General features: G+C 39.2%; 2 protein-coding genes and 1 long non-coding RNA gene across 7 annotated transcripts; all 3 read left to right on the top strand.

Moving 5' to 3' along the window:
* Positions 1-7,271: 7,271 nt before the first annotated feature.
* Positions 7,272-43,586, top strand: LOC108678441. Of its 5 annotated transcripts, none has more exons than XM_047883902.1 (18): positions 7,272-7,449; positions 9,451-9,800; positions 26,259-26,512; positions 28,105-28,146; positions 28,733-28,831; positions 29,081-29,218; positions 30,200-30,312; positions 30,635-30,701; positions 30,976-31,043; positions 31,278-31,986; positions 32,161-32,294; positions 32,617-32,664; positions 33,002-33,358; positions 39,270-39,482; positions 40,068-40,713; positions 42,299-42,562; positions 42,803-43,066; positions 43,409-43,586. In XM_047883902.1, exons 1-18 carry the CDS (start codon positions 7,427-7,429, stop codon positions 43,580-43,582), a joined length of 3,963 nt encoding a protein of 1,320 aa, XP_047739858.1. In that variant the 5' UTR covers positions 7,272-7,426; the 3' UTR covers positions 43,583-43,586. The 5 variants fall into 5 exon arrangements, with proteins under 5 accessions (XP_047739858.1, XP_047739859.1, XP_047739861.1 ...); XM_047883903.1 differs by having other exon boundaries at positions 30,638-30,701; XM_047883905.1 differs by lacking the exon at positions 32,617-32,664.
* Positions 41,238-42,204, top strand: LOC125178953. Its single transcript, XR_007157093.1, has 2 exons — positions 41,238-41,273; positions 41,988-42,204. It is a non-coding gene; the product is annotated as an uncharacterized LOC125178953 (long non-coding RNA).
* Positions 43,587-55,699: 12,113 nt separating the features above from the next.
* On the top strand, positions 55,700-58,148 carry LOC108678408. Its single transcript, XM_018166826.2, has 5 exons — positions 55,700-55,818; positions 56,249-56,367; positions 57,008-57,111; positions 57,588-57,716; positions 57,955-58,148. The coding sequence occupies exons 1-5, from the start codon at positions 55,766-55,768 to the stop codon at positions 57,994-57,996; spliced, it is 447 nt and encodes a 148-aa protein (XP_018022315.1). The 5' UTR covers positions 55,700-55,765; the 3' UTR covers positions 57,997-58,148.
* The last annotated feature ends 13,941 nt before the right edge of the window (positions 58,149-72,089 follow it).

Raw genomic sequence — 72,089 nt, forward strand, 5'->3', positions numbered from 1 at the left:
ATGGCTTTGATAAATCGCACTTCAATGATTTAAACGTGTTTCACTGGATTAGGTATTTTGTACATCTCGCGTGCATTAGAGGGCACACACGGCCGAGTACGTAGTCATCATATTTATGTATATTGAGGGAAGTTTGTTGCAATTTTTTATAGAAATTTAAATTAATATTTTTCAAGAAATTTCTACTTGATGTGGTTATTTCGGCATCGTTAATGTGTTTTCATTAATTCTACGAACATTCTAGCACAAAACCCATATTTAACCAACACGCGGTTGTAAAATGTTTCATCTTTAATGTTGAGTTTCACTTTCGCGGAGAATCTTTTGGATGACAAAGAAGATTAATTTTTCGGTGTCTCAAGGGACCCTCACGCGACACGTGACGCGCACAGCCAGAAATAACGCGAGGAGGGAGCTGACCGCAAGCACGTACAACTGTTAAGACGGCGTGCAGACCAGATAAGAGGAGGTAACATGAAGGTGCAGCAAGGTCATGTATCTTGATATAGTTCTTATCAGCGTTGGATCTCTCGCCAATACCGAATTTTCACGTAGAGTGAGCGGCTATGCAGGTGTGCAGTAGCAGTGTAACGACGGCTCTTCATTTGGGAGCCGGAGGAATTTTGTCAGTGCTCAGTTCTTAGGAATTCGGCACAAATGTGATATCTAGACGCTATATATATTTTCGAAAATTAATATACTTGAGTTACTATGTATGTATATTTGTATTTGTGTGCATATGTTAGGAAATTTTATAGCTAATTATATTGTTGCCGGATAAATTCCTACCTGTCTCCACTATATATGTCGCTGCGAACTTCCCTCTGGAAGCACTGAATCGATTACGGTTGTTAAGCGACTGATAAAAGATGCTCGTGAGATGTTTACTCCCAATTAATTGATCACTGAGACTAAAATTAGGAAATATTAGTGAGCGCAAGTATTAAATGAAAGCAGACAGACCTAATAATGTTGATAAATGGCGAGGTCAATTTGATTCAAATTCCTAGAAACCTGAAGCTAAAGACCCATCAATATATTTTTTATTGCAACAATTATTTCAACAGATACTGAAGATCTTCCTAAGCGGCTACCAGTTTTACCAGGAATTTGTTAGTCTCTGTTTTCAGTTTTATAACAAACATAACTGATGTTGAATGAACTTTTTTCGTTAGTTATTGAGGAAACCACAGAACATTAGCTCACCGCTGTACTCAAGTGAGAACCAAACACCCGATGAAAAGATGGACGCGCTCTCATGCTACGGATTTGGCGGCAGGTACGCATGCATAGCTGACACTTTCATATAAGAAACAGGCAGGGTTATGCACCCAGTTGATGAATTTAAGTGATAACTTGCCACTTCCTTTCAGAACACCACCACATCCTTCAATATATTTGTATCGTAAAAACTCGTATTTTATTAGTACGATGTACTCGCATAAAACTAATTTAATATGACGAATTGTACGGTGTTTGCTGCTGTACCTAGAGCAACACTTGCGAAGCGTGATCTTAATTAAGGATGAGATATTGTCGTACTGTATATCGTGGTACTGGATGTTATGGTACTGTATATTGTGGTAATGCATTTCAAACTGCCTAGCGTGCTCTTATGCCATGTTTACCCTATACCAAGAAAAATTTATGCGCCCAGTAGTAATTGGACAGAATTTGATTCGTCAAATTTCGAAGAGAAATTCACGGTGTTTTAAATAGAGCTCGCTGCATCGACGATTGCCTCAAATTATGTGAAATTAAAGATGAAACTAACAGGCAACTTTATTGAAGGGCCAAATTTAGACACCCCATGATAACTGCGATCAGATAATTTACTGAGCGCGGTTATCAGTACATGGTAGATAATACACTGATAGCTAAACCTACTAATGTGAGTGTAGACAAAACTTTGTGGACTCCATTTAAAATCTTCGAATACTTTAGTTAGATGACACCAATTATTGGTGAACCACTTGTTAATTTTCTGAATCGTCTGAAAATGGAAGCAACTTTGAAATATCATTCAATAAATAAATTTGTAAATACTTCTTCGGAACACCTGATTCCCTGAGGGCATCAATATAAGCACGCGTGTTGAGGGTGAGCAATCTTTTAAAATTAAATCTTTTGACACCTGAGCTCTTTGCCAAGCATTCTCCATTCACGAAACCTATAGATATTCTTTCGCTGATCAGCCGCTGTTTGAACTAATCCCTCTCACTACATCGGCTTCAGAAGACTAATTTATGAACAGTCAAAAATTTATGAACATTCAAAGCTAAAGAATATTATTATACAAGCACCTGCCTCATCACGAGTCAACTGAGAAAAAAAAAACAAGCAAGGAGCACAAGCGTTCCCTGTCAGTGTTGAAAGAATAGGCTTTATAAAAACAGAGCTGAGAGCTGAGACCGGCGGTTGCCCACAGTGCCGTGAGGGAGGCAGCTCCAGGGCACATCCCGCACCTGTAGCTCCTACCTTCAACGCAGTGTTTCTGAACCTAATCGAACTACGAATTTTATTATTAGTATAATAAATTTTACCTACAACGTTGTCAGAATGCGGTGAAAATTAACTATGAACAGTGATTGGGTGTTGAACAATTCGACGGATATAACGAAAAGCGTGATTGAACTCGGTTCCAGCCATTTTAGAGTGGCTTTCGATGTACGTTTCTGCGACGGTGCTTGCCCCGAAATGCGACATACGCAAGAAGCTAGTTCAGGAAGACGCATTTCTTCCTAGTAACTTCTACTCGAACCCAACTCTACAACTATGAGCTCCTGCACATTCATTTCGACCTCTCGATACCAAAATAAGCAGTATCCCTGCAGCAGTAACATGTTGTGAACATCAGACAGATCCCATGTGCTTATAGTGTTGACGAGAGTTGAGTTGCTAAAATGTGTCTCGGAGCCCCGACGCCGCAATTGTCGCAAGTGGAGTTCTTGATTCACCTCCTGAACGAAGGACGACTGCAGCAAGGACTGTCGTATTCCGTCTCCACTAGGGACGCGCATCCTACACTTGCAGGTAGGAAGGAGCACGCTAGGTCAATTTGAATGCAGTCGTTTGTGGTAGATCGGCCCAGCCGAAAAACTAAATCACAATGCGCAACTAATGATATAGATATTAGGTCCCATATTGTTCATCAAGGCAAATTATTGTAGTCATAACAGCTGGTTATTATTACAAAAATTATAACTTCACAATGCGATTCGATAAATTTTTATTTATAAACTTACTCTGCTGGCATCTCAAGTGGAACTCAACACATATGTACTTTTTGTAAATATTAAATTTATATATTTTGTAGAATTGAACAGAATGTTTTTCGCCTTTACATACCACATACGTTATTGTAATTTCGAATTAATGTCCAATTACTTGGCGTTCGAATTTTTTCGAAAGTATCATTAAAAAATAAAAAAGTACAAATGTCCATCTTGAAATAATTCGGCGCGGTCAAATCAGAAAACGAGCAAGACCGAGAAAAGTTTGATGGTCCCCTAAAGCATTATTCCACCCCTCAGAATTAGCAGTCTAGGCTTGCTGGCAAGCCTTCTGTTTATTCATGTCACTGTGACGTCACAGTGATCCCTTAGTCTAGTTCTTGTGCGATCCTCATTCTGGTATTGAATCGGGTATTATATTTTGTGCTTAACACCTCATGCCATAGTATTAGGTCACGTCCGGAATTTACTTTGTGTAAAGAAAGTCGATGTTAAGTAGGAAGCATCGATCTGTTCTTAACGTTTTCTTCCAAATATGTAATTGCCATGAACTTTATTTTCACGGTCAAGTGATAAATTTACAGCTCAGTATAAGCTCATGTTCTGAAAATCCGAGCGCATATGTGCTAGTTAAAATAATAATTTTAATTTTATATCATCTTCAAATTTTAGTTCTCAAAATCATCAATCAAATCACAGGAATTTATCATCACCCTCACATAAAATAGTTGAGATATTAAAAAAAATGAAATTTTGCGTATTACAATTACCTTATATGAATCGGAACCGCAGCAATGGGATATAACATTCTTGAAAATGTTTGTGGGTTCGAATCCTGGCGCTGTATCTGAATATTACCTGGACCTGAACTTTTATGCTTAGTTTGAAAATTCTAGGGGAATCCAATATGGGGAGTGGGAGGGAAAGTGATAAAATTGAAATGTAAATTTTGATTGGAAAGAGTGCATTTTTTCAATATTAAAGAGCTGAAGTTTCCAACAAAGTTCAAATTGAGAGTTAAATGGGAGTACCAAATGTCAGTTGCCAAGGGGCGTTGCTAAAATGGATTACGTTAGTTTAGAAATTATTAACTAGATCCGGAATTTTCTGGATAATGTATTATATAGAAGCTACTATAGAAGCAGTCGTGCAAGAGAAGTCAAAATTTTTTATTATATTTTCTGTTAACACTTTCGGCAACCTTACTTCCTTGTCGTATATAAGGAATCAAATCTAAATACGCTGGCTTTGCATGTCTATGTATGTCGTTAAATGCTGTTTGTTTGTTCGTTTGTAAGCAGAGCTCGTGCTTGGCAGCAACACACAAACTACCTCGAGTCACGTGAGATGAACACGGCTCACTCCCACAGCTCAGTCTGATTTTATTTTTGTTAGCTAAAATATTTAGCGAGCTCTCTTCGAGTCATAACTCTAAGCAAGACTGTCAGTTACAATATTTGTGAGAGTTCTCTTATTTTCAGATGAAATAATTGTAGACGTCTTATTGTTAGAGAAAGGAACACATGGTTGTACAATTGTATGCACCATAGTTGAATTCGACACTCATGCAACCCTTTTCTAGAAACCGGTACTGACTCCAATGTTACCCGAAGTCAAATATTTTTTATCTAAGTCAAAGACAAAACTTAGTTTTCCATTTATATTAATTCTTCAAAATCGAAAAAGAAATCAATTCTTCTTTCTGAAGTTTCTGCATCGCAGTGTAAACTCCCCTAAAAGGCTGAGGAGGCCTATGGAGCGGCATCATTTAGGTCAGGGTCCGTAAAGCTGAGATGTGATCCAGCAACGAGGCGCGTACGGTACGGAGTTCACAGGTTCCGTGCTTCTTGCGTAAGTGTTTTACTTGCACCGCAGCTCCGAGTTAAGACTTGACCAAGAACTAGTTACCTAAGAAAAAATTGTATAGATTTTTTTATGAACACTGGCTTCTACGCGGTTATGGTGCCGTGACGTTAGGAAATATTGCTTTTACTTCTAATTTTGTGATAATACTAAGTAATAATACTGTTATTGTATCTGATAATAACATTAATAGTATAATAATGGGTATTATGGATACCCGTTCGAGTAGTCATTGCGGATTGTCAGCATGGTTGAACTAGTATAAGGTTGACCCATGAGAAGCTCATTTTCGCGGATGGTGCTTGTTTTTCGCCTATGACGTCACTGATCTTAATGACGTCACGGGCATTAACCAATCACCGAAATGCGTTCAAACCAGTCAACCAATCCGTCATGGGAATGACGGGTTTGTTTACGTTTCTCGATCTACGTGACGTAACAAGAAAGCTGAACTGAAAAGCGGAACTTCTCGTGGGTCAACCTTATATAGTTCAACCATGGATTGTCAGTGCCTGACCAAGACGGACAAAAAATATAAATACAAAAAAACTTGTTCATAAGTAGCAAAAGAAGAAATGATTTTGAATTTACACTCTATTTAACATAAGAATTTATACATATAGACACTGGATTATTTTTTATTCATGGCTACCTGCATGTAAAGTAATCTACCAAATGTAAAGTAATCCACCTTGGCATGAATAATGAACAGCAAGATTACAGTGTGAGAACTGAGAAGACACGGTTGCAACGACAGAGTGATGATGTCGAAGTCGACAATGGAAAAAGATTTAGGAGTTAATGTCGACAATGAGTTGAAATTTTCTAAGCATATTGAAGGTCAAGTTAATAAAGCCAATAAACGACTTGGACTGATCAGACGCTCTTTCGAGTTCCTAGATGCAGAAGCGATGAAGCAGTTGTTTGTTGCTGTCGTGCGCCCGAACCTAGAGTTTGGAAATGTCGTGTGGTCACCGAAACTTGAAAAGGACAAAAATTTAATAGAGAGTGTTCAAAGACGTGCAATAAGGATAATTCCGGGCTTGAAAGGCAAGTCCTGTGAGGAAGGATTAAAGATTTTGAAGCTTCCAAGCCTCAGTTAACGACGTCTGCGTGGGGACCTCATTGAAGCATACAAGTATACTCATGTCTTATACAAGGTTCCAGAAGGATTACTAGAATTTAAAACAAGAACCAACAGCAGGGGCCACGGCTATAAACTAAAAAAACTGAGTTGTAACACATCCATGCGGCAACATTTCTTCTCGCTTCGAGTCACCGACATGTGGAACAGCCTCCCTGATAGCATTGTTGACGCTCCGAGTATGAACGCCTTCATGAACGACTAGACGAAGCTATGCAGGAGCATATGTTCAGTCTTAAAATGCCTAGCAAATTATGGCCCAGGCAATAAGTCCAGACGAAGCTATGCAGGAGCATATGTTCAGTCTTAAAATGCTTAGCAAATTACGGACCAGGCAATAAGTCTAGCAGCTATCTCAATCAATCGTCAGTTATGGAAAGGTCGGGTTCCAAAGGCCGGATCCCTTGTGAATCAAGTCAAAAAAATTCAAGAATCGGCAACAGGCCATGGGCTTATTTCTTCAGTGCCGACACCTCTATTCTATTCTATTCTACACTCTTGGTGTCCTCAGAGTAGGCAACTTCCCTCGCACGTCTTGAGGCGAGGGCTACAGACAGTTTAGGCTTCCCGCGTTCACGAGTCGCAAATCGCAATCGATCGCTCCTATATTGAGGGGCCGGACTATTAAATATTTACGAGGTTACTTTGTTTATATATATTTTATAATTTCATTCGTGGGTTTGGTAAGTTTAATTTGTAACAGCCTGCAATTTACTTGTAATCGTCCTCCAGCAAAACACGAAATTTTATTATTGTTAACACTGATTTCTTGAAGGTGATCACTTCGTTCTGGTGCTCTTTGTTAATTCTTTACGGGGATGCTGCTTATCCAATTTTGGCTAGATAATATTTAAAATTGATAGTCCATTCCAAAGAGATTATCATCCATTGTTCCTAAACAATTGATTACATGTGCATATCTGATTAATAAAGAGTAGTTGGCAGCGGACGTACATTGCCATTGGTGGTCTCCACTTGCCAGAGAAGAGAGAAGTCAGAGAACTCAACTCATAGTCGTGCGAGCGGCCGGTTGGAGAGGTTGTATGTGACCGTCTGATGCGTTCTCGTGCTTTACTTGATGATTGTTGATGAGAAGTGACCGATTAAGTGGAGATGTTGAAATGACGTGAAGGAATCAATATTATGGGTGTGACTTTCAAGAGGGGACAAGTGCATTGTAACCAACATGGCGGTGCAGTCCGAAGACTCGTGAGTGGTCTCTCTTTATTATTGATCCGTGAAGTTTTGGGTGCTAACTGACTGAGTTATAAGATGATTTTTTCGTGTGTATTCGTAATTTTGGTTGCTTATTTGTTGAAGCTTCCTAGTTTCTTACCCAACGCATAACAGTGTGATATAGTTAGCTATTTAATGTCGCCGTGTCACCTGTCACGGACTGGCAGGCCTTAGTAAGCGCCCTCGATAAACGTACCTATTGCAAATCACACAAATTTTTGTCTATGGTGAACTATGGTGAATAATCATGGGGAGATTTCAGCCGAAAATTTGTTGAAACTGAATCGCTAGCTGACATTATCGATTGATTCGTGTGAAACTGTTATCTTAAGCCTATATAACAGTATTCGGATTGTATAACTAAACTCAGACTCTTGTTTAATCAACGTTAAAAACCTACACCATTTACAAAAATACTGAACTGATTAAAGATGAAACTGCGAATTGCAAATGATGGACCCGGTAGCTTCTATAGGAGATTTGCAGTATCCTTAAAAATTGCATTTAGAATAAAGTTAAATTTATAACGATGACAAATTTTCTTTGACTTGTATTACACCCACGACAGGCATCCAGTCTAGTTAAACAAAACACTATCAGTCACTATCTGACGTTAGGGTTCGAATCAAATGTCATGGATTGACTTTGGGGTTTGTTTACAAAACAACAATTATTGAATGATGATGTTGAATTGAATGTTGTTGAATATTTTTATTGATGAGTGAGTGAGCATTTTAGAGACACACACACACGATCATTAGATACCGAAAACGAACATTCATTGAGTTTTGAGGCGATGAAAATAGAGCATTTATTTACTTTCTTCGCTGTTGGCGTTCCTTAAGTAAAATATATCAAACGATATCAAAAATATCGGGACGCAACATGCTTCGCGAATGATATTTGATATCACATTGTGGCACGGCATCAAAAAATCCAAGGCTGCTACATGCTGCGCGGATTCTTTTATATACTCGTAGCACGTTGTGAGTGTGGAAATGATTATTCAGTAAAATAATAATAAATTATTCTTATATTTGGCAACGGGCGTTCAGTGACATTTGAAGTGGTCTCCAAAATGTATGGATGGCGGCAGACTGGCAGTTCTCATTGTTCGATGGAATAAACCAAATTTCAGCGCGAGTTCACTCATTTTGGATCGTTTTTAATCTCTGGACATTTTGAAATGCTTGTTTTCGTATTACTCACTTCTAGCCCTAATCATTTCCGTCGCTAACTAACGTCATAACTCCAGGGCATTTATTCTCAACGTAAATTATTATTGATATGCTACATTATGCATAAATGTATAACATAGACAATATTACACAAATCGGTCATATATCATAGCCGAGCCACGCAAATGTGCTCTGCAATTGCTTAAGCGGCTACATATACACTAACTATGCGGATGTGCGTCACTTTTTCCCTTCAAGCAATCAATATCTGACTTGTACCTTCTTTTTACTTGTATCTCACAGGAAATTCATAGATAGACACAGCAAATCCCGCAGTCCGTATCACAAAGTGCGTCATTGATCGGCCGCAGCAATGCTGCAAGGTCTATGCCTCTCCGACGCTCGGGCCGATTGGTGCTTCTACCTGGTGCCGCTCGTGGCTTTCTCCTTCTTATTTTAAATGAACAATTCACTCGGGTTTTAGGCTAGCCACGCTTAAAATAATATCAGGCTTGCTAGTTCTTCCTCCTAAAATAATTTGCTGAATGTTTCAACTAACATTTGATTCATGTTAGCGGCAATTGGACTCACGGTGTTAAAAAACTAACCCTTAGAACGTGATTTTCCTTTATCATTATCGAGTGGCAAAACGGTCACATGTGTGGTGCATATCTCCTGATGTCATGTGATGTTTTATGAAAGAGTAATAAATGCTGACAATGACGCAGCAAGGTAGGAAAGTGCGGGCGTTGGTCGTCAGATGGTGACCATCTCTCCATCTGTCCCTAATGCTCAGCGTGGCGTCGTGGCAGTTACCCGGCAGCAGGAAGGCCCACTCGCCGACCATCTACCTCGACTTGGCTAGTTCCGTCATTAGAGGTTCCGTGGACACTCTGCTGAGCTCTTCGGCCCTCAAGCCTCCTGCTCGCGAGACCGCCGCCATGATCTACTACACGCTCGACCCGCAGTTCGGAGCGTTGCTCTTCTCGCTCTACTCGCGCAACGAACGGTGTTCGCTCTTCGTCGACCCCTTCGCTTCGTGCAGCTTCCCTCCCGCGACAGGCACGGACTTGCTGACGCAGGCACAGTCCGCGCTGCTGCAGCTCCTCGAGATCGGCCAGCACTACGCCTGCTTCTTGTCTCAAGGTGAGTTGCCGGCCTTACACTTGTTAATCTTACTAATCTTGGAGGAGTTGTGATGCATGTTATTATCTGCCGCCTCCATATGTACTATGCGATAAATGGTCAAATTACTTTATGTAGCTTGAGTAGACTCCACTGTATATAATGTACGGACGTAAAAAGATGAGTCATAGATGAATGATGAGGCATAGATGAATGATGAGTCATAGATGAATGATGAGTCAAAGATGAATGATGAGTCATAGATGAATGATGAGTCATAGATGTATGAATATGGAAAGTGTTAGGAAAGTGATTGTATGTTGCTTATGGAATACTGCCTTTGAGTTGCCGGTGCAAACTGCTCTCAAACAAAGAACAAGTTAATAGTTTAACTTTGAGTTCGCAAGAAAACATTGCCTGTATGAAGAGGTTTAGATTTATTATTTGCAGAAATGCATACGTATTTATCTATTAATAAATTTGCCAATCACAAAAATATTAAGGTCGCAGCAGGGCTCGGAGTATGTGAATAACTCATTATGACTGCTAGGAGGCTGTTTATTTCTTATTTGATTTCGGACACTGTTCTCCTCAAAGTCCTATTCAATTATGCACTCCGAATTTAAATTCAGCACACACTTTAGGGAAGTGTGTGCTGAAATTAATCTACAAGTCCAAAATATTTAAACCTTGGTACGTATTACGCAACTCGTAGGACTTTTGGAGAAAGCTCTCCCACAGCGTATTTGATTATATCTGCAAATTTGGCTTAGTAAAAATCTATGTAGCAAGTAGATTAGACCAGCAAAAGAAGTCCCAGGTTCCGACAGCGCATCAAAAACGTGACTGATGCCAAGTTTTTGATCCACACAAGAAAGGCCACAAAGAATATTGCAGAACAAGATGCAGATTATTCAAAAATTTCTCTATCGTCGAATTATTAATATTTGGCGAGTTCTTTGAAACGACGCACAGACTGCGAAATTTTCTAGAATAACTTTTCAACTGCCTGTCCGGACGTGAGGCGAGTGGTGAAGAACCAAGTCCTCAGAAACGGACAAAAGAAGAACTTTTCAACTGGATGAATTTTCGCGAGCATATGAGAACTAAAAAATATCCTTCATTTGATAAATATCGTGAGAAGTCAAGTATTCATTCTTAAAACAGGTATGAACTATGAAAGGCTTGGCAAACGCGCAATAATCTCTCTTTAACCTTCTCTTCCTCTGCGTTGCGGAAGCCTCGTCACTGTTTCATGTTCAGTCATGACAACAAACATGCAGATGGCTGTCCACTTCCGTCACCTTGGCTGCTTTTGCGCTTTTAACTTGTCGTTCGTTGCGCTTGGTGCCTCGCTCTCAGGCTTCATTGTTTAGTCAATGTTTTACTTCCGTATTTGGTAACTAATTGATTACGCGCAAGGAAATGAAAGAAACGAGAAATGATTATTGGTGGTTTAAAAATTTTTTCGTGCCTGGGTTGATGGTCCTTAGGGTTATTATTATTTTTTATTCAAGAATAAGTAAAAATTTCCGAATTCTTGCAATGAATTAGTTATGCAAAATTATTAGAACCGATTAAACTTGAAGTTTAACAATAAATCATAATAAATTTATTTTACGGCGTCTCCTATCTTTGCAATCATGTTTTCAGTGTATGAAGCTCATGGATTAATTACTATCTGTAAATTTATGAAAATTTCTCACATTTCGTTATTTTAAAATTCGCGATACTGTGTTTCAATTGCTATGCATTATTTGCACAAAAAAATTGCCAAAAAACATTAGAGTCATGTTATTATTCTTGAACAATATGCTTACGTTTACCAACGAAGACTCAATCCAGGTATTTAAATCTTCTGAGTTGCAGCACGCGGACGTGCAAGCCTCTAAGGCTCTAACCGTGCCGTTTGTACGTTATAGGACAACCCAACGCGTGTGCTGGGCTCCCTTCATGTATTCTTTATTGTTTATTCTTTCACACACACAGAAGCAACACAGCACGACTCAATAGAAAGAAAGAAAAAAACATGCTATCTGGTAATAAAGGCTTCCAGGTGAAAAGCCCATACAAGCTATAAAAAAGCTTCGCAGGCGTAATAGGTGACGAGTATGAACGTAATAGTGGCAACAAGTACAACGAAAATTAATGCAAATATTACATTCTAAAGTAAAGGCAGTACATAAGTAAATTGTCACAAGAAAAAAACTTTATGATAAACAAAATTAAATTAATATTCAGCAAGAATATGATCACGAAATTTTGTCTTTAAAATGGATTTAGAACAGTTAATTCTGAAATCATCAGGCAGTTCATTAAAATGTTTTACACAATTAAAAACAGTACCATTTTTCTCTATTTCTAAACGGACCGGTGGAAGGTTGAGACGAACGCCTCTGGTATCATGGAAATGATACTACCATGCAGAGGCGTTATGGGGTCCATAGGTAATGGTTATGGGGTCCAGAAACGGTGTTCAGGTGGGGGCGCGTGCTAACAACTCATTAACTGCTGTGCCCTCCGGGCTGTGCATTGACTCCTTGCATTGTTTGTCGCATTTCTGTGCGTGCGTCTGGTCAGTGCATCTCATAGGACATTAGGAATCAGCTAATAGAATTAATGACTGTAAGGAGATCATGAAACAGCTAATAGAATAATGAATATAAGGAGATCATGAAGCAGCTAATAGAATTAATGACTGTAAGGAGATCATGAAACAGCTAATAGAATAATGAATATAATCATGAAGCAGCTAATAGAATTAATGACTGTAAGGAGATCATGAAACAGCTAATAGAATAATGAATATAAGGAGATCATGAAGCAGCTAATAGAATTAATGACTGTAAGGAGATCATGAAACAGCTAATAGAATAATGAATATAATTAGATCATGAAACAACTGAGAGAATTCAAACTTCATGAAAAAAGATTGCCCGATTTGTGCCAGCGACCACGTAAATATGTCGGTGACCTCTGTTTTTCATAATATGTGCGCACAGTGAAAACTTTCTGTTAGTTAATCGTGCTCGCAAAATTCAAGCAAATTAAAGAATGACACCGCCGCGCAGCGAAGTAATTATAAAATGCCCCCGAACGTTAAGTTAATTGAATGAACCCAAATGTTCTTCACGTAGCCTGGATACAACGAATGTCCGCTTGTATCCTATACGGTATACCGCCTGCCCTCGCATCCATCGATCCCAAGCCTGCGGTGGCCGGGCGCAGATATTAAGGGGAGCGTCTCCCGAAAAATCGAAAATTTTCACTTTTTTGGTTTTTACACTCATTTTAAAGCTTAGAAAATTACGCTTCTAACGAGACTAAACTTGTCTCTATACGTCGTCTGGTTCTCGTACACCAGCCAACAGAAGCAAGCCGGTACCGCAAGCTCAGTGCATCGACAGCGGTCGTGAGAGAAGTAGTGTGTTTATCAGTGCGCCTCTAAAACCCGACGTCGTGACCGCTATAGCTGCCTGTGACGAAAAAATCACATGAACAAAAATGTCTTAGAATTCTGTTTTACATATGTGTACCAAATTTCAGATTGATCCCTCTGTAAATTACTGAGATAAATTTTTAGGGAGACGCTCCCCTTAAAGGCGCCAGGACATCGCACCCTGGCACCGGAGCCTGCAGATTGTTGCTACATGACATTGAATTCTTGGCTTCAATTAATTGATTAATTGTACTTTTTGATTATCCTTCGACATTTTCTTTGTTTAACTGTTGAATTTTATGCAAATATTTATCTGGCAGTTGAAGTATATGCTTTTTATATTAAGGATGAGCGATAATCCAGGATATTGAGTTATAAAAGAGTTTTTTCTTGTCTTGAGCTCGACATGGACTTGATTTTAAAGACCTAGTGGCTTTGGCGGTTATCGGCCAATACCGTATTGAGGTTCTAAGCCTTAACTTGCTGGTAGTATCTCTGTTACATTACGTTCTTATTGTTTGAAGAAGAAGCTTCTTATATTGGGAATCTTGATAGCTAGATCTACCCATTCTCTATTTTTTCGATGGGAACTCTCTCCCACTACGTTTTTGTTCGTTGAAAAGTCTGGTGAGAACAGTGAACTGTTTTTTTTTTGTCTGAGCAAGTGAGCATAGCTTTGCTGAGTGACGCCTGCTATTTTTGCGCCCGTTTGAAAGCCCAAAACCAACGACGACAGCAGTTCCTAATTTCTCTTAATGTTCTTAACCATGAAAAATTTTAAGCATTGCAAAGACCTTCAGTTGTACAGAATATTCAATCCTAAACTCGTATCGAGTCAGCTGTTTCAGCGATTGATTTTTAATTGTTTGGGTTATCCCGACACGCAGGAGTCGTGTGCCCAGACCAAGTGTCTGCAAGGGACTGCGGTCGATACGAGACCGCCACGTGACCGAAGCGTCGGCTGTCGTCGCCCGACCAAACTGATCCCTTTTCTGGGCACCGGGCCAGCCGCCCCCTTGCCCTAGCCCTGAAGGGGGCGCCACGGCTCCCATAGAACCCGGCAGAATCCATTTGCACTAACATTTAAGTTATGTGTCTCTTCAATTTTGGTTTAATTGATCCTATTTGTTTTAATTTACCTACATTTGGAAAGTTATGGGCATAATTGTATCATTACATGATGCGAAACATTATAATGAGGTTTAATTAAACACTTTGCTTAACGTTACCCGTCAGTTGAAAGGAAATTCATTCAACGTTTTGGAACTAATCGCACATTAAGAGGCTAGCGACAACCTGTTCGCACTGCTCATGGGTCCCATAAATTGTCGGTAAATGTTACCAATTATGGAGCAAAAAGGCCCCAGTGCTCAACGCTCAGTCAAAGCCTACTATAATACGTTTTTTAACCTACTTTTTTTTAACCCAGTTCCGTAAAAGCTCCTAAAAGGCTGTTTTTTTTTTTCATTATTGCTAGGGATTTGTCCACTTGTTTGACTAACGTGTCTTCCAAAGAAATGCGTCAACTAATTCTAACTCTCGAACGAATATTTATTGAATACTCGAATATTCCTAACAACACAAGTTATTTTCATGTTAGGTACCACGGATTCTTATTTCCTATCACTAATTGCTCTTGTGAGTTTGACATTGTTCGTGTTTTGGGATTTTTAGGGCACCAGCACGACGGTGTGACCGGAACCATCGATGGTTGGGCGCCGTGCCAGCCTCGCAAACAGCTCATGTACCCTCAGGGGAAACTGACCAAAACTGACCCTTGTACACTACATTAAAGTCTACTTCGGAGTCCAGGTCTCTGCCGCACTTGCTCTAGAAAATTCATATGATGTAAATTTTTCGGTCGTCTCAATTTAGTGATTCTTTGCGCTCGATCTGAAATTTTCGAGTTGTTGGTAGCACTTTTTATTGTTGCGCATGGAGATGCCAGAAGAAATATTTATAATAAAAGTTCTTCCGCACATGGATCGAATGTTGCTAGAGCTTAAAATTAAAAAGCGCACAAATTGTTTATTTCAGAAAGTTTAAGCACAATAGCAGTTACAATTATGCATAACATATCACGCCAGAACGACGCGGCAGGATTAGGTTAACAATTGCGGATGTGTTTATCAACTCGTCTATCAGTCCAAAATAGAATGTAAACAATTCTCATCGTACAGAATTTGCTTCGAGAGTTCAGAGTTGTCCACTCATGTCACATTTCTGACCTCTTTAATTATTTGCGCAGTGTTCGAAAACTGTGCTGGGCAATTTTTTCGCTCAGGAAGCTTATTTTTATTTTGCGGGTGTGTAAAACGACGACTCATTAACTGTGCGCCACTTTCTCCTCGTGGTTCCTGAAATTTTCATTGGATTTTTCTCTAGAAAGTTTTGTCGCAAGTTGGTCGTTGCGATCAAAGCGCTTCTTCGGCATCAAGGCAACTTCGAAGCTTCACGGCCACGCCCCTTGACGTCGTCAGTCATGCACTTCTTTTTTGGCCAGACTTATTTTACACGATTTTCGCTCTCCGGGAGCTCCAAATATTTAAGGTGTTCTCGGAACGAAATCAATTAAATTCAATGTTGTAGTTAATGCAGGATATTTACTGCAGCGTATAGAGACAAGTTTCTGCATTGCCAAGACAAATTGCTGCAGTGTCAAGGCAATTTACTAAAGTGTGCTCATATACTGCATACTGCGGTCGATGATTTTTATTAGAAATGCTGTGCGAAGTTGGTCCGTTGGTTACTCGTGATAGGGTTCTCGTTCCAGCCTGCATCTCGTTCATGATGTCGAGAGAGTGCGTGCGTACAATGATCTCTTATGTAATCGATTCCCTGTGTATCTGGAATGACCCACTGATAAAAAGTATAACCGTTCTTCTTTGTGACATTGCGTCTCTGAATCAGTTCATCCACCTGCACTCATCTGTACCTGCAACAGCTGCTGACCTAGTGGTCGTCCTACTCTGTTTAGAATGCATCACTCCTGTCTCGAATTATGTCACGTCTCACTGCATCCAAGATTTGACTTGTGCTGACGGCATTACGTGGTACCCATTTTGGATAGGGGAACTCGTAATCAGTGCAATAATTAAGTATCTTAAATAATGTTAAAAATACTCCATCAGCTTAAACGATGATGGAGTATTATTTCTGTGAGATTTTCCATGATGAGCTGTGTGAGGAGAGGGCTGATCGATGCTGGAGAGCTCAGGGGGCCAGACTTTAAAAACTCGCCAAGTGAAGGTAAGTACTTGCGCTCTCTTTTTTAACTATAATTGGTGGATTTTGCTTGAAAGGCCGTCAATGATTGGCTGATGAACTTACGATTTCTTAAATGTTTTTGAAAGTATTTGCCCTGGTTAACAGCGGTGCGGCTTGCGATGCGGACGGTTTACAGCGGTGCAGCCTGCGATGCGGACGGTTTACAGCTGTGCAGCCTGCGATGCGGACGGTTTACAGCGGTGCAGCCTGCGATGCGGACGGTTTACAGCTGTGCAGCCTGCGATGCGGACGGTTTACAGCGGTGCAGCCTGCGATGCGGACGGTTTACAGCTGTGCAGCCTCTGTCTCTTATACACATCTAGATGTGTATAAGAGACAGGTTTACAGCGGTGCGGCTTGTGATGCGGACGGTTTACAGCTGCGCGGCTCGATTCATGCGGTTGTGTTACGCTTTCTGTTGTCTAGAAGTAGAGAGTAAGTCCGGATGATGATTATTGTTTTTTTAGGTTGATTGACTTTTTATGTACCTCTTCTTTATGTGTAGTGTGGCATTTATATCCTACGTGCAGTTTAAAATGACCCAAGCACCAAGTCTGATTCATTGCATTATCTCAGAGCTAGTAGAGACTATATTGTGCTTTTTTGATCAGCATTTTACAAAAATATAGAACATATCATCTTAGGTATAACTGAGTTTCTTACGTTATAATAATAGCCTTATGCCAGTATGCATGATAACTCTAGATAGTATTTACATTCCAATTGATTTTGTCGCGTTTAGTTTTCTATTTTTGTTTGAGGTTAATGGGATAAGGTTAAGTTTATTTATTCGTTGTGTACCAAAATAGGAGAAGTTTAATGCGGCCTTTCGTCTACGCAGTGCTCGCCTTAATTCAGAGGCTGCTTATCAGTTGAGCTGAATATATTTCAAGCATTTCATCCTCACAACCTGAATTCCAAAAACATGTATCATATCTTGCGAAATATTATTGTAATTAATGATTCTAGAAGTTTGTTCTATAAAAATGCTTTGGTTAACTTGTATTTATCACTTGTGGATTCGAGCAACCATCATGCGACCAACAAAAGTTTTAGATCGATCCTAGTGATAACCGTGGAAAATGTCCTGAGAAATCGAAACTGAGCTAATCCCCCTTGCATAACGTCACTTATTAATGCTCAGTCACGCCTGAGACCTAGTGGGTGTTGCAAATGCAAATTATATCAAATTATGGTGCATCTGTGATGTGATTCACGTTTTAATTATACAAATTTAATGCTTTTTGTACTGCATGTCAATTGCAGCGGTAACTATATTCAAATATGTCAATTTCGAGTGATTATTATGTGCAAGAGATTTAGATAATACAGCTATATGTAAGTCAAAGAAAATTTTTTAGCATATATGTGCTTAAACATATATTAAAAAAATTGCGGTGTAGACTGGCAAGCAATATCCATTAAATAACCTGCATTTAACACTTAGAATTAGCTTTTCACGTAACGATGTTTTTCATTACTTTCCTAAATTTCTCCAATAGAACGTTGTTAATTTCCTGAAAAATATTTCACTCCGATTGATTTTGGTATTAGGCATATCGTCTGAGTCAACTTTTGCAAGTTTCTCTAGAAAAACGAACCATGACATTTAGATCTGGAGATCGTGGCTTCCACTCAAACGCCACTACAACATAAAATTTATCCGCGTTTAAAGCTCTGGAGACGCAAGGTGTTATTTTCTTGAATTTGAGCTAAGAGATATTCATGAGTAGCATATGCTCACTGGATCCTCGTAACAAATACCGCGTACAGCTGCCAATAATATGCGATTTTTACATAGTCGTCGAGTTAGGAATAAATTTTGTCCTTTATGATTATAAAATTAAATGAGCCTTCTTTTCTTATAAACTGTTAAAATATAGCGGTGAAGTATAGCCTCAATAAAAAAATGAGGAAGTACCATATGACTACTAGCTACTAGCCACATGATATACATACATATACAGGAATTCTATGTAACTTCTAGCAAATAAAAGTAAAAAACTATCTAACCTATAGATACATGAAAGGAATAACCCTGACCCAGTGGTAGGCAAACTTGATTTAGCCACATTGAAAACTTCATTCCCATTAGAGGGCCATGCATCATTCAATTTTATTGGATTCAATCTCAATTGACAAGGTATGAAAATTGGAATAAAGAGAAGAATTGGAATAAATGAGAAGCATGTTTCAATAATTGTCTTGAGCTGCTAACCCAGATGGGGAGCCAAAACAAACGAAAACTGAAAATTAAAATTTACATATAATTGCAACGTGTTCACTGTTCAAGCACAGGTCCGCATAACAAACTCGCTCGCGGTCCTCGAGCCTAAGATTGCACACCCTAACTTGAACTTATTATCTATCAACTCCAACTTATTAAATCTGGCAAATTACTAGCTAACTCAATGGTATAAAATATCAATCTCCTCTAGCACTCTGAAGTTCCGCAAGTAATTTTTATAATTTCCGGCCTAGAGCCGCCTCTGCTCTAGTTATTTATTGGGCTCCAAAGTTTTTTCAACAGTATTTCTTTCTCAGCAATCGAATAACCCACACAATATCCGGCATATTCAACTCCAACAGCATTTTATTGTCAAGCAATTTATCGTCCTAAAAACAGCAATAAATTTTATTTCTGTTCAATGAGTATTATTCTGATAATTTTTCCTTAACTGTTCATTTAATGCTTACTAGACAAAGTAATGCAGGCAGCTAATGCAAATAATTGAAGTCTCTTCTCGTTGTGTACCGAGCGACCCTAGCGCTGGGCGGCTGACAAGTTTAATAGGTTTTGGTTCTGAGTGACGAAGATCCAACACCGTACTACTGATTATTTATGATCGGAATCACCTGCAAAATAGAAAGCAACTCAATAATTCAGGTCATTAAAATGTAGATGAACATGGTTTAATTTGAATTTGTTCTATGTCAACGATAACGATTTAAATTCATAAAATATTTTAAAGTTAACTGATTTATGTTTGCCGTTGATGTATCGACATGTTCAAATGAAGCAGCATCCCCTGAGCCGCGTTTACCTGTCTGTACGCCTCTAGTTCGCAGCGTCACGGCGCGGTTTGTTCCTGTCGCGCCGCAGGTGGGCGATCACGCTCGGCTCACTCGCGCTGCAGCCGCGCCAGCGATGTCATGTGTTGTGTTGCGCTCTAATGATGTGCTTAATAAGCTTTTATATCTTCGAATTTTTGTCATCAATCGAAACACATACATTATCCGTTAACTAGAACCGTGACTGCGGAACTACGTAGTTTGTGTATTTGTTCGGTGACGGATGTCAGAAGGAGATTGAGATTAATAGCTTCGCTGACGTATCAGTGTTCGTTACAGTAACGCCCCATTTAGCCTGAATTTCGTTATCGTGTTTGTTATGCGCAACTTTTTTCCACTTGTATATCTGATGTGTTATTGATTTTGTTAGTTATTTGTGTTTAATTGTGGCGCCGAGAAGGGTGCACAATTCAATGTAAAGGAAACTTTAATGCTCTATGCAAGTTTTATGTGATTGTTCTTTAGTGAGGATGTTTGGGTTTGATGCTTCCGGCATAATTATCTTTGAAAAGTTTTTCATGTTTTTTCATTATATTATCATTTTCTTTAATTGTTTTAGTTTTCAAGTTTTTTTTAGATTAAAAACAAATGAAAAACAATAACAATAAATTTTTTAGACAAAAAATTTTCAGCGAAGTTTCTGTGATGACGTTGTTTGCTGGTCGCTCTATTTGATCACATATCGTAAAAGTCTTTCGGCCGTACTTGATTTTTAAGTGCAAACAAATATTGCTTGTACGCTATATTTGACTAATCGTATGTGAAGCTGAATTACCGGCGCATTTAAATGTTAAAATCATCATTCTCAAATTTACTTTTTGGGAAGCAATCCAGATTGAACTGTGCCTATGTAACATTTCGTGACATTTACATGGAAAATGGTTTCAATACGATGTAAGGTAGCATGCAAAATATACATTTTATCCATAATAGCGTGCGAGAAATTCCAGTCGTATAGGATATGCGTATACTCACTCAACACACGTTCACAGAAAAGGGTTGATATGTAAACAAACAATTGTTGTTTTGATGGCTCTTAGGAGATGCATTGAGCTAGTGGCTTCAGTCTCGTTCAGTTCAAACTCAAAGACACAGTAAAAATTTAAATTGTTTATCAAAATATGATGTTTTGCAGCCAATCTACGCTAATTATTGAGAACAAGTTCAGTCAATATTATTTATTTGTACCAGAGTTTTCATGATTATTTTTCGCTCCTGTGAACAGAGAAGATCTTTATTGACTTACCTCGCGTATGTATTCTAGATAGGTGGAACCTGTTTCAACATATAAACTGATGAAACGCCCATAAGTAAACAAATTTACTCCGCTAACTTGAAACTGTTCTGATTTATCTCTCAATGACGTCCGATTGAATGACTGATAAGATACCATTTGCATGAATTTTCATGCTGCCCATCTAGATGACCGCCTCGGTGCACGATGGTGTTGCGATGAATGACAGCGACGAGGATACAATAGTGTGCACAACAGCTTACGTTAATACCTCAGTTCCCTTGCTACCAAATATAGGCGGTGTAGCGAGCAAGGCTATCGTCCTCGTCATGGCGGTCACCATCCTGCTGCCTTGGCCTGCCACCGCCACATGGAACGCCGAGTTAGAGCTCCAGTGTGAGTTTTATCCATAATTAGGACGGGATTCATTTTGAAATTTTCGTTTTAGTTTGTTTGATATTACTCAGTATGCGAGAAAGAACATTGTGTTGATATGTGAGAAGCAATATAATGTCACACATGATTCAAGCTCATGTTTTATCGATGCTATTCAATTTGCTCATTGCCCTCACTGATGTTTCGTCCTTAATTTTTGTGTCGCGTTGTTTGAAGTATTCAATTTTAATATTCAGTCAGGTACTCAAACTTATTTGTTTTTTATTGGCGAAGACTGATTTATTCGCTACTTTTTAGTAGGTTGTACCTACGTACGCTGTTCTGATCTCTATTTATGTGCATGATCGCCGCCACGCCGCTATTGCGTCATCGCTGCCTTTACTCACCGACCCTGAGGTTTTTAGTTGTCAGTTCAATTCCTAATCTCACTTCTGTCTTTTCATCTAATAGTAATACGAGGTAACTTTGCGGCATTTATGAGTATCATAAGCTCTATACTGCCAATTACCTGTTATCCTTTAAGGATATTCGATGTGTTTTCGTAACGTTGATTGTCCCCTAATATTGTTGTCGTCTCGTTTTAAGCTTACCCAAGTGGTAACATTAAAGCAAATGATGACACACTGAAATAATTTTAGAAGCGTCAAGTAGGTCGATGACTGCAGTAAGCGCCGTCTCTAGCACCTCATTGCATGTTTCCAGCGCATTATGTTCGTAAATATTGATATACAGGTATCTACACAAGAAGTGAGTTTCACCTATTGTACGCTTTCGAACCGACCTGGTCAGGACCTTAAGTATAGTGAGTCACTCGCTTGTATATCGATCGCTTCATCATGCTCACCCTTTATTATCCATATCGATTGCTTCACCGCACTACAGGTCTTCTGCTTCGATATCTACACCGGTATTATTGTAACACCGAGAGTGTTTAAATGTTTCAGGTTACTGCTCTTATTTTATATGGTTTCCTACCTAGCTATGGACATCAAGCCGCGTGTTGATTTGATTTTCAACATTTGAATTCAAAATTTCTTGATTGACTACTCGTATGTTAGTGCTCACGGTTTGATCGGTTTCAATTCCTTTAAAGTCGTAATTATTTTATTGTTACCTGCTGCTACGAGAAATACTCACGTAGAAAATATTTCATTGGTGTTAGAGTGTACAGTAAGAATCTGTGAGAAATAAATAAATGATCAATGATCAGAATTTGTCAGGATTCAGACTAAGTAATTCAGAACCCGAAGGTCTCATCCGCCTTTCCCCGAAATAAAATACGTGCTGTAGTGTATCTTTGAATTAATGTTCGCACTGAAGCATGAAAGAGTTGGCCAGATACGCGCGTACTGCTTGGGTGTGCTGCATGTCGCCAGCTGCTGCTCCAGAACACCTGAGGCTGCATTGCCGGGCTCTTGTAGTGCATGTCCTTCCGCTGCAGCATTTATGCTGCTGCACGCTATGATACTGCTGCTGCTGTACGCTGTGATACTGCTGCACACTGCTTCGTCTCTGTATATGTTGATGATCCACTGCATGTTGTTGCATTGTATGCTAATGTTCTACTGTTTGGTGCTGCTGCATCACTGTATGCTGATGTTCTACTATTTGGTGCTGCTGCATCACTGTATGCTGATGTTCTACTGTTTGGTGCTGCTGCATCACTGTATGCTAATGTTCTACTGTATGGTGCTGCTGCATTGCGTGCTGCTGCTGCATCACTGTATGCTGATGTTCGACTGTATGGTGCTGCTGCTGCATCACTGTATGCTGATGTTCTACTGTTTGGCGCTGCTGCACTGCGTGCTGCTGCTGCATCTCTGTATGCTGATGTTCTACTGTTTGGCGCTGCTGCACTGCGTGCTGCTGCTGCATCTCTGTATGCTGATGTTACACTGTTTGGCGCTGCTGCACTGCGTGCTGCTGCCACTCCAATTAATGCCGCTGCAGTTTTGCTGCTGTTATCGAGTCTGAGAATGAAAAAGACGGTTTCTTACGATACTTGCTGGAATATGTGCTTCATCAGTCGTTAATGAAAACTTGAGTTTAGATTCATTTTTGTATTCCAGCAGAGATTAATGTCATTTCGTTGAAATTATTTGTAAAACGTGCAACAAAATGGAATTTACATGTACCGGTAATTGTGATTCATTTGTTATTATTGTTATTTTTCTTCTAACCGAGTGACTAAGGAAGATTATTTGTCATTATTATCTAAAAGTTACATCGACGCTAGTATTCGAAACTGATATCGATCATGTGACAGGTCTTACTCGTCAAGCGGCGCTCACCAGACCTCACGAATAGCCGCGATCTCGCGCCAGTGTCTCTCGTTGACGGCGATCATTGCACTCGGTGTACGTAACGGCCGCGCTGCATGCGGGTTCTCGGGAGCTGCGAGAGCGACAAACTGCAACCACAAGTCGCCTAGCCCGTGGCCAGCCTAAAAATTCTATAAAAGATCACATTTTTTGGTGGTGGTAATAATGTGGCTCACACATATGCTCTCAAAGTTTAGATAGTTTTTTATGTTACGCAACCGAAAAATGATGTCATGGCATGGAAGTTAAGTTTGATGATCTGTCCACATATTTGCACGTTAGCTGAGTATATGTGTTTCCCCAGGGATTTTTCACAGTCCATAGTCTCGAGTAACCGTGCAATCGCGTGCTAAATACTGTGCTACCATTGAATTGGCGTCACAGATTGCGAAAGGCGCTGTCGCGTCTATTCGCTCCCTCATAAATTTTCCATAGCATAAGTGATGGTTATTTTCAGAGAATACCGGCAAAAAATTAGTGAATTTTCTCGTCATGACACTTGTATCGCTCGGTAGGATGAGTAGCATTGCTTAATCCGATTCCTGGATAAGCATACAATGATGATGAGGTGACTATTGTTAGTCGAACAATGCCATAGAGTTCCTTGCGACATGGCTGGTGCAGTTTTACTGCTTGTGAACTTTCCTCTGTATTGTGAGGCTTGACATGCATCAGAGTAAAATAATGCTTAAGAGTCATGTTAGCTTTGCTTCTAATTATGCATAATGGTGAGAGTGTGGTCTGCGGCTCATCCTGCAGAATGAGTTGACTTCCCGGCATGCAAGGTGTGCTTGCGACGTTCTGCTTCCAACTCTCTGCTTAGACCTCTCATGCTCCGGTCCAGCGCTTGCCTAAATTGTGTGTATAACTTAGTTTATTTGTGCACAGAATAAATAGGACTGGTAACTTGACCAAAGAATCTAGGTTTTAAAAAGATTTATATACATATAATATTATGTTTAATATACACTTTTATTGAAAAAGAGATTCTAAGATCGGCATATTTAGCGCGTTAGGGAAAAGAATGAACAATGTTTGACAGCTCCCTAGCCAATGCGGATGTCAAACAGTAGTTCATGTCTTTGATGAACTCGCGTTCTTCTGTGATTAGCCTCTCATGTTACTCAACTTTTCTCGTGCATCGCCGACCATGAAGGCTTCCTGGCATTGTTGCGCTCCAGTTACAACGTTTCCTAAACTAACAGCTCGAGCTGCCGCTCTCTGTTGTGCTTTCGCTCTCCCTCCTAACGCAATTTCCAGTCTCCTAGAGTTTATGTATCTCTCTGCTATTTTCTTTGTTATTTAATAGAAGTTTTTCTAAATTTAAAAATAAATAAATAATATAAAAAATCAAGTATTACATTGTATTTGGTGCCGTGAAAGGGAGAGCCGGGAAGTCAAGATCAGAAACTCACATATAGAGTTAGTCTAATTTTTTGAGCTTCTAAAGTGAATACTTAATTAAGATTTGAGACTTAGCCAAAACGACGTATTTCACACGACGTGGTCTGATCGGAGCTGAATGAGTTTGTTCAGCGGAAATTCCCTGCCACTAAAAGTTGCTCCTGTGGTCACTTCCTGGAAGTTTGGTCAACCGTCACGGACTCACGGTCGCTCCCTGTATTTCCCATCTGCTCGCTCTGCAAGTGCGACATGTTCATTCTCATCGAGAAATTTTCACAAGCCTAATATTGCAAATAATACGATTAAAATATGAGTGTTGTTTACTAAAAAACTCCATACTATCGTATGGATTTTTTTCCATTTTATGGATTCTTCACATATAACATTGTGAGCTAATTATCTTTGATACGCCTCCGATACTACATCTAGTAGCCGTGTTGCAGTAAATTGTATTGCATTATTCCGAAGCTGAGCTACGGATCACACTTGACTGCATGTAATCAAATTCTGGTCGTCTCGTTATTAAGGACGGAGTCGGGCCCTCATTTTTATTGTTGTTAATTGCCTGGCGTGACTTCCACGGCTCACTGAATGGCTGTCATGTAACGGAGTGGCTCCATTGCCGACGTCCTCGACCAGCTGCTTTAAATTCAAGAGATGCGGATGAAGAATAGATGAAAAATTGATTATAAAAACTACTTTTTACCTTTTAAGGCGAGACTCAAACTGTTTAATTTAATATTTGTAAGAAGCTCAAACTTGATACGTATAGTAGATTTCTTTCAGTCATATTGCATGCTCTAGGTTCCAATTAAATTACAGTCAATGTATTCTAATTAATGAATTAGTATGAGCATATCAGTGTTCGTGCTCCACCTTTACTTAAAATTTAGATAATAATTGAGCTCACATAAGTCCGGCTACTTATGACCCGTTAATTCTGCTGTGATCGAGCCTCGTACAGAGCCGCCTGCTACGTGGAGGGCATTTGTACATCGCAGTAAACGATGTATATTAGTAAACGTTCATCGTAGACTCGAGCGTTTCTAGCTCCACACTCATCGGTCTATATCCTTGTTGTGGAGAGCTTCTTGCAGGGTTACAAGTGTCGGTAGTCGAATATGTTAGCGGCGTGTCGTGCGATTTAGTATGTTGCAAGTATCACAAAGCGGCGACATCTTCGACGGGCTTCGACTACTTGGAGGAGGACGACAAAGACGGAGCATCAGCTTGACCGTGGCCTAACTCATCATAAGATCATATTGTCGCGTGTGTTGCATGTATCGCGAGTAATGATTATTGTTTGTATGTGTGTTTTTTTTTAATTTATTGTTGCCTGTGTGCAGTGCGGGCGGGCAGCGTGGTGCTGCTCGTGGGTGTCGGGTCACTGGTGTGCTGGAGACTCTGGACGCAATGGCGCTACGGCGACGACGAGGCTGACGGCGCTGTGGACTCCCGGGGACCCTCACCGAAGGTGACTCCCAGGAGGAGCGAGGCGGCGTCCTCACGTAGGCTGGGGATCCTGGCTTCGCTCCTGGAGGAGGAGCTCGTCCAAGAGGATGGCGGTGGTGGCGACGACGAAGATCCAGCATTAATCCAAGTGAGTTCACGGAGTCCAAGTCAAGCAACCATTCACAAGAAAAATTCAACGAATAAAATGATTAGCGAACCTGCGTGAACTTTCACTTAAAGCGCCTTTTGCAAATGAATGTAGAAATATTTACGGTTCCATTTAGATTCACCTGTGTAAAAACTGGTTTTCTGAAAATTTGATGTTTAAGTTGAAAACGTATTTCTGCATTTTTGACAACCTGAAATAAAACTTTTAAAGTTGATAATTATATCAATGTTCGAAACCCGTTAAAATTTCGTTTTACGAGTTTACTTCAGAAAAATATTCATATCATTTTCCCAAGGATAATATTTTGTGGCACTTGACTAAACTCCAATGATAGAACAAGAAAGGCAATTAAATTAAATTCAAATGTTTGTGTTTACCTGAAAAAGCACTGGAGTAATTCTTTTGTTGTAATCTTGCCAGACTTACGCGCCTGACATGCAGGCTAAAAAGCATAAACAGTGTGGTGCACATCTATATATAGTAATGAAAGTTAAATTCGACGGTATTCACAGAATGCATAACATATTATTAGAACTAGGAGAAACTTTATTCGAGTCTCTACATGATTTTCTCTTACCGTTTTCTAGTCATAAAACTCAACAATGATATTCTTTATTTTATGGTGTTTTCTCTTCCAAGTTTGTCGTTGTAATTTATTCGTCGTTGATAAACATGTACCTTACGTATTCTGCTTCAGCCAAGCGGGTTCATCGTCACAAATTGTGATAAGTTCGTGGCGTTGCGCAGCCGTTTTCTGCAATACCTTGCAATACTGAGGCTACACGAAATTTGCAATACCACATTAAACGCGATCATCACATTAAACGTGACTATCACATTAAACGTGATCATCACATTAAACGTGATCATCACATAAAACGTGATCATCACATAAAACGTGATCATCACATTAAACGTGACCATCACTTTGAACGTGATCATCATATTAAATGTGATGATCACATTAAACGTGATTATAAAATTAAACGTGACCATCACGTTAAGCGCGATCATCACATTAAACGCGATCATCACATAAAACGTGACTATCACATTAAACGTGATCATCACATTAAACATGAGTATCAGTTTAAACGTGACTATCACATTAAACGTGATCATCACATTAAACGTGATCATCACATTAAACATGACCATCACATTAAACGTGACTATCACATTAAACGTGGTCATCACATTAAACATGACCATCACATTAAACGTGATCATCACATTAAACATGAGTATCACATTAAACGTGACTGTCACATTAAACGTGATCATCACATTAAACGGGATCATCACATTAAACGTGATCATCACATTAAACGTGATCATCACATTAAACGTGATCATCACATTAAACGTGATCATCACATTAAACGTGACTATCACATTGAACGTGACTACCACATTAAACGTGATCATCACATTAAACGTGACTATCACATTAAACAGAAAATAATTCTATAGCAGGAAATTCTTTGTGAACTGAGGGGAAAGTTTGTTTGCTTGTATGAGGATAAGATTTTATTTAGTGCGTACGTTGATGTTGTTGATGTGCACTGCAGTTGCTGTACTTGCTGAAGGAGAACTTCTTCGACATAGCGCCGGTCAGTGGCGTGTTCCGTCAAACTCATACATTATAACAACTAAATTGATTTTAACGAATTAAACAAAACTGGCTTTTCATCCAGAGGCTTATTTTAAAGCGACTAACGACGTACGAGTGTTTCCCGCACCTTGCAATTGGTTTCCCGCGTGGCTTTTTCTAACAAATGAACGTAATTCTTCGCTCATGCTTGCTGAATAAATGTTCATAAAGTATGCATGACAATTCTGAGAAGAGTGACACTTCTCACTGTTCCTGCATGTCCAATGCAGTTGGCTTACCGGTATATCTTTGCAAAAACTGGTTGAATTTGAATTAATATAATGCCGCTTGTTTTGTCTTTGTTAGCGTTTTTTCACAGTTCAAACTAACTTATACAGTTACAGTTAACTAACTTGAAACTAACATAAACAGTTTCAAAAACTAACTTATAATTAGGGAAATGATCGTAATTAAAGACCACGTTGGGAACAGATCCTGTAGTGTCTCTCCCCTCTCGTGCTAATCTAGCGACAACTCTGGTCTGAAGATTGTCAACATAATTCATTCAATATTTTTCTTTAGCTAAAAGATCAAACCATTTCCAGGGCCGCTACTTCGGGCCGGACAGTCCGGGCTACGAGCAGAGCCGGGGTGCGGGCGTTGCCGTGCTGCCAGGTGACCTGCAGTCCCGCTGTGCATCCAAGGTATGGCCAGATAATATCACCTTCAAGACTAATGCTTGTCATTTATAATTAGATATTACATTTTCGTTAACATTTATCCATCTGCTGAGCTATATTTATCTTACATCTTCGTATTATGTTTAAATGAGAGAACATTGACTGTTATTTCAGCGAATGTTTTGTGTTCAGCACTTGTAAAATTAAACAATGTATTCATGATTTAAGGCGCGGAACAGGAAGAATGAATTTCTCACAAGTCCTTCATTCCAGCGGAGAAGTGAGCGTGAGCAGTTGCTAGGGGCGCCGCCCGTCGACGCGAGCACCCCCAGCAGCAGCAGCAGCGCCGCGTCGCCCTCGGAGCAGCGCTACCTTGCCGACCACAGCGCCTCGGCCTCCTCTAGAGACAAGGTCCGGCAGAGCTGACTATTTTAATAAACTTTAAAGAGTTAGTAGCGAAATGCCTTTTGCAGAGACCAGGTCCGCCAGAGCTGACTAGTTAGCTAAACTCAGAAGAGTTAGTAGCGAAATGCCTTATGCAGAGACCAGGTCCGGCAGAGCAGACTAGTTAGCAGTTAGCTGAACTTTGAAGAGTTAGTAGTGAAATGCCTTATGCAGAGACCAGGTGTTCGAAAGTTGTTGAATATTTTACGAAGATTTGAAGAGTGTACAAGTTAGTAGTGCAATGACCTGTGCATAGACAAGGTGTTTGAAAGTTGTTGGATATTTTACGAAGATATGAACAGTGTACAAGATAGTAGGAAAATGCCTCATACAGAAACTAGGAGGGGTAAAATAAATACTCTTGGGGTAAATTTAACAAAATACGAAACCAAGCTATCATTTTCTTGAAATCAGCATGATGTATTTATTACATAAAACAGATTTAGAATTTGCCATGAAAAATAGGGATTTAATCTTACATTTTTCCAAGCAAGAAGTATAAAGATTTAGATGTTGAATGTTGGAACTAAATACGCTGACTGTAACAACACTGAAGCAGACTACGTTGTCGTATGTTCTTCAGAGGCAAGATGCGAGGATCTTGTTAATTAATTTCTATGTAATCTAAAAACCGCACATGGAACAACTTTTTCATACCCACCGATATGTTCAAAATTAAAATTAAAATCTAAACGCATTAGATATCAATCTAAAGATGCTACACTTATAATGCATACACCTATAATGGATTTAAAATAATTACAATTTTTCTCACAAATAACTTTCGAGCATTTCCATGAAATTCATAATCTTTTAGATATATAGATATTTTCGATAACATTCACATTTACCGAGAACAGCTACTATTATTTAATAAGATTACATTCAAAATGAAAGAAAGGGAACGGCTCATAAAAATGACATAAATTTGTTATTTACTGGTGTCAGGAAGAGAGCAGCAGCAGCGGTGGGGAGGAGAGCGTCGCGGAGGCTCGGGCTGCCGCGCGATGTCGCCGGCGACGCAAGAAGATCAGCAGGACGCGCCTCTGCGAGCTCCAGAGGTGCTGCCTTAGGCCTACACTTCCTGCTGGATCCTCGGACCTGATAGATTTAGTTTTAAAATGAACATGTCAATTTACGTTTTAAGTGCTACTCTCATTTTAAACTTTCCTGGTTTCCTTTGTTCTATCTTTCTTGTTTCACTTTTTGCTTTCAGCGATTTTTCTCATATTGTGAACCTTTTGGTTTTTAAATACGAGATGAAAGAACTGACCGAGTGATATATAATCCAAAAGTGTCTCAAATGATCATTTACAGTTGAAATATTTAGTTGAAAGAGGCAAATATTATGATGTATTCGTAAGTTATATTTTTTTTTGACAGCAGAGACAGTGAGTCTTGCACGCCTGAGACGCGTGACGTAAGCCAAGAATCTACAAGAGAGATTGAGGTAAGCCAAGTTTGATGTGAAAGACGGATGTTGTAAAATTAGATATTCTTTGGACGGGGTTTAATTGAGTATTATTGTCGAAACTATTGAGTATTATTGTCGGAATTGATTGTCGAAAATATCATCCTGCTTGTTATAATATTAAATTATTTGATGTCCTCTTTTTCATTATTAACCCAATGTAGATTTTGTTGAATATAAAGGAAAATGCATGATTTCGTTCAGGATTCACTATTGAAATATTTGTGCGCTGTATGGGAGGTTTTTCTTTCAGTTTGCCAAGCGATGTTACTTCGCAAATCCAGGCTCGGATGATGACGGGGGCTCCACTGATGCCATGGGGTACGTATCCTGATAATAGGTTAAAAATTTAAACGTACAGATTTAACTCTATAATAAATTACTGTTTTGTAAGCTTAATAATGACGTTTTTATTAGGAATGGCGGACACTTTCAGCAATCTGAATAATTTGTTCATCAATGAAAGTATATTATGCTAGAGTTGACATACCAGAATCGGTGTTTGATTGTACTTCCGCACACTGCATGTGTTTATTATGGTTTAACTTGCGGCAGAGAACCATGCGAGGATGTGTGGTCAGGAGCGCCGTATTCAGATCTGCTAGAGCGCATGCGATCACGTCAGGTGCGTCGGTCGCTGTCCCGGGACCCTTCTGTCTGTTCCAACATGTCTGATCTTATGTCACCAAACTCATCCCATTTCCGACTGCCCTTCAAACGTGAGGACTCTGTCTGCTCGAACCTCTCTGACTTCACGGTGTCCGAGTGCTCCGAACTTTCAATGGACGTCTCCGTTAAAGAGGAAGTTAACAACACCTTCAGATGCCTGGAGGAAATTGAGCAGGATCTTGATGAGCTGAAAACTTCGGTTTTGCAAATGGACGAGGAAGTTGCATTGTTTGCGACCAAGCCTAACCCGTACTCGCTGAAGATGACTTTCTCGGACTATTCTTTGTCGTCCAAAGAGGATAATGATTCTCTTCCTCACCTTCACGATGAGTCATCTTGTTTGGACGTCCAGCAAGTGGTGCTTGTCGGTGCCGCCTCTGCATCATCCGATGCAAGAGTTCGAGAATTACCTGGGTTGCCAGCACCTGTCAACGATGATAAAGTGCCAGCTGTGTTGACGCTATCGGGTGGCAAGACTGTTAACGGCATCAGTGCCACCCGTCAACTATCGGACACTGAGGCAGAGGCATCGCTGGAGTGGGACTCGCCCCGCCACGGCTGGTCGACTGTTCAGCCGTCCGAGGCTGTCACTCAGGTGAAATAAACATATGTACTTAAGCTTCCAATTAACCTGGGATTGTGAAGGGAAAATCTAGGAATTTTTTGCCAATAATATTGAAATGGTGACAGTATAATGCACGTAATTTAAATATCAGAATTTAAAAAAAATTATGTGACGTCTCCTGCTATTGAAATATTGATGCTGTAGAGCGTGGCGCACAAGGAGGAGGCTCTGGTGTCGCTGGAGTGGGACCATGGGGGCGTGAAGCAGCTTCCTGAGCCTGCGCTGCCCCTGCGCCGCCACGGCAGCCCTCACGACTTCCACGACAACACGGCGCTAGGGTGGGTCGTCAGCCTGCCGTTATTCTTGTGTGAATGTCTGGAAATTAAATTCAGAAGCTCAAAACTTACATATTTCTCAATTTATAGTATTGACGATGAAATAGGTAAATGATGAAAATGATTTCATCAAATTGTACTTTAGCCATCGTCATCCAGAGCAGAAATTCGAAGACTTAAAATTAATCATCTAACGGTAGCGTTGTAGTCAATGATCACTACCTCAGTTTGGGGTAGCAAGGGAGCAGCTGTTCCGCCGTACATAGGTTGCGTACTATGATAATTTCTCGTTGCTAATGCAGGGTTTTTCTATCCTTGTATGTAGCTTGCAAAAAATGGAAGGATTTGAAGAATACAAGAAAACTTGCCGCAGGTAAGAATGATATTTTAATCAAGTTGATCATCGAAATTGATGTGTGTTGGGTGAGATCGCTTGAAATTTACGCAATGTTGTTCACCTAAGTCTAATATAAATGTTAGACAGTATTTTTCTATCACAATGGTATTCGAGTCATACTTTGTCTTATCCATTCCAGAATTTCTTTTACTCGTCTACAAAATATTCCATGTATAGAATGAAGAATACTTCACACACCGTCTTATTGCGACTGCAATAAGTCGGTCTTACCAGAATCGCTTATTTGTTTGGGCATATCATAATCACTTGCTATCGTTTTAGTTTTATAATCATTCTTTCGTTTGATCGACAGAAGCCAGTTGTTGCCGGACCACTCGTCACTCGAGCTTGATCTTGAACTGGAGCTCAACGGTCCAGCGTTGCTGCCACCCAGCATCGGTCCAGACCAATGCCAGGCGTCGCCCATACCCACGCCGCTGTTACAAGGAGCTGAAGGCCTCCCCAGTATTAAGGGCAAGAAATCTTTGATGACGGAGTCCACAGACTCCGCCATCGTGACCTCCATGACTGCTTCAGGGCTCGGAAACTTTGAGCTCACGGCCTCGGTCACGGCCGTCATGGAAGGCTCGACGGACTCTGCCATCTACTCGGCTCCAGGCTCACGTTCCGCGACCGCCAGTCCTGTGCCCCAGAGCTTCCTGCCTTTAAGGTACGCTGCTGAAGCTGCTCTAAGCAGGAGGAGCAGGAAGGGCAGGAAGACGGTACTTTCTGCTTCAGGGCCTGCAAATGTTCCTTCTGCTTCGCTCCCTGCTTTATCTCCTGCTGATCCGGCGCCTCGACCTGCCTCGCTGCAACTGCCCTTGCATGGGGTTCTCGTTGAGGCTAACAAGAAGAGCTGTGGTGTTGCTGCTAGCGGCCACTCAGGCGTGCTTAACACTCCTCTCAGACACTCACTCTGCTTGCCTGCCGCGCTCTCTTCTTCTTCATTAAGTTCTTCATTAATTTCTCCTCCACCCCTTGGATTTTCTTCTGTCATGTCATCGCTTTCACTAGATTCTCATCCTTCTCCTCTTGATTTGATCACCCCTGAGTCTATTGAAGACTATACCTTGATTGAGAAGTGGTTAGCTGGCTATCCTGACATGGACAGCAGCCGTAGCCCATCTACGGCCTCTACTTTACCTTTAGGAAAGAGTATTCGTAATCCTCGTATCAATTCGAGCGAAACAAGTCATTCTCGCAGGTCTTCTGATTCTTGTTATCGTAGTAATAGTTCAGGGACCCACAATACCAGTTGTTGCCATCCGTGCAGCCAGTGTAGCGCTGTATTGAACACTGTCTCTGCGCTGCAGGGCATCCACACTGCGCTCAAGATATCACCGTGCCAAGAATTTCCACAGGCTTTAGGGCATCGTTCGCGTGGATACTGTTTCGAATCTCATCAGTCTGGAGGTCTTGATGCTCGCTCATCATGTAGTGAAAGAGCAATGAATTCGGGAGGTAATCATAGGTGTGGGTCCTGTTGTGAAACAAACTCGGGAGGTAATCATAGGTGTGGGTCCTGTTGTGAAACGAACTCGGGAGGTAATCATAGGTGCGGGTTTAGTTGTGAAACAAACTCGGGAGGTAACCATAAGTGCGGGTCCTATTGTGAAACAAACTCGGGAGGTAATCATAGGTGCGGGTTTTGTTGTGAAACAAACTCGGGAGGTAACCATAAGTGCGGGTCCTGTTGTGAAACGAACTCCGGAGGGAATCATAGGTGCGGGATGTTTTGCGATCGGAAGTCGAGAGGTTATGGCTGCCATGGATCATGTCGTAAACAGCTGCCAGGAGACTCTTACGGGCCGGTAACAAATGAACGCATTCCGTCTGCCAAGAATTTCAAGTGCTCCAATGTTTCGTGATGCTGAACCATAATTCGATGCAATGGTGTTATGCGTTGCGAGGAGTGAGGCGTATTCTTTTGTCCTTAATTGCTGAAATTTCTGAGGGGAAAACTCATGAATGGTTACTGTACAAACTCAATCGCGTTACTGTACGATCGAACCTATGCTTAAAGGTCTTGCACTCGTTGCAAGGGTAATTTTGATGTCGATTATATTATTAGAAAAACCCTTTCTTGAGATGATTCAGACAAATGTAAATACCCATGTGTGTTGTGGAATCGTATTGTCAACAATCTAACAGTGAATCGAGCGTTAATTACCCTAAAATTTGGTTCTTGATAGGTCAGTTCAAGGAGCGACTATCCATGGCCACTAATACTAAGCTTCCATCAGACGAATGTGTGGGGGCGAGCTCCTATAGTGCCTAGTCTCTCATACATGATTACTCTTCAAAAAGTTGCTCTGCAATCCATGTTCAAATTCTGGCTCAAACGGCGCCACTTTCATAAATAACTGCCTTAACTGCTTCGTGCCTTCCTAGTATGCAAGAGACGTGACAAGAAAGATCACTGGCATCACGCTTACACCTAGAAATCTCAGTCACTTTCTCTTTGATACAATCCTTATTTGTTGATGTTTTCTGTTACTCTCTTTTTCTTTTTTTTTATCGCCCATTGCCTTCGGTTATTTCGTCAATTTTGTACTTTTTATTCTATTTAAAAAGTTTGGTTTTCGCGCCAATACCGACCCACAATATCGAAGAATCAAATACTGCAGTTGTAAACTAGTGCTGTTGTGGCAAGCTACTTTCGAAAAGAGTTATTGGAGTGATTTCTTTTGCTGGACTAATTTTCGACTGCAATGTAATACGTTGGAGAGTGTTCAAATAATCTCACGGTGTCGGTGATCTACAGTTTTTCTAATAACTCGAAGGAGTTGAAGCTCGTGCCTGTTATTTTGCGTGTTACATTGGCAAAATGAATTCTGACTAGTTGGATGAATACAGTGTGCCATTAAGAATAATTCAACTGGAAAGACTAATAATCGTAACTAAATTATTCGCTTTTCGACGAACAATAATTGAACATGTGTGAGCTCAACTTAGGAACAATAATCATCTTTCAAACGAAGAGTGCCTCAGGAGCAAGATTCTTACGTCAACGATACACTGAACAGCCATCCTCGGGCTCTCAAAAACATGTCATTGCTTCCACCTAACCGAGGTGCGTGGAGTTGTACGTACACTCTTCCCTGTGACGCCTGGCAAGTGCGCATGATCTGTCATAGTTTACGAGTTGCCGGTACGTTGATAAGTAAATCTCAATGCATCGAATGTGGGGCTTGAAGTTCGAAAGCATATCTTTCTTGTTAAATGATGCTATTCTATTTATTTTATTTGAGCATGAACTCAAAAATACTAATAATTTCTTACTCGTTCTATTAATTCTGTATCACCCAGGTATTCATGCAATTTGAACGAGTACTTAGACCTCGGGGGCTGTTTAGCCATAAATCTTGATGTGATCCACTATTCATCGATGGAAAGTGTAATGTTAGGTATGCAATATCGTTAAGATTCCATTCAAATTCTATGATTTCATACGAAAGATTTTCATCAAAACTCATTTACCTTTCTTCGTCACACAGCCCACCATCGACTCAGCCATGCATATAAGCTTCCTTCAACCTCTTCATTCGTCGTTTTATCATCCACCACTTGCTTCGCTTAAAGCAATTGCTGACTATACTAATTTTTTTTTCATAAAAGTTTTTAATTACTCGCTTGCTTTAATGAATGCTCGCTTTCTTGTATATTTCCGTATACCAATCGCTGCATTTTCCTAGCATCATTAATTGTTACCTGCTGCTTGATGCCCTGCTTAGTTTCTAGCTTACCCTCTTACATGCTTGGTTGTTCGCGTATCTACGTAGCTACTTGCAGCCATATACGCAGAGATTGTCTTTTTATCCTAAATATATAGCGTTATTTGTTTTCATTTTAATCTGTTGAATTAAGATGTTTCTTGATTCATTTTCAACGATTTTCGATCGTGTTGTTGCCGACGATTAGGCTATACAGTGTTCACTCCGTGCAACTATATATATATACACGAGCTATGCATTACACTGCTGCATGGTTGGCTCTCATAGGGTCTTGAACTTGTACATTACATGGAAGGAATACACTGAATCACGGTTAGTATAATTTACAGTGAAATTCATGAAGAAGAGGTCTCACTGAAGTTGGGTTTTCGTTCACATCTGGAACATATTTACTTGCGTATCAAATTATTTCTTTTTTTTTTACAAAAAGAGCAAATTTTGATGCACTGCAAGTTGCGTTTCAAGTTTATTGAGAACGTCTGTCTCTCGACCTTACTAGATAGACAGGATCACTTATATGTATGCCTGGTTTTTCATGCACATGTATACTTGGCGCTGCGATCGCGTCACGCCCATAAATAGTCCCGGTGACGAAACTTGCGACAGTTTGTGTTGAGAAGGCGTTACGATAGCAACTTAGCAGCTGCTGGATGAAAACAGCTGTTAGGAAACAGGTGCATCATGATGTTGTTGATGTGCCACGTTGTCGAGGCCTCCTTGTGGTACTTGCACTCGAGACTTGTGGAGGCCGCCGTCTCGTTCCTTAGTGATGGGCTCATGTGAGTTAAGGAGATTCCGGGCATACGTAATCCCGTTCGGGTTTATGAAATTTTTTCCAAAACTGCGTCAAAATCTCCGGGAAAAAGAGCTTCCATCATTAAAATGAGTGAAACCTGATTCTGATTTACTAAAAAAATTAGCGATCAAAGTTATTCCGCCTGTTACTGAGGTAATTGTATCGTGAAGCAGATTAAAAACTATATTGCATGTTAAAATCTATCACAAAATTCTAAATTTTCCATGTTCTGAAATGTTCTGAAATGTCCGCTGTGCTCAGCGTGGCTTGTGGTGCAACGCAAAAATGATGCGAAAGACGTCTTCTCACCCAACTTCACTTCTAGATTGGCTTTCTACTAGTTGAAAATACAAAATTTCTTGAAATTCATGATTTTATACACATCGCATTGTGGCATACCGAGCTTTATGTTCACAAATACGAAATAGTGTTTCTAATTGTTTCTGGACCTCTTTTTCGTACTGAATTCCGATATAAATTGGGACTTTAGCCTCTAAGATTCACATTCATGAGGTGTTAATAAATATAAATAATCCTGCAAGTAATAACTGAACGTTAAACCACGCTAAATAAATAAACATATTCAAGACCTATACATGTGAGGAGAAAATTCAAGTTCCTCTTTCAAACAAGTCACGACTGTTGGCACCCAGTCAAGTGCCGCTGCTGCTGCACGCTTCTCTGGCGAGAACTCCCTATTTCTTGAGACTTTAGATGGTGGAACTTAAAGGTTCAGAAACTTATTCGTAATGATGAAACACCTCCACCAACTCAGGATAATGCGGATTTAAAATCAGAGTAAAAATTATCGCTTCGTGTCTTTCTAAAATGAAAATCCCAGTCTTCTGTGGCTTAAGAAATTTTTCTATTCAGTGAAGCTTTCAGCTAGCGAAGATTCGTGCATTGTACAAGTCTTGGAACATTTGTGAACAATGTTCATAAGTCACATGACCTCGAATTCATATTGTTTTGCCGTAATGAATATGTTGTAGATGGCCGGAGTTGCCAAGTCGCACCCAGCGGTTGACGGGTGTCGGTGACAGGGCCAACTGAGTCACTCTGCCCATACTCATAATAACTCATAGAGTCATACTGTTCATAATTATCCTAACTCATAGAGTCATACTGGTCATAATTATTTCAGCTCATAGAGTCATACTGTTCATAATTATCCTACTCATATAATTCTATTCTTCATAATTATCCTAACTCATGGAGTTATACTTTTCGTAATTATCCCAGCTCATAGAGTCATACCGTTCATAATTATCCCAGCTTATAGAGTCATACTGTTCATTATTATCCTACTCATATAATTATATCGTTCATAATTACCCCAACTCATAGAGTCATACCATTCATAATTACCTTGACTCGTGGAGTAATGCCGTTCATAATTATCATAGCTCGTAGTCATTACATGCGGGCATTCAGGAATCACATGTCGGTTACCTGGCTGAGAGGTCGTATGTTGGTCGAAGTTTAATGTATTCTTTGTTTAAACTCCGTACAAGGCTTTCTCTTCATTACTTATCTAATTTCAGTCAGAGTTGTCACGTAATTAGTGTATTAGAGCTGATAGTGAAACATATTATTCATCTCACAGGTTTTCTTTGTGTTAAACTACAGCTATTATTCTAGTGCATTAAATAACGTTATAAGATTTTTACTGCGTATGTGAGTCGCTTTGTTTGCCTGTCGCTGGATTTGCCTTCTCGTTTACTTGAGTATTGATATTCATTGTAAAGTAATGGAAGTAATGCAAGTTTTCGTTATCAGTGCTCAGCATGTTTAGAAACCCTCTGTACTTCGGCCAATAATTCTTTAGCATATATGTTCATAGAGTATGAAAGAACGTATGTTATTTCTCTAGGCATTCATAAAGTTTATATCTTAAATTGTCATTTTTAGTTTTATTGTGAAATTCTGAACTCGATCAGAGGGATGCGATCTGATCACTTAACAAGATCTGATGATCTGCACACATCAAGATTTAAAAATGAAATAAAATTCAGTGTTTGAGCTGGACAATAAATTGTTGTTGACGTCAGCTCTGCAGGTGTGGGTTGCTGTCGACGCGCTGACAACGACGCTTGTCCGCGTAGGGACGGCGGCAGCAGCCGCTGCTCGTCCGCAGGCCGAGACGTGCGGGAGGACAGCGACTGGCGCGGCGGTGGCCGGCGCTGGGGCAGCGCAGAGAGCGGCTTTGCCGAGCCCGATAGTGACGGACCGGCGGCCTGCCTCGAGCCACTCGCTGAAGTCAGGTACGGACCAGCGGCCTGCCTTGAGCCACTCGCTGAACTCAGGTACGGACCTGATCGAGCCACTCGCTGAACTCAGGTACAGACCTCATTTTTGGTCTGATTGAGCGAACATGTTTGCTTCAGTAATTTCAGTCACCAGGAGATCTAGCGCGCATTTCCCATGTCACGTGACATGACTCTTCCCTTGGCTTTGCTCAGCGCAGGTTTTATTTCTAAAGTATCAACTTTATCTGCAGCCAGCCAATCTCTGAAGGAACGACGAAATTCGAAAAATAAAGTTGGCATACACGAAATCTTTTGAACAGGACTTTAGAACGATCACATATTGCTCCACGTTCCTGATAAAAAGTAAACTAAGTATACTAAGTATATAAATAAAATGAGTAGATAAATAGTACATAAGTATACTACCTAGTATAAAATAAGAAGATAAATAGTATTCAAGTATTCTAAGTGTAAAACAGACTCATGACTCCCTGGGGAGCAGACTAATGAAAACGAACTTGAAATGGATAATGTAGATATAAGTGCAAAATACTGTCGGTTATTATAAGTGTATAAATTCCATGAAAAAAATCATTACAGGGAACGCTCAGAAAACAGCAGTTGCAGCAGCAGCAGTCGTTCGTCTCCAGCACACGTCGGCACTGCGCCGGTGTGTGAATTACAGAAGGCAAACTCGTGCAGCTCATCCCGAGGCCTGAACCTGCTGTTGCTGGACGCGGACCGCTTCAACGGAAACACAGATGACCTGCGCCACGTACCGGTCTCTGTTCAAAATAAAATTAACGTCTCATTTAATGCTTCCACGTCTCCCGTTACAAATTGCCGCAATTCAACTTCTCCGCTTCTGAACATTGACAATGCAACTTCTCCTCCTTCAAATTTAAACAATTCCGTTTATTCAGATACTGATAATTTATGTGCCAACAACGGGAATAAGTGTTTTATCCCAGAGTCCGTGAGAGAATTTAATCGAGTGAATGCCCTTCAAATCACCGAGAGTTTGGACACATCACACGACGATGCACTGAATTCCAACCTCGCTGGTATGGGGACCTCCCTGAGCCTGCAGTCCGGCGGCCAAGAACAGAACCGTCGAGCGTCGCGCGAGCGCTCGTCGAGTCCCGCGTCTCGCAGCGTCGTGGCCATCGGCGAGCGCGTCGACCTGGTCGCGTACTGCGCGCGCGAGTGGCGCGGCGAGACGGGCAAAGCTCACGCCGTCAGACGCGTGAGTTAATTGATGTGTCTGTTGAAGTGACCGCAGCAACTCGTCTGGTTATATTTAAATTAATGGCCAATAACAAAAGACTCATTTGCAGGTGATTATTTTTCTGGAGAAACATTACATGGAAATTCGTTTATCCAATTACAATGGTCAATGTGGGCTGACTTCAATAATATGTGTTGCAGGAGTTTTATTTATCTATTTCGTTATTATTCCTGTTGCTTCATTGTTTCTGTTTACATAATTGTTTACATTTACTGCGTCCTCACAGTATATACTGCGTCCTCACAGTTTATACTGCGTCCTCACAGTTTACACTGCGTCCTCACAGTTTATACTGCGTCCTCACAGTTTATACCTGTCTCTTATACACATCTAGATGTGTATAAGAGACAGGTTCATACTCCTCACAGTTTATACTGCGTCCTCACAGTTTATACTGCGTCCTCACAGTTTATACTGCGTCCTCACAGTTTATACCTGTCTCTTATACACATCTAGATGTGTATAAGAGACAGGAGTATGATAGGCACTACAATGTGCTAGTGGAGTAACTAGTGCTGGTAGGTGCAGAGGACGACAGGCACTACAATGTGCAAGTGGAGTAACTAGTGCTGGTAGGTGCAGAGGACGACAGGCACTAAAATGTGCTAGTGGAGTAACTAGTGCAGGTAGGTGTATTTTTTCGGCAAGTCTTCTACTTGATAAGTTTTCATAGTTACATTTCTGCCTATTTTATATATTTTAAGAGCCGTTCACTATTCGCCGAAAAGTCCTACTTCTAACGATACTCTATATTTATTTAGATTTTAGAAGGACGAATAAAGTTTTCCTCCTCACAGACTTTCTTTCAGAGTGTAAATCATTGTGAAATATGTACATTTTTTTTGGTAGACTATAGGTGGCGATTCATACGTCGCATTGCCATTCCTATATATCAAATTTATCTCTACCATATATCTATCTTGCTAAAGGGTGGTTAGATATTGAGTTTTGGACGCTCGCTGCGTTTAATAAATGATTTGACGATTTCTAGCTTCACAGGAGCTGAACTCAAATGTTACCCAATATGATCGTTTTTGATCACACGTCAGACGGTTCACGTTATTTAGAAAGTTATAAAGTTGTCTCTGTATATTCATTTACTATCATCTGTTATCTACTTCTTTTCGTAAATATGGAAATATTTGTAAGCATGCCAGTTTTTATTTTGTCATTATAAGGTTTCTGAAAATTATTGCATTACGAGTATTTTGATATGAAACGCCGTTACACAGGAAACATAGCGAAGATGGGGGCATCTGCTGATTTGTTCAGCCCAACCTAAAATCTTGAATGTGATACTACACATCGAACTTCATCAGCGCTCTTCAAGGATGCTGTGAAACTTCATCACCACCACTGCATCCCCGCTACACAAGATGCGGCGAAATTGCATCACCACTACTGCATTAACGCTTCAGAAGATGCAGCGAAACTGCATCACCAATACTGCATTAACGCTTCAGAAGATGCAGCGAAACTGCATCACCAACTGCGTCCTAACAGTTTATACTGCGTCCTCACAGTTTAAACTGTGTCCTCACAGGGCTACGAGAGCATCGAGCGCAGACTGGGCCTCAGAGGCCTGCGAGGCGTGCGAGGCGACCAGTACTGCGCCGTGCGCGCCGCCGTCTTCCAGGCGCTGGCGGGGGCGGTGCCCACACCCAGGGCGGCTCCCGCCTTCGCTCGTCTCATGGCGGAGGTGGCGGGCGGCGCCGCCTGGATACTCTCCTGGAGCTTCGGCAGCAGGCTGCACTACGGCAGCACCATCGACGGCATGCGCGACTGTCTCGAGACGCTCGATAATGTCGTGAGTTGCAACGCAGGCCGGGGCTTGAAAATGTCATGATTTTCTATATGCTATTTATGACAATTTTGGATTTTTGCGAAGCCAGTCACCGAATTTTGTGAGAGTTCATGGAATCATTTTCTAAGAATTTACGGTTTACTCTATAATCTTTGAAATTTTCAAGGATTTTACGCAAATCTAGGAGTTTTACTCTGGACTATTGTTTCAGCTTAATTAAAGAGACATTTTCTTTATATTCAGAGCGACGGTCTTATCGGACAAGCAGACCGCTGCGCTGCTCTCGTAGAGCTGCTCAACAGCGACGAGCGCCTGGACCTGCAGCTGTGCGAGGCTGTAAAGCTCCACATGCTGGCGTCTGCACTGCAGCTGCACAGCGTCAACGCGTGCGGTGGAAACGTCCCGCTCTTCGCCATGATTATCTTCGCCAGGGAGACAAGTCAGAACCCCGAGCAGTTCTTACGCAACCATCTCAACTGCGTCGGTGACACGGCTGGTCTCGAACAGGTATGGTAGAGGCCCAGCTATGTGCACTGGTTAATTATTGGGAAATTCATATCGAAAGACCTTCCAAAACAATTATAATTTCATCCAAACGATTATATATATTTCATTCAAAATAATTATAATTAGAATTTTTAAGTGAGTGTTGGACGTAGTTTCTCTGATGTGTGTTATGCCTTTTTTATATTTGTCTTCATCAGATAGAACATTGGTTATAGTTAAAATCATGAGTTTCTTCATCACAGCTACGGTCCTACTAATGACTTCTAACGTTTTTGTTGTATTACCAATTACAAGTTGAAGGAACTACTCCTTAGATTTGTAATGTTCTTGCTCTCGCCACAGATCGAAATGTTTCTACTGGGGCACAGCCTGAAGGCGACGCTGCAGGTGGTGCGCCCTTCCTTCTACGACCAGGAGGACTTCATCTGCTACTATCCTGACACGAAGCTTGATGAGTGGCCGCAACTGACGCTCATAGCAGAGGACGACAGGCACTACAATGTGCTGGTGGAGTAACTAGTGCTGGTAGGTGCAGAGTATGATAGGCACTACAATGCGCTAGTGGAGTAGCTTGGGCAGGTAGGTGCAGAGGACGACAGGCACTACAATGTGCTAGTGGAGTAACTAGTGCAGGTAGGATACTGCATTAACGCTTCAGAAGATGCAGCGAAACTGCATCACCAATACTGCATTAACGCTTCAGAAGATGCAGCGAAACTGCATCACCACTCCTGCATCACCACCACTCTATCGCCGCTCTCCGCATGCTGCGACCACATCAGATTTGCACTCCGCGTCACGTGTTGCTCATAAACTAATATCAGACTCCTGAAGAGTTGTATGATTTTAGTTGTTAAATGTGTGTACATTTCATCGTCATACCAATGATTCGAGAAAAAATTTCTCCTGCCTGTAATTCACTGTAATTATATGAATAGCCTCACTTCCACTATATTAAAACTAAGGAGAGTTAATTCAAAATTTGATAGTGAGGGGAATCGTTCATCATTCGTAATGCAGAGGGGCTTGACAGTCACATTATCCGCTCGCATGGACGGTGATCCTGTCATGTGATTACACGCCATCGATAAAAATGTTAATCATCTTGAAGTATTTTCAAATGAATTTCTGTATTTCTTTGATCTCATTTACAATTATTTGTGAACTCTTCAAGATGACGTATGAGAATTTCTCTATGAGAGAACATAATTAATTCTCTGTTGAACTTAGAATATTCGTTACCAATCAAGTGCAGCTCGCGTTGTTCACTCCTCGTAGCCTTCATTTGAAGGCGCGAACGTCGCTAGGAAGAAGCACTGGCCCAATGCACGGCCTTAATTGATCAAGTGCAGGCCTACTTTTATTTGACATTATTGACACTTGAAATGCGGACGTTTTTATCCAACATATGCAAGATGTAGTTATAATATCGGTGTACGTATTATCAAATATCACCGATCGCATGATCAGATGTAAAATCTTCCATTATATTCGTTGTTCTGCTTCATGAGCGTTGAATGACCATTTGCAGTATACATTCATTATTTATATATATTCCTTAGACATTCACTTCGCATCGCCTACCCTACAATTCTGAGGTAAGGAAAACCAAGAGTTTTTAACATCAATAACTTATATATTTTATTCTATTTAGTCACTGATCTCCTATTTGATTCCGTGCTGTAATACGGACTTCGTGTATGCGCTGCAGCACACTCCATGCGCGTGGTATATGGTCGTGCATGCAGTTCTACCATATAATAAACTATGCGAATCATGGTACGGCAATTGCTGACGCTACTTGTAAATAAATTAACTGAGATCACTCGCTGCTCCGAGCATAGGTGCGATTTAGGAAGCACCGGGAAATTTTGGCAATGACAAAACATAGAATTTTCTCTCTAGCGCAGACTGCATTATTTCTACTGTGGTCACGCTTGTGACGTTTTTTTTCTTGTTTGGGTTCGCCTACCCGTTTTGTGGCACTAATTCAAAAACATTTTGTAATATAATACCGATTATTAATAATAATGTTAAAAAAATATTAGTTTGCATTTAAATGATATATGCCGATGGAGGTCATGAATCTTTGTAACTAATTTTTCTCCTGGTGACCATCTGAATGTCTGAAGGTTGTTGATCCGAATCGACCCGCTAGGTTCCTCAGTAGTGTAAAGCTTACTTTATATTTTGTTGCCTTCGTATTATTGTTGATCGAAATGAAGGCTGCTGTTATCTAGTCACTGCGTGTGTACTCGTTATTATTGTTGTTGACAGTGAAGTGTCTTGTCTCTCGGCCCCTATGAACTTATTCTATCCATATTTTCGGAGAGAAGATGTCGGTGCAGGACACATTTTTCCTCCATTGACGCTCGTGCAGAAGAAGTTATCTCGCACCGTAGAGTCGTGGTGCACACGCAAATATTCTGCTAACTCATGAAATGGACGAAAATAATTCTAAGTTCTGCAAGTTTGTGTATAATGTTTCTATGCTTTAATAATTGATTGAATTAATTCTTTATTCATAAATTAAAACCACACGCGAAATGCATGGTAACGGTTGTTCCAGATATCAGTCGCAATTATAGTATTAACAATATATGCGCGTTTATTTATTTATTATTTATATTCTTACGATGCAGACTATTAAACCAAATAATTTTTTTAAACATTTTCTTGAGTTGATAGATCTTTGTATTAATAAAGTAACTGATTAAATTAATTTGGGATCTTAGTTTGGTCAACAGGCTGCATGATTCAGTAGGTTGACATATGAACGAAATCAAGTAAATTGGATACCATTCAAATAATGCTAAAATTTCGTTAATGTGATACTACCTACAGGAAGATTTTACAGGCGCAAAAAACTACTCGGAAAACAATCTCAAAGTTCTGACGAAGCCGGTGGTTTGAAGGTTGATAGCTGGAGTCCTCTCCTTAATGATGAGGGCCTCAGCTATCGCCAGTCGTATAGGATCGGGGCATCAGAACTTTGAGATTGTTTTCCGAGTAGTTTTTCGCGCCTGTAAAATCTTCCTGTAGTATCACATTAACGAAATTTTAGCATTATTTGAATTGATTCAGTAGGTATATATACATTCAGTCCATGTTCCTCAATGCCTCAGTCATTACTGAACATGGTTTTTACATGCATATGAAAATGATGATTGAGGCTCTTGTTGTGTGGTGGCTATAGTATAACTTGCCAATACCAAGCCACTTGTTACCATGATACTAGTATCGTTTATGAGACAAACAGGCCCAGGTTGGAATCAGTACCTTTATAAATAACGCCTTAGGCACAATTATTGGTGGTAGTTTGTACTGGCAAGTTATAGTGACTACCAGTAATTTTTCCTTCATCAACGTTTCGTTATTCGTCAGCACGAACATCCGAAGCGATTTACTAAGAACATACCATTAACCATAGGTAGTAATTTTTCCTTCATCAATGTTTCGTTATTCGTCAGCACGAACATCTGAAGCGATTTACTAAGAACATACCATTAACCATAGGTCCGTTCCTAGGGGGATTGTTCCTGAGCGCCCCACCGCTGAGCTCGCGGTGTCTGACCGTTGGTCTCAGTTGTGGGGTTAAGTTATTATGTAGGTAGGATACCTTACATTAAGTTATTATGTAGGTAGGATTCCTTACATTTCCCTTCTCTGTCTGTCTCGTGCGGGCGGCCGACGTCCGTGTAAGCGACCTCTTGTTCGAGTGTCATCGTTTCTGTTATTTTCACCTGTCCCTCCTTGTCACTTCGTCTCTTTGAGATGCTAACGCTGTTTCTTTCGAGCCAGCTTCAGCGGGATTGACATCTGAGACCTTCCACCCCTTGTGGGTGATGACCTATTTTTGATTAGAGAAACTTTTGATAATTGAGACCTTCCACCTCTTTGGTGATGTTCAACATGACTTTCGGTGCGAGATAGCTAAATAGCTGAAGCGCTAGTAAACCTGTGGCCACTAAACTAACTAACTAACCATAGGTCACGCATTCCGCGTTCTTATCAGGTATTTATTATATCGTCTGCCAAATCCTGTTCACTCTCATCGCCCAACTTGACGCTCATACTTCAAGTTTTGATTTGGCCACCATTCAATCAATTGCATTTTAATTTGCACGACATTAAATTTTATTTGCACGTCGACGTCTTTACACATGATACTTTTTCGCTTGGTATTTATCGGTTCAGAAGATCGTTAGGAGTTCTTTTTCCTACATTTCCATTATACTCAGTCTTCCATCTAATTATGAGTATTGAACCTTCGATCCTCTCTGATAATTACTCAATGAAAGTGTCAAGTATCCTCGTGTTTCTGGCCCCGCAAAGCGTGCATGCTTTGCGTCTGGGCTCAGGACGCACCCGTCACATAGTCTGTCGTACGCGCACTCCAGCACGCTCAATTTATGTATCGCTATCAATTATTTTTTGTTGTAAATGTTCACGTTTTCATGAAAATTTTTTTAAAATTTGATATTTATAAGGGTTATTCACAGTTTTTTTATATTGAGGTAGCGAAAATCTTAAATTCTGACATGCGAGCTACGGTTTTAAAGCTTTGCAGTTCAATTAAAACTACGAGAGCTATTGAGAGCTTGCTGAACATTTCTTTTGATGCCGTTTTTGCAGCATTATGGGAACATTGCTTTTTGATGTGGAATTACTCGTCTGAATCTTACTCGTCTAAAGAATAAAATGACTCATGACTAATAATCGATTCAAAGTAAACCAGTAGCGTTCAAGTCTCAACTTTATATTTCTCTCGAGTTGTGTGTTGCTTGACGTGGTTCAGTCGGCGCCGGTGTGTAGAGGCTGTTAGGGCGTGTCAGACGCCTGCATACCGAACACTTGTTACAGGTTAATTAGTTTAGTTTGTTCTCTTAACGTGTGTCGAGGCCAGTTCTGCCGCAACTGTTCATTTAACATGAGTGAGGTTGAGACTAGCTTCACTTACTTCGGTCTTCTCAGCACTAAGCTTGTGGCTCAGCCATTTAATTACTGTTAATGATGTGAAATATTTTTTGAAAGTCAATGTACTTTCCGCGCGTCAAGGAAGTTGTTACTGAGGAGATTGTAATAGGGAGTTATACCGCATACATTTTGAAATGAAAATGTATAAATACCAATAGATATATTTTTCTTGCGCCATTAAGTTGGGCAAGATGGTCACCTCGTAGTTTATTAGAGTGAATAACTTTTAAGCCTGCTATATGAACCTGCACTATTTGTGATCCGTAGGAATTTAATGCATGGTGAAGGTTTAATTCTAGTTCTGAGCTATTGGGCCTGTGGTTATTTGGCAGAAATTATTTCCAAATTCTCTTTATTTTAAACAAAAATTCTTTCCCCGATATCAGTATAAAATAAAATGCCGACAAGTTTGTGGTTAGTTAATTGATCGATTGGATGCAGGTGAAACAATATATCTCATGTACAAGCTCTGCCAGTACATGAGATTTTTGCTGCATTATCCGCAAATACTATCATTGTTGAGGGACTTTGTACAGTATTGTTTTGTTTCATAGTTCTGGAGATTTCTGCCGTGTGGTGCTAATATCAAAAAGAAAGAAGATACAAGTCGTGAGTTTGCCAAACTCCAACCCCTAGCATGCGTAGCTGAATAAATTGCTACTTAAAATAAAATAATCTCACGCATTCTATGTGGCATGTAAAGAGTTAAATTGTAGAATTTCGATTGCATCTGCTACGTAGAGTGTCACGTTGCGGTCAAGTCGAGGCTGACAAGCAAAAAGTCGTCTTCGGTCTTGAAATTAATTCATTTCTATAACAAAATCATTTGTGTTCGATCATAACCTTGAATGGTTGAAACCATGCATTTTATTTATAGTACCTATGGTATCCTACTGTGCAAATGATTCTTGTAAAAAGTAGTCCGTTTATAGCTTATTTCACTCTATTAAAATAATAGGTCCCTGACTATAAAATAGTATGGTATTATTCATTAATATAAAGCTGTTACCTCTACGACTGTGGGGATGATGATGTGATGAAGTCAGGAGGCTGGCCTGGAATGGAGCTTTATCATGTCACGCGCAGTAAAGAATTTATTTTCTAATATCTTTCATTATCCCATCACATGTTCTGAGTGACATGCTTGACAAGAAAGAAAGACGAATCCATGTCAGTATTTACGATGCAATTCTTTGCAATTGAGCTTGAGTTATCGAACATGAAGATGTCATTAATATCACCATAATTGCAACACATAATTGCAATCTTAATATCACTATAATTGTAACAACAGGTAGACATAATTGTGAAGGGACACGAGTGTATTCACAATGTCATGAAGGAAACCATATAGAACCTAGTGAATCTAATGCCGTACGGCGCATCACCTCACCCCCCCTGCCACCACCCAGCGCCCTGCCCTCACTCTGCCCTCAATACCAACGCTGTCCCCTCACCCCCCTGCCACCACCCAGCGCCCTGCCCTCACTCTGCCCTCAATAGCAGCGCTGTCCCCTCACCCCCCCTGCCACCACCCAGCGCCCTCCCCTCACTCTGCCCTCAATAGCAACGCTGTCCCCTCACCACAAACCATCACCACGGTAATCATCCTACGATGCGAGGGCAGTCTGCGGCAAGCATTATTGCCCGCACTTATTCCACTCACGGCCAGACTTTGGCTGTAGCGCGTCTCGTGATCCTCTTTAGTGGAATACAATGGCGCGTCTGGAGGCCGAAATTGTGTTCTGGACAAAGTGAAACTTGGAACGAAGGATTAAATAAATTAGGACATGGTATTAGGAAGTTGTACAAGATTGTGTTGAATGAAATCCCTACGCTAACGGGATAAGTGGAACCGATTATTTCACGCCTTTATTTTTTGAATGACTTGTTGCAATCCTTTCGTTACATAGTGATTTATAAAGATACGTAACTCCTTGTAAATGTCTTTTGTCTCCTAAAAATATATTGCGTCAATTCTAATATATTTTCGCCTCGACAGTATGCCAAGAAACTTGTAACAAACCTTACTCATTAAAGTAACATCATTATCTGTAAAACGATCATTAAAGTGCAGCAAAAAGTTTCAAGAAGTCACCATAAAATGAATAGTTGAAGCACCATAATATTTGTTTGTAGCCAGAACTGCTTCATGGTGCCATATGTGGGATAATACGAGATTATAGCGGCCATCAAAATATTCAATTCTATAATATTTATTCAATCACAGTTCTTGAAATGTAAAGATTTCCTTGCACTCACTTTGATCTCAGTCCATTCGAGACCAACAGCAACATGAAGCCTATTGAGCCGCTGGCTCTGACGTGTGCTTGCGATCGATGCGCCGCTGATGCATCTCTCAGTAACGCGTCTATTGAAGGGATGCAAAATGACAGAAAATGTTTCATAATATTCTTTGGTCCAAATTGTCCGTTTGCTTAAAGAAAATTGGGAAATCAGTTGCTAGCAGATTTTGATATTGGATCTGAGAAAAATAATAGTGGACGTGTTGCTGGGAGTGGTGCATTACTGGAGCATCAAGCACAGGACGAGAAGCAGGCTTGAGGCTCAACAGGCTTCGTGTTGCTGTAGGTCTCGAATGGCCGTGTCAGCCTCCCGATCAGAATCCAATACAAACGCTCGGTGAAGAGATGAAGATTGAAGTTCAAGAGCGGCATTAGTCAATTTTGCAGTTTTTGATCGGGCGCACTGACGAGTTGAAAAAATTGCCCACAAATTTAATTACCACACTTGCTACTAAATATTAGGACAAATTAATTCCGTGTTACGAAATGAATACTTCTTACCTTCTTAGCAGTTTTCTAGAATGCCTCTTTCCTTTTTTGTTTTCACCACAACACTTTTTTCAAGGTAAGGTTATTTTCTTACTGCGTGGTTCTAAAATCATTGTTATCAATGGTTTTTGTTATCGATGGTTTCGTGGCAATCAAATGGCCCAGGAATGATCCATTTCATGAAGAGTATGAATTATCAGATTTAATGAACTGTCATGACATCACTGTTTGCATTTTCATCACTGAAAATCTCATGTTTATCCAGATATAAATGCAGAGCCACAGAAAAATCTGGATTGTATTAAATGAGATTGTAAAATTTTCTAATTTTTCATGTGGAGGCGATGGCGCGCGCTTCCTCCATCGCTGGCTTATTGGCCAATCCTGGACGATAGATGATCTTCATCTGGGCAGAACTTGCTGAGTCCGCAGACTACGCAAAGATTTACCGGGAAAATAGGAAAGAAGACGTCCTACCCAAAGCCTAGTCAGTTCCTAACCTTTACTCAGCCCACGTGGGAAAAACTTCACACCCACGTTGTCTCAATTGCTGTTATAATATCCTGTTGTTTTAAGTAACACTCTGATCAGGTACATTATTATAGTTCTTTTTTATTCGAACCATTTGCATTTGGTTTCCGAGCACGACATTTATTTTCTGTCCATATCTCTGATGGGAGGTTGCTATCCCATTTCATAGCTTCCTAATAAGCCCACGATCAATTGATCATGCAGTAGTTTCAGTAGTTTGTTTTTAGTTATAATTAAACAGGGATATTAAATCCCTTATCTCAAACGATAAATTGACCATCGTTAATGCTGCTCATTTATAGGCCTGGTAACTTGAGTAACCGTAGAAAAATATATGTATTTTTAATCTTTTAAGTAAGTTACTACTTGGGAAGATGTTAAATTTAAATTTTCTGTCACCTTATGAAAAACCAAGCGAGTCTACGGTAGTTTAACGCCCTTATTTGTCACACGAGCTCCAGCAGAATTAACGGTCCTTTAGGTTCTAAATGCACTGGAGGCGGACTTGTTCCCTATATTGCAATTCCACTTACGAAAAGTTAATCACGCGTTTGCTAACTGTAAGCGAGACTCAATGTTATATTCGAGAAGATCGAAAATTTAACGAACATTTAAGATCGCATACGAGCGACCAATACAAAATTTTCTGTAGGTTAACCACATACGGGTTAATGAATTTGTATTACATTAATTTTTTTTAATTGGCTCTACTGTTTATACATGCGCTTAACATTATAGGTCAATTAAAATTTCGAGACTTCACATTTCGACCACTTCAATAAAATTTTGAACTGCTCCCACACAATATTAATTGTACCACCATGCATTGAATTGTCTGTATCAAATCAAAGACGGACTTCAATTGGGAATTTGGTGGTCTTGCTAAGCCGCGCAGCGCCGCTCCGTAACGACACTTCAAAGGGGAGAGGCTGCATGGACCGTCGAGAGCAAGCCCAGGGGATCAGACCCTGGCAGGCCATAGAGGGATGGTCTTAAGCCCCCGAAGGGACGTAAGATGATAGGTTGTTTGCTGGGCGGCTTACGGGAAATTGCAACAATCGCCGGGCAATCGCCGCGTGATAAACTTGCGACGGCCTCGACTTAGTCACCGCTGTCCGAAACGCTGCCCACAATCCCGAGAGAGGAATTCGTAAAATCGCTTTCATATCACAGGTGCGTTTTTTGAACTTATCGATATGGATTTTGGCAAAAAAAAAATACAATGCTACTGACTTACCTTGTTGGGGGACTATCTCTTGTCAAACTAACGTCTCCCCGACACATAGCACGTGATCGTTCTTTAAGACTTTAATAAACTTTTCAAGGGCAAGGATTTTTCTTCAATGAATAAACAGTTTCAAGTAAATATAATTAACAATGAATAAATAGAAACAAAACAACAAACCTAACACCCTAATCCTAGCCTGACTTTGACTGTGTGTTCATTCACTTTCACTTCACTAATCACGTCCAAATATAGAGTTCATAACTTGGGCTCATGTATCAAGTTCAAACATCGAGTTCAAGCATCGAGGCCTTCCTGAAATAGAACAAAAATAACGCTTGAAATAACTAACTAGAGAATAAATATGGTATTATTGCAGATTAAGCACATCCAAAAAAAGGGTGTTTTTTTTTTAAATTATATGTTTTTTGGGGTGTAGATTACGAATCTGAAATCCATTTTTGGCGGTCGGCATCGGAAATTTTTAATGGAACCTGTTCCTAACTGGACCTAACCCTGTCTCTTATACACATCTAGATGTGTATAAGAGACAGCGCCTGGTGCGTGCACCGCACCAGACGCNGGCCTTCCTGAAATAGAACAAAAATAACGCTTGAAATAACTAACTAGAGAATAAATATATAATAAACAAACAAATTAACAAGCACAAATAATCAATAATCACGAAACTAAAATCACTTCTAAAATTGAACAAACACAAATATAATCACAGAGCTATCGATTAACGTACCTCCACGGCAAGAACACAAGACACAATGACAGTTAAAACGCTATGTTGTTGGAGGTCACGGCTAAGGTGATTGAAAACTAAAAATGAAAAATCAAAATCCTAATACCTAATACATTGCTACTTATGTCTATATATACATGAATAAATCTATTTCCTCTACAACCTAAACAACGCACACATAGGTGGCATCTAGAATGTGGAAGTTTGGACGTCATATACGGTTTTAATGAAGCGATTCCGTATTTAATTGCATCTGGATCGAGGTTAGATGGAAGCCCAATGCATCGTTCACACTGCTGCAAATTTTGTCTGGCAGGGAGCATGCAGCTCGGAAAATGCATTTGCTCATTTACGAGTGATGCAGTACGGAATTGCAATCGTATATGCGATACTATGTTGTTACCGGCGCGATTGGGGTCAGAAGGACTCACTTTGTGTCGCAGGCAACCATATCAATACAGACTTGATCAAATTAAAATAAGATATAGCATTAAATACAAGGTATATTGATTTACGTGTGGTCTGATTAGCACTTACTGACTTTAAAAACGAATGTAGATTATAAATTTATTGGTGTAATACATGTATAAGTTTAGAAGAACTAATGAATTTGTAAGACGTGGTAATGCTAGCAGCGAGGTGTGAGACTCGTGCTAAAAGTTTGGTTGTCACATGCGCCCTAAGGTTCGGCCGCTAAAAATCAGTGGTGAACAACGTATTGACCGTTAACTATGTGGAGTAGCAGCTTGTGTGCTGAAGCAGTGGTGGTTTAAAGTTCGTGTGGTGAGATAGGTCAATTGACTACAGCTGCTTAGGTGCCAGGATGATAATATCTATAGCATTTAGATGGTTGATGTTGGCTCCAGGGCTGATTTGAGCGTTAATTTGCTGGTCTACGGCTGCGCAACCTATGTCATAAACTCTTCTGGCCTAACCTATTCACGTTGCCCCGACTCACTACTCAGCTGCTTTTTAGTGAATGAATTTCTAGGTTTGCGAGAACTTTCGAATTTAGTTAAAAAAATATGACTACTAATTCTATTTTAGAATCGGCTGATGATACTCGTGAAATTATAACAAACATTTTGCTGCTTTGAAGTGAATAAATTTTTAGATTTTGGAGAATTTACGAGTTGAATTTAAAAAGGTATGAATACTTATTCTATTTTAGAAACGGCTAAACTGATACTCGTGAAACTATAACAGACTTTTTGCCGCTTTAAAGTGAATAAATTTCTAGGTTTGGAAGAACTTTCGAGTTGAATTTTAAGAAGTTGTGAATGCTAATTTTATTTGGAAACGGCTGAACTGATACTCGTGAAATCATAACAGGCTTTTTGCCCTCTTTTAAAGTGTGTTTATATCTAGATTTGGGAGAACATTAGAGTTTAATTTAAAAAGTTATGAATATTTATTCTATTTTAGAAACGGCTGAACTGATAGGGTAACATGCCGCAACGGGACCACTGCGGGTCTCGGGCCCATAGCGAGTTTCCCGCTAAGTATGGCAGATATTGGGCCGTGTTCTCAACCGCCGGTCAATAGTTTCACTGGGCAGAAGTGTACGGTTGTACGTTTTGCTAAGAGTTTGCGTTGATAAGTTACTTGCGAATAACTGTTTTAGCCCTGATAAAAGTTTTTTGCTGTTAAATAAAACTGTTTTCGTTTACTGTATATGAAGTTTTTGAAATTACTGTGAATTATATTTTGAAAGTTATATACATAGGGTAACTGAATGCAACCGAATTATTAGTATTATTCGCATCATTAAATTAATTAATTGCAATTATTTTTGACACAATGCATATCATTCGCCTTCATAGTGGTCCAATTAAATACCATCTGAGTGAAATTGAGATAAAATATTGGAAATAATTAACAATGACAATGTTCATAAGCAATTGTCAAATGTCTGGTAATAAATATTGTTCTATATACTATCATTTACCGAATTACGATTTTACAATAGTATTGAATTATTATCATCGAAAAAGTAGTTGTAATGTAAATTTTGCCAAAAGAAATAAATCACCGAACAAACAGTCTCATGCTGCAACACAAGTTTCAAAAATTTTATGAAAAGACATCATTAAGTTCTTTAGAATTAAACTTCTTATATTTAGAGGCAACAAAATTGATGATTCAGCTCGCATGTGTGTACACTGCATCATTAATAACAGCATCTGAATGAATTTCTCAACACCTGTTCCAACAAATCCAAAGCCTATAACATGGTCACCACATGCCCACAGTGCTTCAGGATCAAGCCGTATTTGCCTGCGCACGACCTGCCATCGCACCGCTGCCACGACCTGCCATCGCACCACTGCCACGACCTGCCATCGCACCGCTGCCACGACCTGCCATCGCACCGCTGCCACGACCTGCCATCGCACCGCTGCCACGACCACAGAGAAAAGATGACGCGAGCTCTGATGCTTCTGATCGCCGCCGCCGCTGCCTCGTCCGCGGCGTAAGTGCTTCGCTTGCAAGTCAAGCGACGATGTGATATTGACAAGATTTGAGAATGCAATTGTTAATTATTCATATATGTCGTGCTATTTGATTGAAATCAACGATTTGACTGAAGAATGACAAGTATTTAGAGTAACGGATTATGATTTTGTAACTTCGATTTAGCTCGAACATTATTTTATTTACTTTACATTATTACTTCGTCATACCAGAGTGTCTGACCCTTGATTAAGGCAACGTTTATACGTTACTGTCCGATGGTCTAACGAGAAAATTCGGATGTGAAGAGTCGGTCATTCAGGGACCTTGTTTTGAAATATAATAGCGTGTATATTTTCTATGAAAATTTTCAAACGTTTTACGCATTTCAAAGATGAAGTAACTTGCTAATTTTATACACTGAAATGATTATTTGTAATTTTTTACAGAGGTGCTTCCCCTTGTAAAGGGGCTTTGATGGTGGCGCAGTCGAATGTCTTGTATTCCACCGATGCTCGTAAATGCGCAGTGAAGGACAGAATTTTCATGAACAACTTTAATTCTATAAGTGAGTGCAACATGAGTTATTTAGCATCAATTTATTCCTATTGATTTTAACATAATTCCAAGCTTAAATTGAACAATTGTGGGTCAAAGATCAATAACCAATATTTTTATTTAATTTGTGAGGCAGCATTCTCGGCTGTGTAGGAGTTGGTTGACGACATATCGAAATGTACATATTTTTGATTTATCCATTTTTTGTTAACGTATACTATAAACACTTAATATTTTCATCGCGCTAATTTTCTTATCAAATTAAGCATTGCACCCGAGCCTATACGATCAAAACTCGTTCCCAGATTACATCGACAGATGATCATTCAAAAACTATGTACTATTCCATAGACGCTTGCTGCAAACTGAAATGAACAGATTTAAATTCCGTTTTCTCAACATGAAATTATAATGTCCGAAATGATTTGTATTGCTGTATCTTTTCAACAGCGAGCTTTATTGACGACTGGCAGCTTTAAATGAAAAATCGATAGGAATCAGCTGAGCTCAAGTTTCTTATTCTCAATTTAAACTTGATGATTATTTGTGCTCGTCAGTTTTGCCTGGAAAGATCTTGTGCTTTTACATCATTGTGTAGACTGTAGATGGTAGTAATACATAACCCATCGACTAAATTTTTCCCCCAACAGATGGAAAATGCTACAACTTCAAAAATTTGACTGGGTACGATGCAGAAACATGTGATCCACTACAGTTCAATTATTCCCAGTGCATGTTGCAAGCAGCCAAGCTCGTGAGTACTTCAGCGTATATACATGAACAACTACATGAACTATACAGCGTACGTACATGAACAACTTCGCCTATGCGCCAATTTAGAAGCAATCTGCATTTTTGCAGTGAGTTCAATCTTACTTTTTGATCGCTGAATTGATATTTGTGTAGTGTTTTCTTAAGCATTATCAGTGAACTGCAATGAAATTTCATAGATGTAGTTTATATTGTAGAGCATAACTCATGACAAGACAAGTTTTCTTCTTTGCATAAAGAATAAAAATGTTTTAAATTCTCCTGATCTAGAGAGCCCGCAATTCTAAGTCTATCAAATTTCATCCCTCGAAATGTTTATTCCTTGCTTATTTTTCTTAAAATACTAACTTATTGTAAATTTTTGCAGGAAAAAGTAGTCCTTATCCAAAAACTAAACGTATCTGCTGCTTATTGTTTTCTATTCTGATAGTTATTTCCATAATCTTCTTTCCTCAACAGCTGAAACCTGACAACACATTTGACTATGTGGCTTTCGAGACGATTTCGTTGAAGAACCAATGCAGCACTGATACCAACTTCTCAAAAGCTTACCCGAACTGCAAAAATTCCACCATGAAATATTTGAACGTGAGTCATTAAAAATGTTTTTATTTTTAAAGCAGTCTCGCGCAACATGTTTTTTGTTATAAATGTCACACACAATAACAATAATACATAAATTAGCCGTCACGAGAGAATATTCAGGCAGTGTAATAGATCATGATTCATAAAAATATATCCACCTTAATTTGGTTCATAAAAATATATCCAGCTTAATTTAAACGTGCGTGGCTCTAGAAGCTCATGACTTAAATATACGTGGCAGGCTATCCGGCTGTTCGTGTGCCTCAATGCTGCCGTGCCCTAACCCGCTCACCCTATGGAGGAGAAGCCACGACTCAGAACAAGACTGACTGATCGCCCTCACGCTTCGTGCACGGGATTTGTGTATTTCCATATTAAATTTATTGGTGTTTCTGCAATAATGTAGTTATTTTCCTGAGAACAGCTATGAGAATATCTTCAATGCAAAACATTTCGCTGAAATTAAGTTATTTGCAGTGCGCTATTTAGACAGCAAATTTAGAATGGTGCAGAGACGAAATTTGAATCACGTCAACCCCCACTATGTTGATAATATCATCAATAGATTAGATGATTATAATGTTTGTGATGATCTAAATTCAGAACTCGACGTTACCAATTGCATCACCTCCAATTAAAGTACGGATAGGTCCTTTCGTCACGCTTACGGAATGGAAGTTCCATCGTCACGCTTACCAGACGTTCGGATGGAAGTTCTACAATCGTTCCAATTGGTTATTGAAGGAATACTTATGATGGAGCTGGATATTATATGAAGGCAGTATATTCACAACAGCTGAATGCAGTATATTTACAACGCGGATAACTATTAATTAGTATGGCAAAGTGGTTTTTGAAAAAATTACAAGTCTTTGACATTGGAATGCGAGAGAGAGCCAAAGCTGAGAATGAGAACACTTGCTAGACACTTAAAAGGAAAACCCCAATAAGTACCCAATCATAAAAATTATTTTGTCTGCAATCAACAATCTTAGAAATGACAGGATTCTCTCACTAACGTCTAGGACAAGTTACCCTCAAGCCTCAAATCAGGTACCCAGTGCGCCACTGCGCCGGTTTGGTTTTGTCAAATTTTTCTGACACCTAGTAAAATGACCCCCAGCTTATTCACACAGTACTCACATACCTTTCCGTGTGTAAGCTCACTAGAGAGCATAGCAGCCTATTCAGCAGTCATCCAACGTTGAAACAACATTAAAACTAGTATAGCAGCCTACCCATCACTCATCTAAGGTTGAAACAACGTTAAAACGAGCATAGCAGCCTACCCATCACTCATCTAACGTTGAAACAACGTCAAAACTAGTATAGCAGCCTACCCATCACTCATCTAAGGTTGAAACAACGTTAAAACGAGCATAGCAGCCTACCCATCAGTCATCTAACGTTTAAAACAAGCATAACAGCCTACCCATCAGTCATCTATCGTTGAAACAACGTTAAAACAAGCATTGCAGCCTACCCAGCAGGCATACAACGTCTAAAAAATGTTAAAACGAGCATAGCAGCCTTCCCAGAGGCATCTAACGTTGAAACAGCGTTAAAACGTATATATAATCTTGATTTCAGATTGAAATGTTGATCAACCAAAATTAAACGTTGAATCGATGTCGAAATGTGAGAATTACTCGAAGAAACGCAAAACAACTCAATTTCAAAGTTGAAGCAACGTCGATTTTGATACATTGAATTTCCATCTATCTTCCATCGTTGAACCCACGTTATCACACCAACATTGAGTGACATATGAATAGATATGCGACTATTTTAGTCTGCCCATATTTTCAAACGTTTCCTAAGCGTTTTTATTTATTTTTTATGCCTACTTATGTAAAAAGAACTAAATTAAATTCTACGTTGAAACCTTGAATATCGAGTGCACATAATTTTAGAACAAATTAATATTACAAATCTTACATACGGTCATACATAACATAAATTAATGGGTTTACATGCTTTATGAATCATAGCCTTGAAAAAAGGACTATACAATATTTCCGGAATTTAATAAATTATATCATAGTTCTGAAGTTGCTTTATTGATTTCAACAATCTCTTCCTTTATTGCAAGCGAACTCATCAACCTGAATTTAAAATTGATGATGAACGTTCTCGATGAGCGACATGAAAAGCCTGAAATCATTAATTCATTTTCCAGAGGCAATGGTAATATTTATATAAATATCTACAATATCTACTTACCTTAGAGACGTCAACATGAATGTGCAATCGAATATTTTAATAACACTGCTGATCCAAGTGACATGTATACTCGGAAGAAAAATTTGTTCATTTTTGATGATATTGCTACGGAGAAGAATCAAAACCCTGTCAATCTTTACACCCTTGGAAGATACAATAACTAAAATTCAATTTACTGATCCAAGGACTATCACATATTACCAAGACAAACCATTAGAATGAATTCAAATCTATTAATTCTATTCAAGTTACCTTTCATCGATATGAAGAATATTCACAGTGTTACATTGCTTGGGATATGCCCTATGCAGAGTTTAAAAATTGTGTAATGAATCGTATAAAGTACCATATAGTTTTGTATTGATCAATAAAGATGAGCACCCTGGTTTAGGAAGTATTTCAAAAAATTTAAATAAATCACATATCCCATTAAACTATCTCTCATTCTGGCACTCGCTCTAGGTTAAGTCCCGGATTTTCAGTAACGGCGATGGTTGGAAAAGTGCATGGTCAATTAATTGGGAGTAAATGATCCGGATTTCATGGGGGGTAAATGGACTTTAACATATTGAGCTATTTTTGCTGACTGCCAATATATAGGCACGTCCTTATACTAATAAACTTTACCCAATTTGACTTATTTAAGGCTTGTAATCCGGCGCCAGGGTAAGTTGTGTTATGAGTTAGTGAACGAACCATATAATTATTAATATTGATATATGCAAACGAATTGTCTAATTTCAGTGTGTGGATACTTGATGAGGTTTTGTGTTTGGGACCCGGCACGTGGTCTCACTCCCAGCTTTAGCTCTCTCTGTCACATTCCAATGTCAATGACCATCGGCAAATTATAGCATATAGAAAAATATTTTTTATCCTGAGAAGTGTCCACGATATTTGATAATAAACATATCGTAATTAATTACTGTCCAAAATTTTGCCTAGCTGAATTTCATCCAGATGATATTAAATTGGACATGATGTGAATGATGTGTCCTGTGCCAAACATAGCTGGATCAAATTAATTTCTTTACTTGAAGAAAATTACTTTTTTTTTGGTTTAATTACAGTTCCGGTCTTCTATATGTCTGGTGTTCAAGTCACAAATTATTCGATAGCATCATTAAGTTATGCATCGGTAATAATTTTCGCAGTGGTTAATATTGCGAGTTCAGAGGCGCAACTTATTTAAGAAACAGAGGGTACGAAAACCAGAAGAAACAGAAGGTGTGATGGCAATAGGTAAATTAATATTTCTTTTACTGAAGTTAACCATAAAACCCGCTGCATTCTACTGAAAAATTTGTCCACGCTCACGAGTTAGTGGCCATCATCGGCGTACTCTTTCCATAATTCTATGCGTCGAGTGTCGGTCGATAATGGCTCGTTAAAGCACTTTGAAAAATAGTAAAGCTCCACCGTACGAGTTGAGCATGATTACAGTTTATGCTCGTCTGAGGCAAGAATTCATCAAAATCATTTGACTGACAAAAACTAAAAAATATTGACAAAACTAATTTAATGAGGAAATAATTTGTAAAGAATATTATACAGTCATGAAATAAAATAAATATTTTTAGCTATCCCAAAAAATAATCTCTAAACTCTAACCCAATATTTCATACTAACTTAAGGTAAGGGACCTAGATGAAAAGTTTTTTCAACTTTCTGTAGTTCGGTTACGCTATAGTGCGAACAAGTTGTGGAGTTGCAGAGAAACAATGCGTGCGAAATTTTCAATCTTCAGTTTAGTTCATTCATGATTCGAGGGTAGTTTGAAAATGTAAAAAATTTAAGAAAATAACATAAATTTTAAAATTGTCAAAAATAAATAAATGAATGAATTTCAGATGTCACATTGGAAAAAATCATCATAAAAACGTGTTTGGTATACATGATCCAAGTTTCAACGCTATATCTTATAATCTTCATTGTTTGAGTACCAAAAATTTTTTTAGAAATACATATGAAAACATACGTATACATACAAACGAAAACATATTCATACATATGAAAATTTCTTCAAAAATCCATATGGTAAATATAGAGGTCTCAATTTGCAAAAATCATCATGATATCGCCTTTAGGATATATATTCCAAGATTCAAAGCTCAATTATATCATTTCCGTTATCAGAGGAGGAATATAAACTTTAAAAAATGTGAGGTAAAGATTATACAGGAAAATGTTCTCCATAATAAATTTTATTTACACTAGAGCTTCAATAGTTAAAAAGAGTTATTAAAATATTACTAGGATACATATTTCAATTGAAATATATCTATTTTATCATCTTGATTGCCTGAGGGCCACTCTAAAAATGACTAGTCCCAATACTTCTTAAAGTGTTTCTTGAATAATTGTTTAGCCATAATTTCTTGTCTTACAATTTTCATCCTAAATATTGAATTACAAACTAATTGACCTATATAATGCCAACACCCAATGTACTGGCACCTTCAAAACATAATCCATGGATACAATTTTCGAAGAATCAAGTCATGGTATGAACCAAGTTTTTTGAAAATCTCGTTTCCCCAACGGTAAATAAAAGTTCCCGTCAGTAATGAGCAGACGTAAAAATTATAGAAATACAATTGTATATACCGCACATGGCAAAGAGACTTAACTAATTAAGAACGAAAAGCTCGAACTATGATGATGTATTTATTTGATAGCGAACACCCATAATAATGCAATACTCCACCAAATAACAGATTATATTATTGTGAGCATTCTGTGCTGGTACGACTGATCTAATCAAAAGTGGTATTATCGTCTTGGATCAATGGACGTTAGTTATAATTCTACACAGTTATTCGAAAAACAGTCATTCGCATAACCAATATTGTTGAAGAAAGGTGTCTACTGACCGACTGTACTGTTTTGCAATTCATTTTAAGGTCATATTCATCATTCATTATATTTGCTTTAACTCATCCGTGCGGGGGCTTATGTACAGGGCATTGGAGAACCGTTACCTCTCTTAGTGCCGGAGATAGCGATTATAATTTAAAATGTCTGGAATGCTGACTTGAACTTTTATTATTCTTGGAAGCCTTTTGAAAGAGGTATTAATGTTTGAATAACTGAGAAGATATTTTGATATCAAGTTTCCGTTAACAACTAGCTTTCCATTCCTAGATTATGTTTTCCACTAACGAATGCATTTTAATAGCGTCGTCTCTCTCAACGTCCTTCGAAAGTCCAGTGTCCCAATTGAACCAAAAGTACAACATCGCCAAACTCTAAGTACAACATCGCCAGTAAACATTCAGCGTCGAGTGGTACCTTGTTTCCATTTAAATTTGAATGCACTATATATGGGCAACTCTTTCCCATAGACATTACATGCCTCTCAAACATTAGCAACTATTACGCTGATTTGCTGTCGAATACAGTTGCTAACTCAGCAATTATGAACGCTCGGAAATGTCTTGTCAATGAGTTTCAAATGACCATTACTTGAATTGCAATTTTAGAAGAATTGATCATTTTTCTATAAATTAAAAAAAATTCATATTATTTTGCACTTCTACAACTTTTCACTATTGTTTTGATTTCATTATTGTGAAACTGAACTAAAACAAAATTACAAAAAAAAAAACTCCACCCTATCACGACTGCCTTAGCCGCAGCGTCTGCGAGTTTCCTTAGTATTTTGTTTGGGACGTAGCAGTCCCAGGCCACGATGGATCGCCGCCGGAGTACAAAAATACGATTTTATTTATTTTTCCTGTTGCAGAATTGATGATAAGAGTGGAACTAAAAGACAAGTGCTCAGCTGCGTCTATGCGGTGCGACGTTCATTTTACGAGCTTCAGGCGTGTTGGTGCAGGTGCAGAAAGCTAACAAAATGACCGCTCTCGATCAATCTTGAGGTCTGATAAATGATGTTAATGAGGTTGGCATTTGATTAGAACATTTGACGAATGATCATAAAGAATAGATGCCTTGTTTCGCAATGAAGTTTGCTATAAAAAACATCACAAGATGGTATATAGCTGGTTTCAATTGAATTGGTTATCGTTAGAACTAGAAAAAATATGCTTAAGTTCATTACATGATGGATGGCTCAGCCGAAGCGTCGTCGGGGGTGGAAATACGACGTACAATTAATTTTAGGGTTTTTATTTTTTACATTGTGGAATTGCTCATATGAATGGAGCAAAAGGACCGCTGTGCTCAGCTTGGTTTCGGTAGAGCGATTTTTCACTTTACGAGCCTCATGCAGGCGTGTTGGATCAAGTGTAGAAAGCTAACAAATGCCAGCTGTCGATCAATCTTGAGGCCTGAAAAATGACTTTAATTAACGATGTCGGGATTTGAAGTAAACATTACAAGGTTGTGGCTTGTTTCATGCAGGTCAAGTTGGTTTTGTAAACACCTTTGGAGAAAACTATTTTATTTCATTAAAATCTGCATTAGCCTACTCGTGAAATTATAACAGACTTTTTGCTGCTTTAAAGTGAGTAAATTTCTAGGTTTGGGTGAACTTTCGAGTTGATTTTGAATACTTCTAAATACCAATTCTATTTGGAAACGGCTGAACTGATACTCGTGAAATTATAACAGGCTTATTGCTGCTTTAAAGTGAGTAAATTTCTAGGTTTGGGAGAACTTTCGAGTTGAATTAAAAAATTTTTGAAAACTAATTCTATTTTAGAAACGGCTGAACTGATACTCGGGAAAATAAAACAGACTTTTTCCGCTATAAACTGAATAAATTTCTAGGTTTGGAAGAACTCTGGAGTTGCGTTTAAAAAGTTATGGATGCCAATTCTATTCTAGAAACGGCTGAACTGATGATACTCATGTGAAATTATGGCATACTTTTTCCCGCTTTAAAGTGAATCGATTTCCAGGTTTTAACGAAATTACGAGTTGAATTTCAAAAGTTATGAATACCAATTCTATTTGGAAACGGCTGAACTGATGCTCTTGAAAGTAAAACAAGTGTTTGCCGCTTTGAAGTGAATAAATTTCTAGATTTTGGGGAATTTACGAGTCGAATTTAAAAAGGGATGAATACTAATTCTATTTTAGGAACGGCTGAACTGATAGTCGAGAAATTCTAACAAACCTTTTGCAGCCCTGAAGTGAATAAATTTCTTGGTTTTGGAGAGCTAACGAGCTGAATTAAAAAAGTTATGAATACTAATTCTATTTAGAAATGCCTGAACTGATACTCGTTAAATTATAACAGACTTTTTGACGCATTAAAGTGAGTAAATTTCTAGGTTTGGGAGAACTTTCGAGTTGAATTTAAAAATTTTTGAAAACTAATTCTATTTTACAAATGACTGAATTGATATTCTTGAAATTATAACAGACTTTTTGCCGTTTTAAAGTGAGCAAATTTTTTTAAAATTTTTTAGGTTTGTGAATGAGTAACTTTCTAGGTGAGTGATTTTCGAGTTGAAGTTAAAAAAATATGAATAGGGTAACATTGGGCAGCGAGCCCACTGCGGGTCATGGGCCCATAGCGGGTTTCTCGCTAAGTATGGCAGATATTGGCCCGTGTTCTCTACCGCCGGTCGACAGGTTCAATGGGATGAAGTGTACGGATTTACGTTTTGTAAAGTGTTTGCGTTATCAAGTTATTTGTGAATAACTGTTTTAGCCCAGATAAAAACTTTTTTGCTGCTAAATAAAACTGCTTTCGATTACTGTAGATGAAGCTTTTGAAATTATTGTGAATTATATTTTGAAAGTAATATTTATAGGGATAATTTTGAGATCAAGTTTAGACTATTAGCTTCTAAAATAAAATGTTGACATGATATAAATTGAAATGATACCTAGTGGGGCAACGGGCCCACGCGTGTCACGGGGCAAAGCGCCCATGGTGAAGTCTTGCGTTATACAACATTAGATTTGTCTCAATGAGCTTTTCAAAACTATGACTAGCTTTTTGAATTACAAATTACACTTCATATTGCATGATTTTTTGATTTACCGCCTCAAGGCAGCAGGTTCTAGTTTCTAGTTATGCGTATTTATGACCCCTTATCGAGTTATTGACTCTTGTCTTGCCAAAAGTTGATGTCAGTCAACACCAATGAGCCAAAAGTTGATGAGTTTTTATGGTGTTGGCTGAAATCACGATTAGGTACGAATTCTCTGCACATAATATTTGGATTATGGACGAAACTGGAACGAAGTTTTTGGGGCCCATTTTGACACTTTTTTCAAAATAGTGTTTCATTAAAAATTGAATAACTCTATAGGCATCTAATTCACATCATACATTCCTCATTAGCTGTACATTTAAACAAAACAAAGAACCACCTCGTATCAATTAAAACTTCATCAAAAATTTGGTTTAAAAAAAGGGGGGGGGCAAATTGCAAAAAAAGGTACGACCATTCTGTAGATTTTTTTTACAAATCGAATGGTATATCTCTCTATGCTGTAGCGTAAAAATCATAGGAGGAGATAGATTTTTAAGATGGTGCATTTTGGAAATTTTAATTGTTCAGGGGTGTCATATAAGTAACATTTATTTAAAAAAGAAGAATATGCCAAAAAAAATTGCTTGATATTTTGGCCCAAGCTTTCCCATTGCCAATTATTTGCACTTAGTGTACAAGCTCGCGTCTTTAGACTTATTCTTGTCCAGTTTATTCGTTTTAATAAGCTATAACGGTGACCAATGTGACATTTATATATTTATATAAAAATATTTATCTGATTTAAGTTCAAAACGGCATTACGCAAAAATAATTGCATTTGCATTCATGGTATTAGCTTTGTTGAACGCGTCTTGTATGTAGCCTCCTACCAAGTGCAACCACTTTGCAAGTAACGAAAATAATGATCTATGAATAACATTTTTTAATTGTAAATTTTTAAATATTGTTATAAAAAGGTCATTTATGAAAGTTCAAAACAGCATAAACAGCCAAAAACTATTGCGAGCACATCCATGGTATTAACTTTAATTGTTGAACGCCTCTTGATTGTAGCTCTCAAATGAGTACAAAAACTTTGCAATTCATAATGATCTATAAGTACAGATTTAATCCATATACATATAGATATATATACGTATTGTTGAAAAATGTTACTTTCACATATTTTTGAAATTGCTTTACTCAAAAACTAGAGCACGCACAGACATGCGGTTCGCTGCGGCAGACGCACGCGCTTTCTCAGCAGCAACAAAATGAGCCTGAAGCACTGAAAAGCCGAAATTTTCAATTTCTGACCCAGACGCTCCCCTTAAAAAGTTATGAATGCTGATTCTATTTAAAACCTCTGAACTGAAACTCACGAAATTACAACAGACTTTTTTTGCCGTCTCAAAGTGAATAAATTTCTATTTTTGGGAGAACTTTCTAATTGAATTCAAAAAGTTATGAATACTAATTCTATTTTACAAACGGCTGAGCTGAACCCCATGAAATTTTAACAGATTTTTTGCCGCTTTAATGTGAATAAATTTCTAGGCTTGGATAAATTTCTAGTATCATATAAAAACTTATGAATACCTTTGCTATTTTAGCTACAGTTGAACTGGTACTAGTGAAATTATAACCAACTTTTTGCCGCTTTAAAGTGAATTTGATTAGAATTTCTCGTTGCATCGAGCTTGGTTGCTCAATGCTCATACTCTGTTTACAGTATGCACGTAACAAACTAGTCGCAATTCTGCATGTTCTGCCTCTCATGACGTCGTGAGTAACCCTTCGAAACTTCCATGTTATTCTCAAGTTCTAGGCACATAAACCTCGGCAGTTCCAGGCTGCAAAGCAAGTCCGTCTGCATGTAAACAGTCTTCTCAGGAGCACGCGCTTCTGGTACCGTCGCTTCAAACTTAGAATGACGTGTAAATATTGCAATGCAGGGAGCCTTGCGCCGCGCAGTGTATCGCGGCGGTCTATACAGAAAATTCTGTGCGCGTCTAAACTTCACTACCCGAGGGAATATCGAGTGAGTAGAGTAGACGTCAAATTGCGCCTCTTTGGCAAGTTAAACTTTCAACAGAAGCCAAACTAATATGAACTGACGTAATGAAATTTGACAGAAGCCACAACAGACTTCCGCCGTTGGAATAGTTTAGTTCACTCATATTAAATAAGAATAACAAAAATTATCAGAAACCATTCTGCGAGAAAAAAAACTAGCTTTTCATTGTCATTTCCTATTTCAGAATATGATATATTTTTCATTGATTTTTGGTGTAAGTTAAGCTTTAGGAAGAAGAAACTTGAAAATTGATTCAATTCGTATTTGAAACGCAGAAAAAGTCTCATGTTTTGCCATTTTTTTAACATTTTCTCTAAAATGACTCGCTCTCGTGCGAAAATTTTCGTTTTTTAACTCTTTAGTATTAACATGGTTTTTACCTCGAACATGTGAGTAAACGAGACTCGGTTACTTCACTGCGAGTCTGACCAAAGGGCTGACCTCATCTGATAAAACTCGAGAGTTCCACTGAATTTTTTATGGATTCCCACTGAAGCTCTGCTTCCGCTAATGGACAGTCCGAGCTATTTTGAGGACCGTGACCACAGTGATGAAAATCTGATTTAAATATTTATAAAAATCTATACGTACGTATGTATATATTCTACGAGCGCAACCGAACTTAATTCAGCGAAGCAAAATCCCATGTGAGTGTAAATAAATTTCATGATAATTCTTTTAGAAGACAAAGTTAACTTTTTAAAAGATCGTTGATGTGTTTATTTTTAGAATAGAAATAAACTTACATATGCAAACTGGGCCAGGAACTTGAAAGTGCATAAAATATGCGCCGTGGCTAGGAAAATTAAGAATTTCAGAAATTCGCTTCATGAATTATTGCTCGAAAAGCCATGAAAATGTATGTATCTTTTTACTTATGTTTTAGGTTAGAAATGTGTTTATTTTTATTTATGTCACCGAATAAAAATTAGTCTTTATTTGGATGTTGCAGAATTGAAATGTATCTTTCTACCAATGTTTCAGATTAGAAATGTTTTTTGTTTACGTCACGGAATAATAATTAATCTCTATTTCTTTGTTGCAGAATAAATATGTATCATCTTTTTACCAATGGTTCAGTTTATAAATGTGTCTTTTTATTCATGTTGAAGCTTGTTTCACTGAAATATACCCCCACTTCAAGGGATTCCTCAAAAACCACAGAACCACTTCTATTAATGCATTCGGTCCTGAAAATGGCACGTATCAATGGAGTCCGGAATTCAGAATGCACGACACACGGCCAGCATCGCAGCACGACACACGGCCAGCATCACAGCACGTCACACGGCCAGCATCACAGCACGACACACGGCCAGCATCACAGCACGACACACGGCCAGCATCACAGCATGACACACGGCCAGCATCACTGCACGACACACGGCCAGCATCACAGCACGCCAACGGACGCATCGGTGATTGACATCTCAACGGTCGCTGGCGGCTAATGGTCGATATTATGAATAGAAACATTAAAGTCAAATTAATCGTTCCGAAGAAGTAATTACCGTTAGTTTTCTCAAAGTATTTAAAGCTTCAAATCAAAATATATTATCGATCTTCCCGGTAATTTGATTCCAAAGTAGTTCAGGGCTATGAGTTATGTTGAGCTAGGTTATGTTATGTAAAATGTGCCAATCAGTTCGTTTTATCGAAGATGTAGTTGATATTTCATTCGATATTCAATGATTGATCTGTTGTATTGGCAGCAGTCGCTACAAGCAATAGATTTATCTCGGTACTGCTATTTGGTGCCACAGACTGACCGAGTGTCAGAACAATTCAGGAGCGACTGTAGTAAATACATGAAAAATACACGCGCTTATTGTTGCATTAACGATTGGTTTAATTTCCTTACGCCGGGCGCCGCATTTATCTGCTGGTATCTCGAAGGCAGTCTTGCATATACTAGTTGACCTCGATCATCTTAAGACCATTCCAGTCTTAAGTCTTCAGTTTCAGTTTCGCATGAAGCCAAACTCGAATATCTCATGGCCATTCCAGTCTTCATTCTCCAGTCTTGAATGCAGCCGAACTCGATAATCCTAAGACTATTCCAGTCTACAGTCTCCAGTCTTGCATGCAGCCGAACTCGGTCATCAAAGGACTATTCCAGTCTCCAGTCCTGCGTGCCATCTATCTCGATCATTTTATGACCATTACAGTCTTCAAACTTTTGAGACCATCTTATTCTTAGCCATAAATCAAATTACCGATTTCGTCCTCACACTGCAAGGATTGTGTATATAGAAGAATCCAGTAAAATGTTCTATGGTTTTGGTGTTCGCTCTAGCGGCTCTACTACAATTCAGTAGGTTTAGCTTTAAAAAGTGATTTCACGGACGACGGTGCTTGCTTGTGATAAAGAACGTCTTATTCAATCAAAATGGTGAAAACAATTTATAACCATGCTACATAATTTAGTTTCATTCGACTCATGGTTCAGGTAACTTTCTAAGCTCCTGATGGAAAATTTCCGAGATTATTTAATTACGACCTCTTATTTGATTTGAAATAAATTAAGCAAAAAGCTCGTCTGCAAAAAATATAAATGCTTGAAATTCGGCTTATGAACTTTTGTACTGGTAAAAAATGCACGGAAGCTGCAATTTTAACTTGAATTGAAGAACTCCATTTTTTTTCTCAGTGGCTTGATTGCTTGATTTTTGGACCAGGAGAAAGCTTTAGGCATGCATTTATTTCATACATAAGGTTATTCGAAATGGCTCATTTGATAAATTAAACTTTCTTTTGACGAACAAGTTTGTCATCTAACAGGCTGGATAATTATTATGAATCTCCCTTGATGATGGATTGATGATTGTTTTTATTGTAGAAAATATCAAATACCTGGACCAGCTGCGCAAATTAGGCAGCTATGGAGGTTCATATTAGACCACCTGCCGCGCCATTGCAGGTCATCAATAAAGCCAAAGGAGGCGCCTGCTGGTGCATGATCCTATAGCCTCCCTACAGCCGGGCCATGGTCGGGTAATGGCCGCATGCCGGCTGCCAACAGGACACAGTAAATAGCCTGCAGCTCGGGGATCCCAATAAATAGTGTACACTCGGGCGCCAGTAAATATCATATACATAATGGGTGGTCATAAACAGCACGCATGGTCCCCCACTGTCTCAATCTTTGATTCTTGTTTGCTGAACTTGCCGCGCAGTTTGTCATCCGAACAGCAACAACAACGAATGCAAAATTCTTGATTTCCTGACACTTGCGAATCTCAGATTTTGGTTATATGATTATGTTTACACCTTGGGGAATCGCTGTATTTGCCCTACTTAGTAATGACGTTCTTCCAACTGCGAGCAGCTTTATTGCTCCAGCAGTCAAGTCAGAAAAGCGTTTACTTTGCTTTTCGTGTGTGCAATGTTGGCAAAATTGAGGTTTTACATCAAGACTTCCTGACGGCCGTGAAACTGAGTGTCACGCTTGATGTTTCGCAGACATTTTCGCGACTGAACCAAATGATCACTCAGCTTCAGCGAAGCCGCTCGCCTGCTCATCTCCATTTGCAGGAGCAAGTTGGCTAAAAGCCCAGCAAGTTGCTGTCTTGAGCAGAAGACACCGAACTCCAGATCGAGAGAGGACCTACCAAGTAAACTGCTTCATCTTACGAGCTGCGAGGCCTGGAGAATCTAAAGGGAACTTGCCAGACGACTCAGCCGACGTAGGCACACTTCCTGTGGCAGTTTGGTCTTACTATTATCATCTGTGAGCTCGAACATATATTCTTATCTGAAATGGTAAACGGCGCTGAGTTTTTTTCTTTTATGTCATTTGAATGTTTGTTTTCAGGAGGATAGTATCGATGATGTGTTAATTTGAATGTAACTCGTTTAATTAAAATGTATTGATATTTTGGTTAAAAATTTATTTCGGTATTTGTCTTCAATCAAACTGAATTTAATAATTTTGAGCTCTCGCTTGGTTCCAATAGATTCGTTGTCGTGAAGCATTCATAATAAATGAAGTGACTTTATAAATATTGACAGATTTAACATGAGCGAATTCAGTGGCAAATAGTGATCGAAAAATTATTATCGCACAATTCGTTTTTCACTCAAATTCTTGGAATTATTATTGGTAGGTAATTAGGAGGAAATAATACACTTCTCGTTTTCTTTATAAATTCGTGAAAATTTCAATTTATTTGGAAAGGATTA

The sequence above is a fragment of the Hyalella azteca genome, unplaced genomic scaffold (assembly GCF_000764305.2).
Source record: "Hyalella azteca isolate HAZT.00-mixed unplaced genomic scaffold, Hazt_2.0.2 contig13969, whole genome shotgun sequence".
Lineage (NCBI taxonomy): Eukaryota > Metazoa > Arthropoda > Malacostraca > Amphipoda > Hyalellidae > Hyalella > Hyalella azteca.

Bases quoted from the DNA above. Each gene is read 5' to 3' on its own strand.
- LOC108678441 (XM_047883902.1), top strand. From the start codon at position 7,427: ATGGCGGTGCAGTCCGAAGACTC. The intron at 33,359-39,269 runs GTACGCTGCTGA...TGTTGACGTCAG, and splicing joins CAGAGCTTCCTGCCTTTAAG to CTCTGCAGGTGTGGGTTGCT. The intron at 40,714-42,298 runs GTGAGTTAATTG...GTGTCCTCACAG, and splicing joins AAGCTCACGCCGTCAGACGC to GGCTACGAGAGCATCGAGCG.
- LOC108678408 (XM_018166826.2), top strand. From the start codon at position 55,766: ATGACGCGAGCTCTGATGCTTCTGATCGCCGCCGCCGCTGCCTCGTCC. The intron at 57,112-57,587 runs GTGAGTACTTCA...TTTCCTCAACAG, and splicing joins TGTTGCAAGCAGCCAAGCTC to CTGAAACCTGACAACACATT. The intron at 57,717-57,954 runs GTGAGTCATTAA...TATACGTGGCAG, and splicing joins CCACCATGAAATATTTGAAC to GCTATCCGGCTGTTCGTGTG.